Source organism: Pelodiscus sinensis, chromosome 8 (assembly GCF_049634645.1).
Source record: "Pelodiscus sinensis isolate JC-2024 chromosome 8, ASM4963464v1, whole genome shotgun sequence".
NCBI lineage: Eukaryota > Metazoa > Chordata > Testudines > Trionychidae > Pelodiscus > Pelodiscus sinensis.
Genome location: NC_134718.1, coordinates 42,248,057 through 42,302,405, shown reverse-complemented (window position 1 = coordinate 42,302,405; position 54,349 = coordinate 42,248,057). Strand labels below are relative to the sequence as shown.

The following is a 54,349-nucleotide window of genomic DNA, read 5'->3' as shown; positions in this document are numbered from 1 at the left end:
TCCTGGCAGGTGATGTTAGGGTTTCCATGTTCCGTGACCGTCAAAAGGATCTTGTCCCAGTCTTCTTCATGGAAGGTGATCTTGTAGCCTGCAACAACATCAATGGTGTGATGGCAGCCCTCAACATCGTTCACGATCCAGATGAGTGGAGACTGTTCATTAATTCATCAAAGACGAGTCTTAAAGCTGTTTTGCTCCATAATGGCAATGTTTGCCATCAATTCCAGTTGGTCATGCAGTCTATATGAAGGAAACCCATGACAACATGAAACAACTTTTGAGGTGCATAAACTATGACCAACATCAGTGGCAGCTTTGTGGTGATTTGAAGGTTGTTTGTTGCTTTCTTGCTTGGTCTGCAGACTGGATACACAAAGTACTGTTGTTTTCTCTGCGAATGGGATAGTCGTGCAAGAGATTCCCACTACATCAAGATAGATTAGCCACTCCGACAGTCTTTGGAGCCTGGGAGAAAAAGTGTTCAGCATCCACCACTTGTTGAATCAAGGAAGATTTTGTTACCACCCTTACACATCAAGCTGGGTCTGATGAAGAACTTTGTCAAGACCATGGACAAAACACAAGCAGCTTTCAAGTACCTCCATGGAAAATTTCCAAGGTTAAGTGAAGCTAAGATAAAGGAAGGTGTCTTTGTTGGTCCTCAGATTCGTGAACTTCTTCGATGTGCATTTGACCATGCACTGCGTGGCAAGGAAAAGACGGCATGGAAAGCCTTCCAGTTAGTGGCAATACATTTTCTCGGAAACAACAAGGCAGACAACTACAGGTTGTTGGTGGAAAACATCCTCAAGGCATACAAAAGGCTTGGTTGCAACATGTCACTAAAGATACATTTTTTGCACTCTCATCTAGATTTTTTTTCCACCGAACTGCGGAGCAGTGAGCGACGAGCACAGCGAGCGATTGCACCAGGACATTGCAACAATGGAGAAACGCTATCAGGGCAAATGGAGCCCATCAATGCTTGCAGACTATTGCTGGACAGTGACAAGAGATGCTCCATTTAATGAATACAAGAGACAAGCCAAGAAGCACCGAGTACACACTGAATAGGACTAAACTATGTACATAATAGTTTTTTTCCTTTTGTTTCATAATAAATTGTATTTATATAACCCTTTTGCTGATTTTTTAAAGTGTTACATAAACAGGACAGGTGAAATATTATCATGTAAAGCAACCATAAACACATGAAAAGACCTAGGTTTACAATTTATGATTAAAACTCTACTATCTACACAATATACATAGATGTAAAATGTAAAAACTTAAATATCTTGGAAACAGTAGCCAATCAGTTGTTTTAATTGTGTAACCGGGTCCTCCGTCCTTGATCTGTCCTGAGGGACGGTCACCCGTCCTTGTAGTACAATAAGCTCGCTCCGGGAGCCAATTCTGGCTAGGTCTGTCTCTTCCTCGGAAGGGGGAAGGAAGAGGGGCCTGGGCTCGCCCTCACTCACGGGCCCCAGCCCAGGGCCCTAAGGACAGAGACTACCTTTGAGTTTCTGTCCGACTGGTGGGGGGTGAGCCACTAAACACACCAGCCCACGGGCTATTTCGCTGCCCTGCCCTGGGCTACTTCCTTCTTCCCCCTACCCCCGTCCTCGGGGTGTCGGTACTCACGCCCTCGTGCCTTATTCGGTGGAGACTGCCGTGAGCGCGTCCGGGTCTCTCCCCCTGTCGTGGAGCCCTCGCGCTCTCCTCGTCTCCTCCCCCCCTTCTCCAGTTGTCGGCAAGCTTTTAAAAGCCCCACCGACCTCGGAGGAGTTCACGCGCCCTGCCCCCTTCCTGTCCGACGCGACGCATTCCCCCTCCCCCCTTCTCGCTGGGGGGGCTGAGTTTAACTTAGCTGTGCAGAGACGTCCCTCCAGCTGAGCCGCGTCGGCGATCAGCTGAGTTGCGGCGCCGCTCAGCTGAGCCGCGGCGTAAGAGCAACCGGCGCACCAGCGGTAAGGGGTCTGTTGCCCCTCTGTAAGGGCACAAAGGGCCGGGGGTTTGGGTGCGGGGTCTCGGCACCCCGTCACAAATTGTCATATTTGAATTCAGCACATCAAAATACATAATAAATAGCACATTTTTTCTCTGAAGCAGACAACTTCTAAAAAATTGTAGACCAGTGATATAAGCAAGATTGAAGTGTTCCAAAGAAAGCTTACTTGGAGATGCTAGCTGCACAAATACTGAAAAGGTGTCATGTACAATGATAAAGCAAACTTCATTGACATTTTGGACACTCCTTATACAGAACAATTCTTGGGTGATCTTGGGGAAGACTTCAGGGCATTGGGGAGAGTTGCCTTTATGTAACAAACTGAAATGTATTATGCATGTTTTATTCTGTGTAAAAGCATTCATCCTCCAATGCTAAAAATCAAAATACTAATTTCAAAGGCAAGATGTTAACCACAATCAACATATATTACAATAAATACCCTTTTAAATTTATTCTGGTTCATAGATCAAAAGTGATTACATTCTAGAAGAAAAGTAATGAGAAAATTTAGACGAGGCTCTATTTTCTAATACTGTTGAATCCATTGTAAAGAACCCTCTTTTTATAAAAATCACTTTGCCACAGTTTTTCAGGGATAGTTTGCCACATTTTAAGATCAATGTTATGTTGAACTCTCTGGGTGTGATTACTACTTATGCCATTTGACAATTTATAGTGTAGGTCCTTTTACATTGCTAGCGTGGTATAGAGTGGCTGTGGTCTAGAAGAGAATCAGCCCGTTGACTGTGAACACTTTACACATCATCTACACTCTTATGTAATGCAAAGGCTAGTCCTACACTTCTAAACAGCACTGTTGGGTTCTTGCTCGGCTGTTCTTCCGCAGAGCATCCACACTGCCCACCCGTTCTTGCGCAAGAAGATTTACAGTAAAGCGTAAGAGAGGGCTTCTTGCGCAAGAGCTAGGCTCTTTTCTAACAAGTGTAAGCCCTCTTGCGCAAGAGGGCAGTGTGGATGCACGGCAGGGGTTTCTTGTGCAAGGAAGCCCTATGACTAAAATGGACATCAGAGCTTTCTTGCTCAAGAGAGTATCCACACTGCCATGGATGCTCTTGTGCAAAAGCACATGGCAGCGTGGACATGTTCTTGCACATGATGATCTTGTGCAAGAACTCGCTAATGTAGACATAGCCTTGAAATCTGCTAATCTTTACATAAAAATAGTCTGCAATAGAAATAGATTAGATAAATATTCTGGAAATAAGGTTTTTTTTTAAAGATGATCATAGTCTCATGTGGGTTTAAACAATAAGTGCATTTGCTACCACTATCTTTAACCAAATGTCAGCCAGACAGACTGCTTGAATAAATAATAGCAACCATAAGCACTGAAAAATCCTCAGGAGTAGCTGTATTAGTCTGCAACTTTAAAAATGAGTAGTCCTTTGGAACGTTTAGAGACTAATACATATATATGATCATGAGCTTTCATGGGTAAAACCCACCTCATCTGATGAAGTGGGTTTTACTCACAAAACCTTATGACCCTAAATATATTTTTTGTTAGCCCACTCTAAGGTGCCACAGGACTATCTGTTGTTTTCATAAGCACTGAAGTTGTGTTTAGAGAATAAATGGTTGTAAGTCTAAGATTACACTTGCACCATAGGAACATTTTTTCTGTCTCACTCTTGGCCAGATTTGACATGTTTGGAGATATAATACATAGCTGTCCTATTTATATCAGCATCTTCAAGATATCTTGGGGCAGATTCTCAGAGGAAGTAAATTGTGACAATATATGCTAGTAGGGGTTCTGTTCCAAACAATGTTAGTATTGTAACTAAACAGTAGGGCCAAAGGGCAAACTTAAAAATCACAAATCCCATTTTCAAAACCATAAGATATTTTTGACATTTTTATTTAAGATTTTCTAAAGTGTTAGTGCTTCTGAATGCCTAAATTGAGACCCATCAAAAGGGCATGATTCAGAGAGCAGATGCTCAGCCCTTTATAAAAATCAGACCCCTTGAGACATTTTAAAGTTAGGACTCGCATTTACTTGTAATTTTTTTTTAACATTTTGACCTGTGAACACCCTTTAAAAATGCAGATGATCAAACAAGTGCTGCACTCCGCTCTTTAAATGGAAAGCTGTGCCTGCTTTTTTGTGATACCATGCTGTTTTTCTAGATGTATAGCATATCGGAAACACTTGTCTTTAACCTATTTGGAGTAAAACTTACTCAATTTAGTAGGATGTGAAATGCATCGTATTTTTTAAATTTGCTGTGTGATGTTATACAAAGGTTAATGCTGGAATAAATATGGCATTAAAGAACATATTTTCCTGCTTCCTGATTGAAATGCAAAATCCTGTTTACCTAAGGTCATAGGCTACGTCTAAACTGCAGGCTTCTTTCGAAAGAGGCTTTTCTGGAAGAGAGCGTCTACACAGCAAAAGTGCAATGAAAAAGCGATGTGCTTTTTCAAAAGATAGCATCCACATTGATTTGACGCTATCTCGCATTTCAGTTGTGATTACTGTGGATGGAGTGGCCACCAGGACAGCTGTGCTTTTTCTTAGAGGTGTCGTCTTTTGCAAAAAACACTCTCTTCTGCATGCACACACGCCTTTTTCCAAAAAAGCTTTTTTGGAAAAAGGTTTCTTCCTTATAGAAAGAGGTTTACCGCTGTCAGAAAAAACCCTCCATTCTTGCGACTTTCTGTCGAAAGAATGCAATAGCAGTTTGGACATAAGTGTAGTTTTTCCAGAAAAACGGCTGTTTTTCTGAAAAAACTTTGCAGTGTAGACAAACCCATAGATAGGTAATTAGTGAGACTAGGTGGATGAGGTAACATCAACAGAAGTTGGTTCAATAAAAAATGTATAATATGATCCAGCTTCTCTCTCCAATATCACTGGATCAACATGGCTACAACAATATTGCTTATATACTTATAGTGCTGAATTTAAAAGCAATGATGTGAATAAGCAACAACTGCATAAACTTAATGTAATGAATTTTCAAAACTGAATTAGGAAAAAAAGATCATTGTTTGAAAGATCATTTCAGCCTATTGATTGCCATCACTCTTAGTGAAATTATACAAGGGTCAAAATATTTTGATCAGTTGAACAACAGAAGTTTTACTTGCTAATTTGTTTTTTTTAAATACAAAAAACTGGACAGCCTAGAACACTTAAAAACCTTCTTTTACATTCAACATCCTTGACTTTGTTTAGACTTTTCCTAGGAATCTGTTCCTAGTCTTCCAGAGATCACATTTTAACGGTACTGTTGTTCTGCTTTGCATGCTAGTCTCTGCATAATGTTTTCTTGTGTTACTCCCTTCGATGAGTTAGAGTACTTTTTGAGGCATACTGAGAAAAATATTCAGCAATTTAGAAAAAAAAATGAATTCAAAGACCTAAGTCACTTTTGAAAATGGGATTTATTCACTTTTGAAAATTTTACCCATTGGCAACATTCATCAGGAGGGATATCACTTGGAGATTCTCTCTCAGAGGATTTTGGCCAATGTTTGTAATCCTAGATGCAAGGGATGTAAAATCCTATTTAACTGATTAACCGGTTAAATGTAATGTTTAACCAGTTAACTGCTCAAAGGGTGTGTGTGCTGCGCTTGGGCTGAAGCAGCCTGTGGTGCGCCAGGGCTTGGCCCTTTGCTGACAAGGGCTGCTCCAGCTGGGTTGGAGCAATTCCTGCCTGCAGCAAGCACACCTATTAAGAGTAAGGGTTACCAGTTAACTGGTTAATCATTCACATCCCTACTAGATGCCTAAGTTAGTCCCCTAACTGCATATTTCAGCTTCTAAATAATACTGAAGTGCTGAGACTTTGTAGTTATTATTGATGTAAATGGGAACCACAGTGCTCAATACCTCTGTAAAAACCAGGCCACTTTTGCTTCCTACATGTGGCTTTAGGATTCTAAATGCAGAGAACCAGATTTAAATGTTTTTTCCTTAATACATATCTGGTATTAATTAGCATTGTCAGATGAGGAGAATATGATAATATATTTAGCTTGTGTGCAGCCCCTGGATGCAAGTTAGGGGAAAAGTTTGAAAGCCCCCCAAAAATATAGTGTTAAACAGTTCAAACAGACTCCTTTCATCTGAAGAAGTGGGTTGTGCCCATGAAAGCTTATGATACCATCTACATTTTTTGTTAGTCTTCAAGGTGCTGCAGGACTATGGGTTGTTTTTTAAAGTTTTTTCACAGGTTCAATGTTATACTAATAGGTCTAGCATGCTGGAAGGCTTTTGACTTTTAAATCCTTAAGCAGATCCTCTTTGAGGGGGGAGAGTCATCAGTCTGCAATAGCTTGTTGTGAGAGCCTGCAGAAATGGTCAGAGTAGGGGTACGAAGAGGGGAGAAGTTGAGTAGTAACACCCAGGGGAGGCATTGCCACCACTTGCCTCTTTATACCTAACACTCATGGTACTGCTCCAGAAGTGATTGCAGATATTTTTGGCAGATATTCTTAGGATAAAAGGCTCTATGTTAATGTAGAAGGGTTTTTTTCTGTGTAATAAAAAGGGGGTGGATAGGTTTGGATAGTGTTTGTTAGTGTAAAGAGTTTTGTTTGCCAGGTGGTCTCTATTGTACATTCTCTGTGTCAAGCTATACTTCCAGAATGCACTGCAAAACATAAACAGATTAGTGGTAAAGATTCTTCAAGTTTATTAGTTGCACCATTAGAGTGATAGATTAGGAGTAAAGGAACATAACTGGCAGCAAGTTTAGAGAAGGTTCATTACCACATTGGTTTGCCTCACTTATTTAATAATGTCATATGAAAAATGTTATATTAGACATTTGATGAATAATACAGCCTTCATTAAGTTATGTAAATGGATGTAACTTCGTGGGTGGGTTAAAGATAAAATATTTCACAAATCTGTCTCCATCCAAAGAATAAGAGCAGCACAGGCGATTTTAAATACGTTTCAGATGAAAATATTTCAAAGCTGGTGGATGCTGGAGTTACAAACTGACCTGTAAGCCACATACCTCATTTGGAACTAGAAGTACAGAATCAGGCAGCAGGAGAGATAAACAAAAAATAAAAAAGTCAAATACAGTATTAAACATAAACTATTTAAAAATGTAAGTTTAATTAAAAGATTTGACAAAAGAAGGGAACTGTTTTTGTGCTTGCTTCATTAAAATTAAGATGGCTAAAAAAGCATTTTTCTTCTGCTGAGTAAAGTTTCAAAGCTGTATTAAGCTGTAAGCATTTGAAAGAATAACAAAAATGTGTCATTCAGTTACAAACATGTCAGAGTTATGAAAAAACTCCATTTCTGAGGTGTTCATAATTCTGAGGTTCTACTGTAGTATAATTTTAATGGACTGTTTTTATAGCTGCCTGTTTAGTTGCAGTATGAGCAGCTAATATATTAAAAATATTCGTCTAATAAGACTGGACTCGATGACCTCTCAAAGTCCCTTCGGGTATGTCTACATTAGCCACCCTAGTTCGGACTAGGGTGGCTAATGTAGTCATTCGAACTTGCAAATAAAGCCTGGGATTTAAATATACTGGGCTTCATTTGCTTGTTCCCGGGCGTCGCCATTTTTAAATGCCCCGTAGTTCGAACTACCTGCCCGCGGCTACACGCGGCACGGGCTAGGTAGTTCGAACTAAAGCTCCTAATTCGAACTACCGTTACTCTTCCTGCAATGAGGAGTATACATAATAATGGGCATACATAATGGATATAAAAATAGCCACTTTGTGCCTTACCTGCTCCCCTTTGAGGATTATTGCTACTTCCTCTCATAAGAATAGATTTCAAGGAGTTGAGAGGAAAGTACAGAGGAGCATGTATGCATTTAGCAAGCTGCTTCCAGCTAGAATTCAGATGTTTTTGTTCTGTATATTACCCTAGATCCCAGGCACTTGCCAGAACTGACCACATAATGTATAGATTGTTTACACTCTACTGCCATGCTTTTTTAACTGACTTCCCTCTCTACACAGTGTTATCATATTAACTGTACATTATTGGTGATAATGATGCTGCCTCCAGCATAGTGGACAAGATAGTGCAAGCTTTATAAATCTAGTAGTTAAAGAAAAATATACATCAGTCTATCACCAAATAGCTTGAATTAATAGCATCTCCTGACTTTTTTGCTCATTGCGTGAAATTAAATAGATCAGATTTTTCTATGGGGAATTTTACCATAGTTGGAGCTGGGATGGCATTGGTCATTCAAATAAACTCATCATTAGACATCTTTTCCTAAAAAGGTTTCAAACCTCAACTGTGTAGAAACACAGGGAAATGTATTTTTACAGCATGAAACTATAATGTCTTAAAATAATTACATTGTAAAGGACTGTTTTACTTTGTTGTCCAAGTGTTGTATATATTTCTTTTGTTTTGTTTTGTTTAGCACTGACTTGCACGTGCTTATTATCAATACCTTTAGAGGAAGAAAGAGAAAAGCAGAGTATGCAGACAGGAAGACATGAAAACCTTTGCAAAGTAAAATGCAGATTATGAGGTACCATCAATTTATTTTGTGGATCTCTAGGTCATTGCTCTTTTCACCTTTTATTAACCTACTAAGAGATTAGTCTTTGCAAACTAAAAAGGAAAGGCCAATGCACAACATGCTTCCCCAGGAATGAGGTCACAAAGAGGAGACATGCTCTAAGTACAACCCCCAAAAAAGAAATAGAACCCTGAAGGCTAGGTTGCCATTACACTTTACTAGTGCTACTGTGATTTATTGTATCAGTTCTACTGTTGACACCTTTATGTCCCTCCCTCCTATCCCAGCAGGCCACAGAGACACAGTTCATGATAGATGCTGGTGAACTTTTCCTCTGATCACCTTCTGAAGAACTTTCCCATAATCTATTGTTTTCCAGCACAGTGGAAAACAAAACAAGTTTTTTCTTTACTTTCAGTTACCAGCTATTTTGCCCTAACTTTAAAGCAATGTACTGAATTTATTACAGCAGTGTGAAAGAAGTTTTAAACTCTTGTCTCTTTATCCTACTCCCTGAACTTAAAATGGTCCAGAGTAAATCAACATAATTGCTGTTAGTCTTACATTGTTGCAGGAATGTTTTATATTCCATGTTGTCAGTTATTTAGAACAGTTAATTGAAATTGCAAAGATAAAAAGAAAAAAGCTACAGTTAAGAAGTTAACTTTTTTGTGCCTGTTGATACTTTATGAATTATATAAAAACCTAACATTAACACGAGCCTTAAAAGGGATGAAATACCTAAAAGAAAGATATACAGCTGAGGAGGCAAGGAAAGTATTTCCTCTTATTAACAATATGCAAATACAAAACCCTATTCTTGATTTAGGGGTGCAGGTATTAAATAGCTGATGTGGCGTTCCCATCAGTACCTCCAAATACCCAGCTGATCCCTGAAAAACACAGGGGTTGGTACCAAAATAATAACAGACATGGATTGTACCTGTCTTTCTCTCATCAGCATTTGGCACCATTACTGTAGCATGAGGGGGGAAAGAGAGTCACCAAAACATTAGGAGAAAAGATAATAAAGAGAGTGCACTTGGAAAGAACAAGGGTGAACTGTCCTGGGAATTTTCTCTCTCTCTCTCTGTCTCTCTAAGATTCTTGATTTTTGCTTGCCCTGCATCAGTTAATTGCTATTCTGAGGCAGTCTGTGGATAGGATCAGCAGTGATAAACATAGAATTTACCACACATGGTTGGTTGTATGGGCCTGTCATGCCTGGGCACCAGGAATATTCCAGGCCCAGGGCCCAGCAAAGTTCTGGATCAGGTCTCTCCCCTACTGCCCCAGGTGATCTTCCCCCACTGCCACCTGTGACTGGGCACGTGTCCCTGCAGCACTGGGGGATGGAGGTGTCTCCACATGCAGCCAGTACTCTGAGCACTTCTGTGGCCAATGGGAAGCTACCAGGGCCATGATTGTGGGAAAAGAGCACATGGAGACCCCCTGGCATTCCTTGCCTAGGAACTGCTGTCAGAGGCGGGTGCTTCAGGTAAGTGCTGAACTCCCACCCCTTCCCCCATGCGCCCTCCCACCTCTGCTCTCTCCCAGAGCCTGCTGCAACCCCTCACCCCACCCTTTCTGCTCCCAGGCTCCTTCTAGCATCCTCACTCTCAAACTGCCTCTCACAGCCTGCATCCCACAATTCTTTCCTTCTGCACCCCACCCCATCCCAGAGCCTGCACCCCAGACTGCCTCCCAAACCCACATTCCTTCCCAGAGCTTGACCCCTCACCATCCTCCTACCCATCAAATGCCTGCCCCAGCCCTCAGCCTGCACTCAGACTCCATCCCAGAGCTTGAACCCCAGACACCCTCCCACACCTACATTCTCTCCCAGCTCTCGCCCACCTCATCCTCTTCTGCCTGCCCCCTCCTTCACCCAAACTCCCTCCCAGAGCTTTAGGAAGGTAGAATAGGGGGAGAGAATTTGAGTCAGGGAAGTCTGCAGGCTCTGGGCATTCTGGGCACCACCAAAATTTCTGCAAACCTGAAACCACTGCAAACAACCATATCCAGTACACAGATACATCAGCTTGTACATGATTGTGAATTAGCTAGCAGCCAGTATGGGGAAGGATTGCATGAAAATGGGTGATCACCCACAACGAAGATGGTGCTCTTCTATTGCTCTGACCAGCTTCATCCTTTGAGCAGTAAGATAGAGGAAACTGAACTCCATAAAGGCCTCCAGATTTATCCTTATAAAAAGTGAGACACGCAACCCCTGACTAGCTTTCAGTAGGGGTCAATACTCCTACTATATGCAAGGTATAGGCCACAATTGACTTTTCAGTTTATTGAGCCTTGAATGCCATTGGTAATATTTTTACTACTAGAATATCTTCCTCTTCTACGGGCTCCACTTTGGGTACGTCTAGACTACATTCCTGTCGTCAGAGGGATGTAAATGAGGCACTTCAAAATTGCAAATGAAGCCGGAATTTAAATTCCCCAGGCTTCATTAGCATAATGGTGGCTGTGTTTTTTTCGAAATGGGGTTTTTCGATAGAAAAATGGAAGTTTAGACGGCGATCTTTTGAAAATAAAACCCTTTTTCGAAAGATCCTGTCGTCTTCAAAAAATGAGGGTTACAGGATCTTTCAAAAAAGGGTTTATTTTTGAAAGATCCCCGTCTAAACTTCCGTTTTTCTATTGAAAAGCTCAGTTTGGAAAAAAACCCGTGGCCACCTGTGACGTAGGTGGGTACCTTGCTGGTTGCTAGGCTTGGGTTGTGAGTGACGTCCACTGGCTGCTATCTGCAGCACGGCCCAGCAGGGCAGGGGACGAGTCATTATGCAAGGGGGCTAAGAACCTGTCTGACCAGTCATCTCCCAGGGAGCGGAACAATGGGAAGAAGGGGCATGGGGGCAGGGCTGGAAGTGAGGGAGTTAGGTTTCTGAGTGGTATCATGGAGGAAGCATCCTAGGCAACGGGCTGAGATTAAGGGGCCCAGGCTCCCCCATCTGAAGGGGGCTGAAGCATCCTAGGCCTGCCCTGTAGCCAGATGACATCTGTGCTGTGCTGTATCCTGGAGAAGCAATAAACTCCCTCTATTCTACTGGCTGGTGGAGTCTGTCCGTGCTATTACGGGGGTGCAGGAGACGAGAAAACCCCAACGCGCCGTCACCCCACCATTATGCAAATGAAGCATGGGAAATTTAAATCCCAGCTTCATTTACAATTTCGAAGTGCCTCATTTACATCCCTTTTTCAAGAAAAGGGATGTAGTCTAGACACAGCCGTAGTGTCATCATTCTCTGAATAGATTTGTTTTGAATGGGCAGTCGTGACAGTAGGGACCTGGGGAAAGGCGCAAGATAGGCAAGCTCTGGTTGAGAAGAATTGGGACAGGACATAGCAGTGATGCTACTAACCAGCGGCGGATTTGGGGTAGGGCGAGCGGGGTGCCCTGCGCCTGTGCTGTGACGCCACGGTGCATGCGCCGTGTCAAAGGGGGGGCCCCCGTGAAATTGTGCTGCCCGGGGCCCTGCGGCACTCTCATCCGCCCCTGCTCCTAACAGCAAAGAAAGAGCATGAGTACCAGCCTCAGGGCAGACTCTTAAAAATCATGGCACAACCTCAAACTGGCTGTGCATTTTAAACTTAGATTTCACCAGCTATCTGTACCAAGGGCAAAGTCCTCAGACACATTAACAACTTTCACACAGCGTCTTAGTCCCGTTGAGTTCTCTGGTCTCTCTTGCCACTGAGATGAGAATAGCTCTGTGACAGATGGCCTCAAGAATCACAGTGTAGTGAGGCTAGACAATAGCATGGCCTCCCTCTGACCCAGAACAGGAAGGGCTCCCTAAGACCTCTTGCTGGGTGGGGCCAGACTCACCCACTGGAAGCAGGAAGGCAGACCAGAAGTACAAGAACCAGGGCTCAGAGCTCAGTTTGGCGCTGGCTGCAGAGCAGGCCAGATGCTCTGCCTAAGCTCCAGAGGAGGAAGTCCCAGCCATGCTGCCCTCAACGGGAGGACTGGGTTGGGCCATCAGGAAAACTGCTGGGCCCAGAAGACTGGCTGAGACCACTGCTGGGCCTAGAGGACTGGCCAGGGCTATTGGGACTGCTGTCGGGCCCCAAAGGTTGGCCTGGACCCCTAGTACCTCTGCTGGGCCCAGAAGACTTGGGCTGGCTGGACTACCTGGAACCCTGCCTGACCCTGACCTGGAGCCCATGGACACGCTGCCGGCACCTTTGCCTCTGGCAGGCCCCACAGAACAGACGTGGAGCCAGGTAGGCCCCTGGGGGGAACCAGGAAACAGCCCCCGGGGTAGGGCCGTCTGAGGAGATGGAAGTCAGATGGGCAGTGTGTTGGGTTCAGGATCCCTGCTGACTAGGGTTGCCAGGTGTCCGGTATTCACCCGGACAGTCCGGTATTTTCGGCTTCTGTCTGGTAAAAAAATTCAGAGAATACCAGACACCTAAAATGTCCGGTATTTTCTGAATTTTTCCCTGGCTAGGAGGCGAAAATGCCGGGCACCTGGCAACCCTACAAACACTCAGCGCCTGGCCTCCCCCCTGGCTCCCAACACCCCTAGCCCCTTGATCCCCAGCCCCATGCTTACCTGGTTCCCCAAGGCTTCCGGCATAAAATGGCTGCCAGCCAAAAGACCTAGGGCAGTGGTCCCCAACCTTTTGGGGCTGCCGTACGTCCGGGGGTGGGGCTGCACGTGTGCTGCACTTACGGGGTGGGAGCTGCACATGCGCCACATGCCCGGGGCCTGGAGTGTAAGAATGGCTTGGGCTGGCCCTGATCGCTCGGGCGCACAGAAGTGCCCTGGTGGGTGGTATGGTGCCCGTTGGCACCGCGTTGGGGACCACTGACCTATTTATGTTTTGGCTTAATAAGTCCTTGGAGTCCTTTTATTTGCTCAACAACTTTGGTCTCCCTCCTTTTTTTCCCCTTCAACAGAATTTTTTCCAGTTTTTTTGAGGGGGGTGGGGTGGGTGGGTTTGGTAATTTTGTTTCAACCATCTGGCAACCCTACTGCTGACCCAGTGGTGGCCCATGCTGCCACTGTTAGGACCCTGGGCTGGAATGCAGTGGAGTGGGTGGGCCTATGTCGCACCCACCACCCCTCCCCTGCAGTGGCAGGATCCCCCTGGTAGAGGTAACGCCCCCGTGCTGGTTGGCTTGCTGCCAGCGAGGAGACCCAAGCCCCACTTCAGCCTGCAGACAGGCCTGAGTGTTAAACTGGTTAACTCTTTGTACGGTTTGTGGGTTGCCCTACTCTGACCAAGGGCAAGGCTGTATAAACTATTTGGTTGCACCTGCAGAGTAGCTGGTGTCCTTAGCTGTGTTGACTGATGTTTCTGAACTGTTTGTTGCCCCACCCTACTCAAGGGCATGGCCCGTAATAAACTGCTGCTCAGCCTGCAACCAGGCTTGAGCCTCTGACTGGTTGCTCATCTGCCCTGCACTGCAGGTTTGGGTCAGTGTAAAGACCATTCAACTGCTTTTGGGTGTCTGCCCTGTACTCTGAGCCCAGGCTTGAAAGGGACTTCTAATTGTTTATCTGAGGGCCTGAGCACAGGTCTGGGGCCCAGGACTAAACCACTGATCTTACACACAGCAATATTCAAGTTTCTTCTAATCCCACTTATTCTAGGTCATTTGTGCTTAGGTTTCACACCAAAGAGCATGGTAGTAGCCAGTCCTATAATAAACTATATGAAGATTAACTAGGAAAAGGAAATTACAGAGTTATTTAAAAGGTTAAAGCAAGCAAACATACACATACAAATGAATTACAATGTAAGGTTTCAAAAGGTAATTATATACTCAGCAGCTCTATTAGTCCCTTAGGGCTAACCAGGCAGTGCCTACAAAAGCTCATTATACTATTAGTTTATAAATTGCTACCAGACCAGTTGTTGTTTTTTAAGTTTATCCAGGCTAAGTAGTGGGGATCTCTTGCTTATGTTTAGAAACACCTTCCCCCTCCAGAATCTAAGGAGTACAGAAACCCAAAGCTCCTTTGATTTGGGGTTTTTAACCCCTTCCTACTATGCTCTCTGAACTGCACACTTAGCTGATGGGAGAAGTGTACGCGCATAACTCATCTTAATGGGGAGGAGAGCAGAATAATAAGGCTCTCAGTTTAGTCCTTTGTATTGGCCGTTTCTCAAGCAAACACAGGGAATTTCCAGATGTGAGATCTAGCCACAGCCTGATACATATGGATGGGTCTCCCCTTTTGGGATGAGTGTAACAATTTCCATGGAAGATCGGCTTTTCTCACAAACTAGCATCCTTCTCCTGTATGGCAAATCATACAGACCCAGAGGCTCAAAAAACAACCATTCAGATATTACAGTATAATCCAGAACAGAGAGATTCCAAGTAATATTAATGCATTTACAAACATTAAACAGTTTAAACACTTTCATATAATTCTAATACCTATTTTATCAACATTAAACCCCAGGTGAGCCAGATAGATTCCAGCTCTGTGTATGTCAGCATCCAGCTGGGACACTGGGACCTTGGTGAGTGAGTAGAATTGGGCAAGATGTAGATTTATATCTTTTGTTCCACAAAACCAGGGAGATCTGCAGCAGTGGGCTTCAATGGTACAAAAATAGCACCCAGCCTGCAACACATAAGTGTCACAGCATGAATTCTGAATGTTATATGTGGCCTCATGACTGCAATGTTGTTTGTGAAAACAAACATCTACTTTCTAGTATCCATTCTCACCATTTAAGAGTGTTTCCTTAGCCAAGTCTCTATTAAATTTAACAATAATAAGGCTAGAGGAGAAACAAGTGGTCATGTTAGAGAGGTATGTGTGCACTTCCTGAACACTTCTTTCTGTCACCATGAAAGCAGTAGCTGACTGCTAGGACCAGTTATTCTTGCTCCAAGAATTGTGAAGTCTCACTTTTGGCAAAGGTACTTGTTTCTTTGTTCACTGGGGTTTTCTGAAGCAAAAACTTTACAGCAGCTAATGGTGGGCTAGATTCACTGGTACATTCTGGCTGCTTTGGTGAAACAAAATGGCTTAGCAGTCTGCAATAGCACAAAACAGCTAGCTCACACCACTAAATATAAGCCCACAGATATGTAAAGTATCAGACTTTGGGAAAGGCCAGATTCTGCTCTTATTTACAAATCCAGAGTAATTGACTTTTTGGAGGGGCTCTGAATTTATATCTCTGTAATTTCTGAGAAAGATCCTGGCTCACAGTCCCTTTATCAAATTCGGAAATCTTAACACAGGCTCTCATCCTGCAAACAAGTCTGTTCCTGCTTTGCTTCTTCCACATGGACAGTCCTGCCGTGGAGCCCTGCTACCAAATGTATTTAGGCTCCTAACTGCCAATGATTTCAATGGAAGTTAGGAGTCCAAATACCTTTCAGGGTCTGGCCATCAGTGATTAGCTGTAGTTAGGGGTTCTTTTGGGATTACCTACATATAGTTTCAGCAGATGGAAATTATTTAAATGACACGTGGTATACAAATGACTAAAATCTAGGAATGATGCCAAGGGCCTGACTTGTGTTTCTAGAACCCAGAGATGGAAGGTCTATTAATTCTAGGAACATACCTGAAAATTCTGATCCTGCTAGATCAGTTGTTTAGTAAGAATGTTTACTGACATTACATAAATGTATATGCTGTTAGATCAGTGCTCTAAGCATTGCATTACTTACACTGGACAAATAGATGCTGTTTCACTCTAGAATCTTACTATGGTAACACATTCAGAATGATACACTGTATTGAACATCTAAGCTCCCAGTTGACCACTAGAGAGAGCAAATATGAGACTGTGACATTTTTATTAAGGAGCAAAGACCTCCACTTTGGTTATAACAAAGCACTGATTCTTTTAAGGTATGTCTACACTACAGCACTAATTCGAACTAACTTAATTTGAATTAGTTAATTTGAACTAAGCTAATTCGAATTAGTGCATCTAGACCTAAAAACTAATTTGAATTAGCGTTTTGCTAATTCGAACTAGCATGTCCACATTGAGTGGACCCTGAACCCAAGTTAAGGCTGCCCGGAACCAGGACTTAGAGTGTGGAGCTGCTGCCTCAAGCTAGCTGAGGGCTGTTCTTAAAGGGACCCGACACCCATCCTGGACAGACAGTTCTCAGGGTTCCCCGTTTGCTTGTCCTCAATGAAGTTCAGCAAAGCAGTCCTGTCTTGGAGTGCCCTGAGTGCCCACACTTGGCACATCACAGCACTTGGCCATCAGCCCAGCTGCACTTGCAGCAGGCTGCCATCTGGGGGAGTCAGTTGGGGAGCTTTCAGGATCCAGGAGGCCCTGCAGGAGAGCTTCCACCCCGAGGAGCCCGCAGAGCCACCCCAGTTCTCCCCATCGGGGGCTTGTGCCCCATTCCTCCTTCACCTCCTTCCACTTACCCCTCCCTACCCCCCTTCCTGATGTAAAAAACGAAGGACATGTGTTTCAAAAATAGAAACTCTCTTTATTTAACAAAACTGGGAGTGGAGGGGATGAACCTCTGGGGAGACAGGTAAAAGGAGGTGGGAGAGGGGAAGAGAGAGGGTGGGAAAGGGGAGGAGGAAACCTGGGAGGAGGGAGCTGGAAGGGGGAAGCCAGGGGAAGAAGGAGGAGGGGAAGTATAAAACTATGGTACACCATATTTTCAGTACTGTGTACAGATGTGGTCTCCTCACCTCAAAAAAGATGTTTTGGCCTTGGAAAGGGTTCAGAAAAGGGCAACTAAAATGATTACAGGTTTGGAACAGGTCCCATATGAAGGGAGGCTAAAGAGACTGGGACTTCTCAGCTTAGAAAAGAGGAGACTGAGGGGGGATAAGATAGAGGTCTATAAAATCATGAGTGGTGTGGAGAGGGTGAATAAAGAAAAGTTCTTCATTAGTTCCCATAATATAAGGACTAGAGGACACCAAATGAAAGGAATGGGTAGCAGGCTTCAAACTAATAACAGAAAGTTCTTCTTCATAAAGCAAATAGTCAACCTGTGGAACTCCTTGCCACAGAAGGCTGTGAAGGCTAGAACTATAACAGAGTTTAAAGAGAAGTTAGGTAAACTGATGGAGGTTGAGTCCATGGAGTGCTATTAGTCAGGGGGTAGGAATGGTGTCCCTGGCCTCTGTTTGTGGAAGGCTGGAGATGGATGGCACGAGACAAATGGCTTGGTCATTGTCTTCGGTCCATCCCCCCCGGGGTACCTGCTGTTGGCCGCTGTCAGCAGACAGGCTTCTGGGCTAGATGGACCTTTGGTCTGACCCAGTACAGCCATTCTTATGTTCTAAGCTCAAGGCTCAGGGTCAGGGGTCTCACTGGACCAACTTGATTTTTATGCAAACCTGCTCCTGGGTTCGCATATGGTCTTCGGTGGCCAGGCTGGCAGCTATCCTGCCCTAGATGGCCACTTTCCTGTGCCTAGTGCGGCGATCGTGGACGTTGGAGGCCTCCCCCCAAACCTGGATGAGGTCCATGATCTCCGCACTAGACCAGGCGGGCGCTCCTGGGAGCCGCCAGCCTGGTCCTGGGAAGAGGGGGAGGGCTGGGTGGCAGCGGGTGGCTGGCTCATGCCATGCCAGGTGCAGGGTCTGCTGCCTGGGTGATGGAAGGCTTGCACCTGGCACGGGCACTGTAGCCAGACCGTGCCCCTTTAAAGGCTCCGGGGCCGCGAGGGGGGCAGAAGAGATTCCCTGGTTGTGCCCAGAGTGTCCACCAGGGCAAGCTGGGAAGAGCTAGCCTCCAACTAGTTTGAATTAAGTGGCTACACAGCCCTTAATTCGAACTACTTAATTTGAACTAGGTGTTAGTCCTCATAGAATGAGGTTTACCTAGTTCGAATTAGGCACTCTGCTAATTCGAATAAAATTTGAACTAGCGGTTTGTATGTGTAGCGCCTATGAAAGTTAATTCGAACTAACGGCTGTTAGTTCGAATTAACTTTGTAGTGTAGACATACCCTTACATTGCTAAATACAAGCATTTTTCCATCCATTTCCTGAATGTTATTTTGATAAGGTGCACAGAGGTTAAGTAAGGGGTTCTGGCCTCATGAGCCAGAAATATCCTGCCACTGTACCAGCAACCAAAGCAGCTGGACAAAAGAGCCCAGGTCACTAAGCATGGAGCCGCACTTGCTTTTCTCCATTCTCAATTTGTCTGACTTGAGGAGAAGCAGTTGTGCTCTTGAACCAGTAAGTGGAACAGTCTCCTAACCCCAAATCTAACAAGTGGGATCTTTGCTCTTCAGAGAGGAGTAGGAGGAGTTGCAGGGGAAACTGTGTCCACAGGGGAGAGGCTGACTTGTGTCTCCAGTGAGTTGGTTCATTGTTTTGTCTGTTGTGTTTTCTATTTGAGTACCTGTTGCTCATTCAGGAAGAGGCATGGTTCAGTGACTTGGGTCACTAATTCTTTTCTGAGTGTCTAAAGACTCAATAAACGAAAAACCTGGGACAATATTTTTTTCCAAAGGAAAACTGGTTGAGGGCTGTTCTGTGCTGTCAAAGGCTGGGCACTTTAGCAGATGTGAGTGCATTTACTTGATCAATGTAGTCTGCTCAGATCTGAATCTGGATTTTAACTGGGGCTGTGTAGTCAAGAGGCAGAAGCTCCATGAAGTAATCTAAAGGACAATCTAGTAAGTACTTAACTCAACCTTTCTCACCTATAAAGTAATTGCATGTATGTACTTTCACCATGGGATTACACAGAGAAAGCTATGCAAACTTTGAGACAAATTGTGCAGAACTAATGGCCAGAAGCTCCACGCTGACTATTTAGCTCATCATGTCTCACTGACCCCACTGCCTTCACCAGTGTGTGGTCATATATAGCCACTCAACTTAATTAAGAGTATGATATTTTGAGTTCCAGAGGTGTCATCAGATAGGTTAAAGGTTTTCTCTTTCTGACCACCCATGTAGAAGGTGTACTAAGCCTTTTCTAGGAGGGAGTTGAATATTACGGATTCATTACATTAACTTAACTATATGACAGGATGTCTTAAACTTGCTTGTAATAAATCTATAGGCTGCTTTTCATGCACGATTCACTATGGGCACATTCTGCAACTAGCATGTCATTGCCATGTGTCTTTCCAAGTATTCCCACACAGTGCAGAGAAGATAAAGACTTGCTGTCCTTGTCTTATATCCAGTCCAGCTGAGCAGTGGCTGAAACTTACCACCATTTGATGGGTTTTCAGTGACTTATAGAAAACAAGTTATTTGTCTCAATCCTGTCCTCAGTAAACAGGTGACACCAACCATAAAAGAAGTCTCTCTCAACTGGCAGTTTAAAAACTAACTTGGACAGAAAATGAACTATCTGGTCAGATTTGAAGTATTTTGGGGAGAAAGATGGAAGAAATTATATTGCTGGTGCTAATATATTTCACAAACACTAAATATGCTAAAAACCCCTTCTTTCTATTTGGTACAATTAAACCAAAAATTAATTCCGGTTTGGGCATGTGAAGAACACATGCCCAAACCTAGTGCTGTCATTAAAGCAAAATACCATACAAGAAAACTACCTTCCCTCTCACTCCTCCTTTTCCATAAACTGATTTTTGATTCCCAGCTGTTCTCTCTACTCTAGGGCAAATCTCTGGCACTTGGAAACAGATGGACATTTCCTATAAACATAGTTTACCTCTCCAGTTGAGGAGATGCAGTGCAGTTAATCTGTCAGAATTTGGACTTGCCCTGGAATTGTAACAGACAAAGAATTTCAATGATGATCATGGTTATTGCGTTTTTGTAACCAAACTCTGTCATTTGATATGAGATCCCTTATGGTGCAAGGAAGATTATTGTGAGACCCAAATGTTAACATGTTTTTTTATCAAAACCACAAGGGAAATAAAAGTCTTTTCTATTCCAAAAAAGCAAGCAAGACTGTGAGATAATAATATACTATGTTCTTCTCAAGAGATACCATAGCCCACTTTTAATTTTACCTCCTTAATTTTTTCTTTTATAAATCATCTTTAACTGTCATTTCATCAATCACTTGAAGCTTCCCCTTTAACTGATAACCTTCTTAACTAAACCTGAGTAACTAGTTTAAAGTTAAGAACTGCCTTATACCATTGGACTGGGTAACTTTGGGGTGTGGGAGGCAAGAAAGGAGGGTTGTCTTTCATCTTTTGGCTTTATGAGTTGATCTGAACTCCTGAACAAGAGCTGAGCAACATGCTTTCCCCCTCCTCCTCCTCCTCCTCCAGAGATGGTTGGAAACAACAGTCTTTGAGGGGGGGAGAGGGGCTCCCCATACTCCAGAATGTCTCCAAATAGTTATTTGATGGGAGATCAAAGGCTTTTTCTTAAACAGTTTATCACTCACAGAAACATGCCACAGCAGTTAGCATTTCAAACTGGGATTTACAAATAAGATAGTTCAGCAGTTTCTTCTAATCAGAGAATCCCATGCAGAGGCTGCTGGGCATCTATTGCATGATGATATGGCATAACTTGGACATGGAATTAATCAATGCACATGAAGAACACATGCACACATTGTTTTTTAACCATTCTTTGCACCTGAAAAAAGAAGCATCATATTTTGGATAGAGCACAGTTTAGGAGTTAAGGAACCCACCTGGGTTCCCTCCATGATACTGCTGGTGACTTGATGTGTCTCACCCTTGCCTTGCTCATCTGTAAAACAGAGATATTGATGCTCTCTCTTGGAAGGCATGTTCGCAGAGCTAGAAGGACGCTCAGGCTGAAGGAATAGCAAGTGACTCTCCCCAATTGCATTTTTGGGGAGTTAGAGTTGAAGGGAGTATTACAGGTTAACACTCCCTAATCCGGATTTCTCTAGTCCAGTAACACCCCTAGCCCAGCATTGTTGGGGTGACCCCATGGGACCAGGAGTATTGTCAGACTAGGGCACATGGAATGCAGGAGTTCCAGGCCGCAGTGGGGCTGCTGGGCAGAGTTCCTGGTGGCAGCGGGTCCACCAGGCAGAGCGCAGAGCCCTCCCAGGTGACAGCAGAGCATTGACCTCCCTTGGTCCAGAAAATTTCCTGGTCAGGGACCACTCAGGTCCCAAGGGTGCCGGACCAGGGAGGTTCAAGTTATACCAAATTCTGATGTACTAAGGAGACCAGTTAATATTGCTGAAAACCTGCTCTCCTTGTGTCACTGACAGATCCTTGAGGCCAGCTGACAGTTTGGAATGGATAGTGAAACTTGTGTATGCAACTTCCAGAACAGTCACAAGCTGCTTAAAGTTAGGGATCTCACATGCAAAATCATCCTGTTTTGTGCCATATGAAAACAATGGCAAAATAGGACCCACTACACAGGGAAAAGTGAATTTTTATGTTTTCTGATAGAATTATCAAATCCTACACAGCTATTGAGCATATCTGTAAGTTCCATGTTATAGAAAAGGGATTTTTTTTCTTATAGGAAACAATTTTAGAACAATCTTAGTTGTGCTCTTAGTACTATTGACAGTCTATTGCACCATTTTTGCAGTACCAGATCTTTTAAAAACCCCATCCAGGTTGCATAATTTATTCTATGTGCTCGCAGTGATTTAGAATTGACTTTAATTGAATTTCCAACAATTTGCTAAGCCAGTCAAATCAAGTTCACAGAAAAGAAAAATAGATGTTGTCAAGGTGACATTGTTTACTCCAATTGATTCATAAGAGATTGTTTTATATGTTACCTGTAAAGCAAACTATAAGGTAGAGAGGGTCAAATTCCAGGCCTGTTTAAGTCAGTGTCAAAAAACCCATTTGAGTTTAATAGGGTCAGGATCTCACACAGTACTCATCCCGTGATCCCAAAATGTATCTGCTACTTACTGTCCGTTAGAATGCCCATGTTTATTTACATAGTATTATTGTTTGTATTGTGGTAGCATCTAGCAGCTCTCATTATGGACCAGAACGCCACTGGGCTTGGTGCTATACAAACACAGAACAAATAACTATTTTTCTGCCCTAAAGAATCTATCAGTCAAATAGACAAATTCAGCTAAGATAATTATGCTGGAGAATGCTCTCTCATTATCTTTGGAAAATAAAGAATGAAGGCAGCTTCTTCTTCTCTTGAATTTGTTCCTGTTTCCATTTAATATCAGTATATTTATTTTTCATCATGAAGTTCATGTTCTAATTATTTTTAGATTAAATGACACCTATGGAGAATGTGTTATATGCATTTACTGTTCTTTACCTGCCTGAGGGTATGTCTACACTACCCCGCTAGTTCGAACTAGCGGGGTAATGTATGCATACCGAACTTGCTAATGAAGCCCGGGATTTGAATTTCCCGGGCTTCATTAGCATAAAGCCGGCTCCGCCATTTTTAAAAGCCGGCTAGTGCGAACCCCGTGCCGCGTGGCTACACGCGGCACGGGCTAGATAGTTCGAACTATGTAGTTATTCCGAACTATCTGTACGCCTCGTGGAACGAGGTGTACAGATAGTTCGAACTACGTAGCCATTCCGATCTATCTAGCCCGTGCCGCGTGTAGCCACGCGGCATGGGGTTCGCACTAGCCGGCTTTTAAAAATGGCGGAGCCGGCTTTATGCTAATGAAGCCCGGGAAATTCAAATCCCGGGCTTCATTAGCAAGTTCGGTATGCATACATTACCCCGCTAGTTCGAACTAGCGGGGTAGTGTAGACATACCCTAAGTGTTTAAGGTAAGAAGAAATATGCCATGAATATCAACACATTAAAGAGAGAAATATTAAGTCTCTACACAAACAATTTATAAATATTAAATAACTTTAATAAATGCATTGAAAAGATTTTTTTCCCTAGGATAAAGCCAGCAATGTTGGGCATAAATATCTTTACCTATAAATAATAACACATTTAGGCCTGCAAGATTAATATAACTGAGGGTGCATCTACACAGCAGGGCTTAGTGCAATTTGCATAGCTTATTTCGAATTATGTCAATTGCATAGCTTATTTCTAAATTGAGAGCGTCTACACAGTATTTACTTTGAAATAGAGCACTCTTAGTCCGACTTCTCTTAGGGTATGTCTACACTACCATCCTAGTTCGAACTAGGGTGGTAATGTAGGCAACAGGAGTTGCAAATGAAGCCCGGGATTTGAATTTCCCGGGCTTCATTTGCATCTCGCCGGGCGCCGCCATTTTTATGTCCGCTAGTGCGGACTCCGTGCCGCGCGGCTACATGCGGCACGGACTAGGTAGTTCGGACTAAGCTTCCTATTCCGAACTACCGTTTCACGAGGAGTAACGGTAGTTCGGTATAGGAAGCCTAGTCAGAACTACCTAGTCCATGCCGCATGTAGCCACGCGGCACGGAGTCCGCACTAGCGGACATTTAAAATTGGCGGCGCCCGGCGAGATGCAAATGAAGCCCGGGAAATTCAAATTCCGGGCTTCATTTGCAACTCCAGTTGCCTACATTACCACCCTAGTTCGAACTAAGGTGGTAGTGTAGACATACCCTTACTCTTTGTACAATGAGGATTACGGGAGTCGGAGTAAGAAGTCCTCCAGCTTGACAGTAAAGTATTTCAACATCATTTCAAAATAACTGCCTGCTGTGTTGATGCAGACTAAGTTATTTTAAAATAACGTTGCTGTGTAGACGTATCCTGACTGAACTGCTCTTGCGCTTGTAGGAACTGAGACCAATCAGCTCCTTTCAATCACTTTGATCATAAGATGTTATTGATTTGTCCGTGAACGGTAGCTGGTGTGGAGAGGCTGTTCTTAGGCATATGCATTCCTTCCATGATGAGTGAATGGTTTTTGGCTGCTATTCACCATTTCTAATTGAGATGGTGAGTAACACCATCACAGATGGAGTTGCACATGATTCCATCTCTTCCAGCTCTCGTCTTCTGTAAATGCATATATGGGGTGTTAAAAATGCATGTAGCTGAGACTTATGTGAAGAGTTGGTGACAAATTTCACCAGGCCCTAGGCGATGTGGTTGGGGGCTCTGGTGCCCCTGGAAAGGGCATGGCCTCAGATGGAAGGGGCGGGGATAGGGGCAGTCAGCCCTCACTGCCACCAGGACTGCGCCACCAAGCCCTCAGCCCTGTCAACAGCGTTGTGCAAGGCTCTGATGGTGATTCAAAGGGCCTAGAGCAGGGGTAGGGAACCTAAGGCCCAGGGACCGGATCTGGCCCTGATTTTTCTATGAGTCAGTGGCCCGTAACCCAGAAAGGTTTCCCACCTCGGCCTAGAGCCATGGGCCCTTTTAAGTTGCTGGGCTCTGGGGCAACTTGCCCCATTGCCCTCCCCCTCGATCAGCAGCCCTGCTCATGTGTTAAACAGTGTTCAGCAAACTTCTAATGCCAAAACCCATATTTCTATCTCCCAGGACTTTGGCTGTGCTACAGAGCACTTTTTCTAAAATTTGGGAATGCATAAGAGTGAGTTGTCTCAAAGCTCAGATTGCTGCTAGTGAGTTTTAGGAAGAAAATAGAACCTGAAGAGGATTAGGTTGTTTTACTGCAACCCATAACCAAAATATCTGATATCTGCCATTTGAGCTTTCTGAGAATGGCTAAAATCAGGCCGAGAGGAATTTCTGGCAGGAGCATGTTCCGTAGAGTGAATACAGGCAGTCCCCGAGTTACGCGGATCCGACTTATGTCGGATCCGTACTTACGAACGGGGCTTTTCTCGCCCCGGAGAACACGGGCGGCGGGACCACCCAGACACGCCGAGGTCCCGCCGCCCGTGTCCTCCGGGGCGAGAAAAGCTGCTCCGCATCTCCCTGGTCTGCTGGGGGGGGGGGGCCGCCCCCTGGGTCCTCCGTGGCTTTGCTCCGAGTCTCCCTGGTCTGCAGACCAGGGAGACACGGAGGACCCGGGCGGCAGCACCGCGGCGCGTCTCGGTCCCGCCGCCCACGTCTCCATGGTCTGCTGAGGGGGGGGGGCGCAGCTAGTGAGCCCCCTCCCCCAGCAGACCAGGCTTTTCTCGCGGACGCCTGTGGTAGAGCAGCTGGGGTGCTGCCTGTTGATCCCGCAGTGCCGCTCCTCGGCGCTACTGGACCAACCCGGCAGCACCCCAGCTGCTCTGCCCCAGGAGTCCTGATTCAGCCTCTGCTGGTCAGTTTCAGCAGCGGCTGAATCAGGACGCCTGGGGCAGAGCAGCTGGGGTGCTGCTGGGTTGGTCCAGTAGCGCCAAGGAGCGGCACTACTGGACCAACCCAGCAGCACCCGAGCTGCTCTGCCCCAGGCGTCCCCAAGTCAGCCGCTGCTGAAACTGACCAGCGGCTGACTACAGGAAGCCCGAGGCAGAGTTGCTCTGCCCTGGGCTTCCTGGAATCAGCCGCTGATCAGTTTCAGCAGCAGCTGACTTGGGGACACCTTGGGTAGAGCACCTGGGGTGCTGCCGGGTTGGTCCCTGCAGTGCTGAGGTGCGGCTCTGCGGAGACCTACCCACCCGGCAGCGCCCCAGCTGCTCTGTCCCAGGCGTCCAGATTCAGCTGCTGTTGAAAGTGATCTGGAATCAGCCGCTGGAAGCCCGGGGCAGAGAAACTCTGCCTCGGGCTTCCTGTAGTCAGCCGCTGGTCAGTTTCAGCAGCGGCTGAATCTGGACGCCAGTTCCGACTTAAGTACAAATTCGACTTAAGTACAAACCTACAGTCCCTATCTTGTACGTAACCCGGGGACTGCCTGTATCTACCACCAAAAGAACTTGATTTGAAAAGCCTCAAGCCTTACCCTTGAAGCCATTTAGCTTATATGTTTCAGATGATGACTTGCAAGGACAGTGCCATGGGAGAGGTGTTTGTGCAACACAGTATTGATGAACATGAGGAACAGTAAGGAGGAGCCAAGGGAGCAGTAATAGAGGGTGGGGGCTGGCTCACCACAGAGATGCCCTGAAATATAATCGGAAGGAACCAAATTTCCCTACAAATTGTCAGGTTTTAGAAGCCTAAATATGCTCCTTGCCCCCTTAATTCCTTTGAAAATTCACCCGAAAAGATGACTGCAATAGCAATTGCAGGTGTCCACAGAAATGGAGCTTTCACATTAGTTTCCAATGGGATAGGAGGACTTAATTGATAATCCTTCAATCTGGAAAATGTATTGCCGTATTAATGTGTGGAAAACATAAATTCTCCATTTTCTCAGATTCTGCTCCGTATGCTTATTTCATTGCTGTGTGTCCAATCTTGCAGTCCTGGATCACACAGCTCCTCTAAGTGATATAAATAAAATGACTTGCATGAATAAAGAGCATTCATGGGCCTGAGTAAAGGCTGCAGGATTGCGTTTTAAATCACCAGAGATGAATAACTCTCATATTTTTATTATATGCCACTGAAAACAGGAAATAAAGTATTCATGATGACTAAAAAAAAAAATCCATATATCCTTTCCCCATCTATGGTATATTTTCTTTTTGATATACCTGTATGTTGCCCTTAAAATGTGACCAGAGTCAAGATTTTTGCATAATATATTTCTATCTTTACTATTGTTTTGTGAAATGGATTAAATTGCCAAGTTAATTATCTTCAGTATCAAGTGGGGGAGGGGAGGAAAGGAACAGTAGATTCTAGGTAAAATTTTGAGAGGTATAAGGTCTAGACTGCAGAGTTTTTCGGAAAAAGCTACACGAATTGCAAACCACAATTTGAATATCTTTTTCTGCTTTTTTTTTTGGAAGAGGCTTTTCTGAAATTTGACCCATCTACATAGGGCCAAATTTCAGATTTACCTCCTCTTTCAGAACATGCTTTATTTATCTCACTGAGAGGAGCACAGGGATGCTGAAAGAACATGCCCACTTTTTTGGAAACTGTTCCGAAAAAGCGGACGCGTTCCCTGGCAGTCTAGGTGTAGCCTCAGCCTTGCTACTTTACAACTAAGTTTATTGTAGAAGCAACCTAGTTATTTCAATATATTTGTGCGATTAAGCAAGCTATGTCATTTTCTTTTAATTAGGGCATTAAGTCTGTTTCCAATTCTTTACTAGAAAATAGACATGCTAGGGAAGCAGGAGCCACATGATCACCCTACTATTCAAAACAATCCTTAGTTTGCCCAGGAAATAATGTGGCTATGTCTAGACTGCTGCTTTCTATCAGAAAAAGGTACGCAAATTGTTCTCTGCAATTTGCGTATCTTTTTCCGATAGTTTTGTCTACACTGGGCCAAATTTCGGAAAAACCTCCTCTTCTGAAAGAGCCCTTCTTCCTCGTGACACAAGGAAGACAGGGCTTCTAAAAGAGCGCATCTGCTCTTCTGCAAAAAATGTCAGAAGAGCAGATGCATTCCCTGGACGTGGTGGAGTTTTTTTGGGATACCTCTGGTATCCCGGAAAAACTCCATAATGTAGACATATGTAATCTGACAGGTGATAATGAACAGCCTCAGACTGATAATGTGGTAAGGCTCTTCTCATGTTATTAAAAATAAAATCATACATATTGCACTTACTCATTATTTTCCAATAGAAATCCTGCAGTTCTTATTTGGACAAAACTATAATTTAAATCAAAATGGCTCAGGAGACATGTGTACATTTCAAATGATAAGACCGGGTAAGGGTACAGATCAGTTATTCTAGATTTTGCTAATGTTCTACAACTTCACTATTCTCCGTCCCAATCTGGATAAAATGCAATAACAGAAGAAAGTGTAGGAAATGACAATCTGACCTGCTTAGTGGTTAATATGAGAGAACTGGAACATGGTATTCCAGTTCCAATGGTGAAATTCAGGCCCCTCAGAAATCAGAGGACAATCTCCCATTGAGTTCAGGGGATTCAGGATTTTGCTCTAAGGCTGTGTCTACACTGCACCCCTTTTCCGGAAAAGGGATGCAGATGAGACAAGTCGGAATTGCAAATGAAGCGGGGGATTTAAATATCCCCTGCTTCATTTGTATAAACATGGCTGCCGCTTTTTCCTGGCTCGGGGCTTTGCCGGCAAAAAGCGCCAGTCTAGACGGGGATCTTTTGGAAAATAAAGCCTTTTCCAAAAGGTCCCTTATTCCTGATTTTAAGAGGAATAAGGGACCTTTCGGAAAAGGCTTTATTTTCCGAAAGATCCCCGTCTAGACTGGCGCTTTTTTCCGGCAAAGCCCTGAGCTGGAAAAAAGCGGCAGCCATGTTTATACAAATGAAGCGGGGGATATTTAAATCCCCCGCTTCATTTGCAATTCCGACTTGTCTCATCTGCATCCCTTTTCCGGAAAAGGGGTGCAGTGTAGACACAGCCTTTGTGTCTATGCATATGTTTTTCCCTGATGATAATCTGGAATAATATAGTGGATAATTTGTGGAATTCTTTTGTCTCTTTTATAGATAACAAGTCATCAAAAGTCAAAATTGTACTAATCATGAAGAAATGAAGATTTTTTTTTCCTAATCGTGTCTTTGAGTTACATATGAGGCTGTGTCTAGATTACACAGTTCTTCCGAAAAAAGAAGCGGAAAAAGCTATGCAAATTGCGGTTCGCAATTTGTGTATCTTTTTCTGGAAGAGGCTTTCCTGACATTTGGCCTGTGTACTTTGGACCAACTGTGGCGGGGTGGGGGGGAGGGGAAAACCCTTTTTCAGAACATCCCTTTTTCCTCGTAAAAGTTTACAGGGATATTGAAAAAATATGTCTGCTCTTCCGAAAAAAATTTCAGAAGAGCAGACGCATTCCTTGGACGCAGCAGAATTTTTCCGGGATACCTCTGGTATCCCGGAAAAAGTTTGCAGTCTAGACGTACCCCCAGGCACATTCAGAGATCAGATTTTCACACTCAACTGTGCACGGTGAAAAGAGGAATTCTCTTAAATCTATTATGGACAATCTTCATGCAGATCTAATTTACCTTTTCTGTGCTATTTGTGTACTACTTTAATAAAATATTACAAATGCTTATACATTTAGACTTCTTTATTGAATAAGTTCAGTGTATTAGCCTTTTTCCTTTTACAGTGGAGAATTTCTTGCCTCTGCGTTATAATTGTATGTTTAAATTTACTTTCCATTTCAAACAAAGCCTTCAGACATGATCCAATAGGATCAAAATATTTTTAATTTTGGATGACTACATAAATGCTATAGATGTTAAAAAAACATGATGGGATAAGAATAAATTTTACTCTCTGGCAATGAAAAAATGCTATAAGTGATAGTTTGCTGTCGGAAAAAGAGTATTATGAGATCTGAATTTAAAACTAAAAATAATAGTAAGGTGAATATTTCAGCTAATGAACTTATCCTCGGACACCTGGTTTTGAAGTGTAGAACCACCTGTGCTTCATTAAACGTGAGAGGAAGGAAGTACAGTATATAAGGTAAAAAGTACAGGGTGAGGTAATGTGGTGTGTCCTTCAGGTCAAACAAGAGGCTGTTTGTAAATGACCCTTTCCAAGGCAGACATATGACTTCCCAAGATTGTAGCATTCTACAAAGGGATGCATAAATAGCAGTTGTTCACAGCAAGGGTTATACTATATGGCTATTAGAGTGAATAGAAGCAGCTCAATTCTTGCCAATGACAGGAAATAAGGTCAAGTAAAGATAACAGGTCTTTGAATTAGAGGTTTTCAAAATATTAGTCTTATGCCTACACTGTGGAGTTGAATGAGTGGTTCTCTTTAAAATATCCTGATTCTGAAATGCACTTATTACTAGAAAAACAAACAATGTGAAACAGAGCAACCATCATGTTTTATACCAACTGATAACTTGCTTTGCTAACTCCAGAAGGCAATACCAATGTAACCAGCAGTGTTGTCAGTCAGAATGTAAATAACTTGAACAGTGCAGCTGAGGTTACACATGCAAACCGTAAATAATGGAGGTTTGAACACTATTTATTGTATCTTCATATCTCTTCATATCTTAAGGGCCAGCTGACTATTTAATTTGAAGTATCTTTGTAAAAGTATAGGCAAGTAGTCATGAGGTACACCAGTGTCTTAATATATATTATGATTATTATTCGATACAATTAAATGTCTGAGAAAATAGTGCATTTGTATAACAAAAGGTTGTTTTACACCATACTTTAATGTAGAATATATCCCTGTGGTGGTTTTTTAAGTATAATGCACTTCAATGATTACTGGAAGCTCCTTATGATAGAGAAGATTGTGCCTTCCTATGAGGAGTCTGATAATGTGAAGGCAATATTCACAGTTGTAAACTGGCTCAAAGAACCCTGTATTTCAAACTGACATATTCTCTTTCAGATGTCACAATCTCCCCTGGCTATGATGATGATGTCTGAAAATATAAGAATTTAAATGAGCCATTGTGGGTTGTTACTTAGACATTTTAAAAAATGATCTCCTCCTGAGCCGTTACAATTTCTTTTTGTCTCTCAAACAAATCAGAGATGTGCCTTCCTGCCAATCATATTTAAATTCTAATTAAAAAATATGTAAATAAACCAAAAAAAGAAATTTTCATACCAGCAAGTGCTTATGCTTGGACACTATAAAAAGCACCAACAGGTGACCCTACATATAATGTGTTGTATAAGTGGTGAATTAAATATGCTATACTCTCTCTTTTTATCTATTTTAACTCTGTTCTTACTTCCACTGGTTTCAATGTTTACTTCTTTTGTGTGTGCTCATGATTTAACATAATTGTTAGTTGATAATGAGGATACTTGCAAAACCAGAAAAAATACAACATATTATATTCTCTTATTGCCTTCAAATAGACAAAAGGCTTCCATGAATTTTGTGTTGACTGGAAAAATTAAACATAATAAAAACCAAGTTAAATTGTAATTTTTTTGTTACATATAGAATACAGATACATTAAATGGGTAACTGTGATGTATTGTGCAATATATAATTTAATCTTACACAATAACATTCTTTTTTCAGCAAAATTATTATATGCTTAAATAATTTAGCCAAATAGTACTTTATACTCAGTTAATAAGACCATGGGGTATAAACTATAGAGTGTATGTTTCGTTCTATTGTCTGTATATCCATTGTATTCCTTGTGAAGTATATAAGGAATAATACATTATTTTAAAAAAGATAAATAAGACATGACAACTTACATTATCAAGAAAAAGTCAAAATGTTGGTATCTTCATGAAGGCCATTAACATGTGTTAGGTGCTTCAGAAAAGAGATGTAAACATCCTTTCATATTATCTCTTAATCATGTGCAATTTCCTTGATGCTGGAGTTTCATACCTTTCAAGGGGATGTCAAAATGACCCATCTAAATAGATCAGCTGCAAGACAAGAGGAAAAAAGTTCACACACATGTGTTCTTGCAACACATCTTCTTTTAAGAGGATGAAAAGTAGATTTCTCCTTGAAGTTTTTCATTTAAGTGAAAATGTCTTTTCTTTCACATTTTTATGTCTTATTTACTTCTACAATAAAATTTATGTTATCATGATTCTACATGAGCAAAATATTTGGTAACAATGGAAATATTATATCCAGGCATCAGAGGTCTGTGATATTAACTTATGATTGTTATAAGTAGAAAAGCTATATTGATATTCTAACTATAGAAAAAATAGCAGTCTCTGAAATATATCTGTAATACCAAAAAGATTTCAGAAATAATGGGGTTTAAAAGATAATTGCCACAGAAGCGTGGTATATAAGAAGCCATGTATCTGATTTATTTTTAAACTCACAACTTTTTAATTAATGTGAACTGACTTTTAGCAGAAATAATCACATTTTTTACCTGATCTTGAGAACGATTCTCTTTTGAAAGAGAAAGGCCTTTCCAAAGCTGCATTCTTGACCACTTCACAAAATTGGAAAGATTTCTTCCATCTGTCAGTCTCTTCCAGTTATTTTGTCATGCTCCAGTCAGTGGCCTTGTGGGAGTAGAATTAAAAAATGATATATTATGGGTTTGAAGCTTCCAGAGCTCACCAGATCGCACTGTAAAGATTCACTCTTCATCATTTATGACATCCATGGAGCTTGTAGAAGACTCCATAATGTCCATAGAAATGGAAAGTTATTTGCTGAATTTGGGCATCTGAGAAGTAAACATGTATTGGAAAGTTCACTCCCTGTTTAAGGGAGTGAACAGCACAGTCATATGTGAAAAGTACCTACTACAGACTGTCACCAAGTTATGGCAAAGTCACCATTAATCTGGCCTCAATACATTCATATACACCAACTCCTCTTTCTTCCCACCCAAAAAGAATGAACGTGCCAACAATAATATTTTATAGTTCCCTTTTCCCAAATGATCCCAAAGTTTATAAAGTAAACACATAGAAATTCAGATGTGTTGCAAAGTCTGGAACCTACTCAAGAGCTTATCTGTCCCCTCTTTGACCCTAGGGCTGTGTCTAGACTGGCCAGTTTTTCCGGAAAATCAGCCGCTTTTCCGGAAAAACTTGCCAGCTGTCTACACTGGCTGCTTGAATTTCTGCAAAAGCACGGACTTCCTACTGTAAGAAATCAGTGCTTTTTGCGGAAATACTATGCTGCTCCCATTCGGGCAAAAGTCCCTTTTGTGCAAAACTTTTATGCAAAAGGGCCAGTGTAGACAGCTGAGATTTGTTTTGCGCAAAAAAGGCCTGATTGCGAAAATGGCGATCGGGGCTTTTTTGCACAAAAGTGCGTCTAGATTGGCCACGGACGCTTTTCCGCAAAAAGTGCTTTTGCGGAAAAGCGTCCGTGCCAATCTAGACGCTCTTTTCTGAAAATGCTTTTAACGGAAAACTTTTCCGTTAAAAGCATTTCCGGAAAATCATGCCAGTCTAGACGTAGCCTAGGGCTATTGGTTTTCCTTGCTGAAGAAATAGGAGTCTACTATCAAGTTCCAACATAAATAGTGCTCACAAATTCCTCAAAAGTTGGGGAAAGGATGGTGGATGTAGCATTCAAGTTCATCCTCCTTTGGCCTCAAATCTTTTGCCCTTAAGTGAAATGCCCTCTCTCAAAGTCTGGTTCTTCTAGCCTGGGGGAGTGGACCAAAACGTGTCCCAAAATTTTACTTTTGAAAGATTTTTTTTAACTTTAGGATTTTTGTTCTATAGTTAACATAGGGTATGTCTTCAGAATAACAGCAGTTATTTCAAATTAACTTTAATAGCGTCTACACAGGCAAATAAATTCAAAATAGTGGAACCCTTATTTCGAATTTGGTAAACCTCATTCTACGAGGAATAACACCAAATTCGAAATAGCTAATTTGAAATAAGTGCAGTGTAGGCACTTATTTCGAATTAGGGAGCCCTGGTGGCCACTCTGGGCACAACCAGGAAAACTTGTCTGCTCCCCCCCTCCTCAGCCCGGGAGCCCTTAAAGGGGCAGACTCTGGCCACGGTTCCTGTGCCAGTTGCCAGCCTGCCAGCAGACCGTACACCTGGCACAGGATGAGCTAGCAACCTGCTGACACCCAGCCCTCCACCGCTCCCCAGGACCAGGCTGGCGGCTCTCAGGAGCCTGCCAGGGGCCACAAAAGGCAGGCGCCTTCCTGCTCTAATGCGGAGATTGTGGGCCTCATTGAGGTTTCGGGGGAGGCCTCCAATGCCCACAATCTCTGCACTAGGTGCAGGAATGAGGCCATCTACAGCTGCATGGCTGCCAGCCTGGCCACCAGAGGCCACATGCGCAGCCAGGAGCAGGTGCGGAGTAAAATAAAGGAGCTGCGGCAGGCCTATGCCAGGGCCTCCCAACCAGGGGCTGACCCAGAGGCCTGCCCGCAGTATGAGACCCTGGACTGCATCCTGGAGGGTCAGATGGTCCATGCCCCCCTGGTGGTCATTGAACCCAGGGCAGAAGGCCCTGCCCTGACACAGGTGAAGAGGAGGAAGAGGAGGACGACGGCAGCCAGGAGCCTGCAGGGAGCATGCCCTGCACCCAGGACCCCCAAGCCTCCACATGTGAGTGCCATCACAGTCCCCTTATGTGGTGCGGGGGGGCGGGGAAGGGGAGCTCAGGGGCTGTGCACATGGGCCTTGCCGACCATGGAGCAGGCGGCAACCTGTGCATCTGCTGGGTGCCATGCAGGGGCCTTGGCCTGTTCCTCACACGCGTCTATGCGTGAAGGCACATGACAGGCTCCTGACCCTGGGGACTGCACATGACTGCACACTGCCCTCCCTCCAGACGCCTCCTCTACACAGAAGCAGGGCACATCTCCCCTCCCCCGCTATACACCACACTATAGGCAGCCCAGGGGCTGAGGTGCAGTCCTGGGCAAGCTCACACTCCCGGGGATAGCAGGACATGATGGTGCGGAGACCTGCCGTCCTGGCCTTGCAGAGGTTTCACCCACTGTGTCCCCAGGGAGAACTGACCACTTCTCTTGTTTCACCGCAGCCACAGCACCTGTGAGTGCAGGCCTCAGCACCCCGCCTGGACCATCCACCCGCACCCGGGCCAGCAGGCACACCCGCAACCAGGAGGAGTTCCTGTGGTTGCAGGGATGGCATGTCCACAGCCAGGAGCAGTGAGTGCAAGAGGACCTGCAGCTGCGTTGGGAGAGCTTGCAGGAGCAGGGCTGTGCCCTCCGCGAGCACCTGCAGACCCTGACGGACTGATTGCTGCCTCCTGCTGCTCCAGCCCCTGCAGCCGCCCCAGCTATCACTCTTCCTCCCCTTCCTCCTGCTTCTTCTGCCCCCCCATCCTGCCTGCCCCATCCTCCATACCCACTCCCCCTCGGGAATGCTGAGGCCCCCGCACCCGCAGTGCTGCGAGATGGGAGGGCTGGCAAGACCCCCAACCCTGAGCTTCCACTCCCCCTTCCAGCTCCCTCCTCCCAGGTTTCCTCCCTCCCCTCTGCCACCCTCATTCCCTCCTCCCCCCACCCCAGTTATGTTAAATAAAGAGATGTTTTTGTGGCAACATAGGTGATTTTATTGTATATCAGGAAGGGGGATTGGAAAGAGGAAGGAGGTGGGGATGGAATGTAAGGCACAAGGTGTCAGTGGGGCACACCAGGGGGACTTTAGTCCTCGTCCTCCTGGAAGCTCTCCCACAGGGCTTCCCGGATGCGGACTGCCCCCCGAAGGGCCTCCCAGCTGGCAGCCGTGCAGGGCTATGCGTACTGGCCAGCCAGGCGGTCAGCCTCTGCCATCCAGGCTGGCAGGAAAGCCTCCCCCTTTCTCTCACATAAATTGTGGAGCACACAGCATGCTGCCACCATGTGCGGAATATTGTGCTGGGAGAGGTTGAGGTGGGTGAGGAGGCATCTAAATCGTGCTTTCAGTTGGCCAAAGGCCCCCTCGACCACAATGCGGGCCCTGCTGAGCCTGGCATTGAAGGCCTGCTGGGAGGGGCTGATGTGTTCCGTTTAGGGCTTCATCAGCCAGGGCTGTAGGGGATAGGCCGCATCCCCTAGCAGGCACACTGGCATGTCCACATCCCCGACCCTGATGTGGCGGTCGGTGAAGAAAGTCCTGGTGTGCAGCGTCTGGCACACGGAGGAGTTGCGGTACACCCGCGCAGCGTGTGCCTTGCCAGACCAGCCCACACTGATGTCCGTGAACTGGCCCTGGTAGTCAGACATGGCCTGCAGGATCACAGAGAAGTATCCTTTCCTGTTGATGTAGAGGGAGGCCTGGTGGTCCGGGGCATGGATGGGGATGTGCGTCCCATTGATTACCCCCCCGCAGTTGGGGAAGCCCAGGGTGCTGAACCCCTGGATGACCGCATCCAGGTCGGTGAGGCGGACGACCCTACAGAGCAGCACCCTGTTAATGGCCTTGACCACCTGCAGAGAGACACATAAAACCGAGGGTCACTAGGGTGCCCAGGTGGCTGGGAGTGTTCGTGCCCCACTCCCAGGAGCAACCCCCGCTGCAATCCTGGCCACTGTGGGCAGTCTGTAGCACGGGTGGGACAGACCGAACCCTCCCGGGGAGGGCACTCACACCACCTCCCCGCCGTTTTCCCTGGGGCAGCCCGTGTCATCCTTGTAGCCCCCCATTCTGGCCCAGTGGCTGGTGAGTGCCGTACCTGCATGAGCACCACTCCGACGGTGGATCTCCCCACGCCGAACTGGTTGCCGATGGATCAGTAGCTATCCAGCGTGGAGAGCTTCCAGAGAGCGATGGCCACCCGCCTGTGGAGGGGAATGGCGGGTCTCATGTGTGTGTCCCGTTGCCGCAGAGCAGGGTTGAGCCACTTGCAGAGCTCCAGGAAAGTGTCCTTCTTCATCCTGAAGTTCTGGGTCCACTGTTGGTCTCCCCAGCGCTCCAGGATGATGTGGTCCCACCAGTTACTGCTGGCGGGCCACGCTGGTGTCTGGGCGCTGATCCTCCAGGGCCCCCAGAGGGGACAGAGGAAGGGCCAGGGGGCTGGCCTGCAGCAGAAGGTGCCAGGCAGCCTCCAGCAATTGCTGCCAGGCTTGCAGCAAGACATTCAACATGAGCACCAGAATGCTCAGGGGCGGCTCTGGCTCCATGGTGGCAAGTGCTGTGGTGTCCCAAATGAGAGCGACCAAAGCAGACAGAGAAGAAAACGCTTTGCTGTCCCTCGGCGAGGTAGGCAAGCAAGTGGGAAAGCTGAGAACCGGCTGTCCGGGGAGGGGGGGGGGGCTTTAAGCACGAGTCTCAGACAGCAGCCACACAAAACAACTACTGACTTGATGCCCTGCTGGAACCGGTTTCAGCTGGCCTTAAATGAGATTGAGCGTCCAATCAGTGTGGACGTGATATTTCGAAATAGCAAAACGCTATTTTGAATTAGATTTTGTGTCTAGATGCGTTATTTTGAATTAGCTTATTTCGAATTAACTAATTCAAAACAAGTTAATTCGAAATAGCGCTGTAGTGTAGACACACCCATAGAATAACAAACTAGAAATGATTGCACCAGTTCAGTTAGAATCTTCTTGTACTGATCTTGGATAATGGATTTCTTCAAATTCATTATGAATGATGTATAGCTTAATGTTGGGTGTAGAATTATGCTTTAATGGTTCTGTATTTTAGCATGTGTGAAAGAGTATCTGCCCCAGGTTGGCCTTTTCTTCCATTCTTCATTAACTTTAAAATTGGTTCAGAGGGGTAGCTGAGTTAGTCTGTAACTGGAAAAACTTAAAAACAACGAACAGTCTTGCAGCACCTTAGAGACTAACAAAACATGTAGGTGGTATCATGAGCTTTCATGGGCACAACCTACTTCTTCAAATGGGACAGGTCAATCCTCACCCACAGACAACTCCCTGGGGGTATGTCTACACTACAACGTTAATTCGAACTAACTTAGTTCGAATTAGTTAATTCGAACTAAGCTAATTCGAACTAATGGATCCAGACTAAAAAACTAGTTCGAATTAGCGTTTTGCTAATTCGAACTAGCATGTCCACATTAAGTGGACCCTGAACCGGGCTTAAGGATGGCCGGAAGCAGTGCCGGCAGGGCATCAGAGGAGGACTTAGAGTGTGGAGATGCTGTCTCAGGCTAGCCGAGGGCTGTGCTTAAAGGGTCCCGACCCCCAACCCGGACAGACAGTTCTCAGGGGTGCCCCGCTTGCAAAGCAGTCCTGGCTTGGAGTGCCCGGACTACCCACACTGGGCACATCACAACGCTCGGCCATCATCCCGGCTGCACTTGCCGCAGGCTGCCATCTGGGGAGAGGGGGCAATTGGGGGGCTGCAGGAGAGCTTCCACCCCCAGAAGCCCGCAGAACCAGCCCAGTCCTCCCCATCGGGGGCTCGTGCCCCATTCCTCCCTCACCTCCTTTCACTTACCCTTCCCTAGCCCTTCTTCTTGATGTACAAAATAAAGATAACGTGTCTTCCAAAATGGAATCTGTGTTTATTGAACAAAACTGGGGGAGACTGGGAAAAAGAGATGGGAGAGGAGAAGAGAGAGGCTGGGAGAGGGGTGGGCAACTAAAATGATCAGGGGTTGGGAACAGGTCCCATATGAAGAGAGGCTAAAGAGCCTGGGACTTTTCAGCTTAGAAAAGAGGAGACGGAGGGGGGACAGGATAGAGGTCTCTAAAAGCAGGAGTTGGGTGGAGAGGGTGCATACAGAAAAGTTCTTCATTAGTTCCCATAAAGAAGGACTAGAGGACACAAAAGGAAAGGAATGGGTAGCAGGCTTCAAACTAGTAACAGAAAGATCTTCTTCACAAAGCAAAGAATCAACCTGTGGAACTCCTTGCTGCAGGAGGCTGTGAAGGCTAGAACTAGAACAGAGTTTAAAGGGAAGTGAGATAAAGTGATGGAGGTTGGGTCCATGGAGTGCTATTAGCCAGGGGGTAGGAGTGGTGTCCCTGGCCAAGGTTTGTGGAAGGCTGGAGAGGGATGGCACGAGACAAATGGCTTGGTCACTGTCTTCAGTCCATCCCCTCCAGGGTCCCTAGGGTTGGCCACTGTCGGCAGACAGGCTACTGGGCTAGATGGACCTTTGGTCTGATCCAGGACGGCCATTGTAAGTTCAGGGCTCAGGGTCGGGGGTCTCAGTGGACCCCCTTGATTCTCTTGCACACCTGCTCCTGGGTGGCCAGACTGGCAGCTCTCCTGCCCTAGACGGCCACTTTCCTGTGCCTAGTGCGGAGATCGTGGACAAGGTCCACGATGTCTGCACTAGCCCAGGCGGGTGCCTGCCTCTTGCGGTCCCGGGCAAGCTCCTGGGAGCCGCCAGCCTGGTCCCGGGAAGAGGGGGAGGGCTGGGGGGCATCGGGTGGGTGGCTCGATCCGTGTCAGGTGCAGGGTCTGCTGGCTGGGTGCTGGCAGGCTTGCACCTTGCACGGGCACCGTAGCCAGCCCGTGCCCCTTTAAGCGGTCCGGGGCCGGGAGGGGGGCAGACGAGTTTCCCTGGTGTTGGCCAGAGTGGCCACCAGGGAAACCTGGGGAGGGCTAGCCTCCCACTAGTTCGAATTAAGGGGCTACACACCCCTTAATTCGAACTAGCTAGTTCGAACTAGGCTTAATCCTCGTAAAATGAGGTTTTCCTATTTCGAACTAAGCGCTCCGCTAGTTCGAAATAAGTTCAAAGTAGCGGAGCGCTAGTGTAGCGCCTATCAAAGTTAATTCGAACTAACGTCTGTTAGTTCGAATTAACTTTGCAGTGTAGACATACCCTAACCTCTTCCCCCCATCCCTATTTATTAGAAACTGGACCTTTAATAACTCAGTTCATCTGAAAAAGTAGGATTTGTCCATAAAAGCTCATGATACCATCTACATATTTAGTTAGTCTCTAAGGTGCTGCAAGACTATTCATTGTTTTTTAAGTTTTAACAGTTCTTATGTTCTCCCAATTTTATAGATGGGGAACTGAGGCATACAGAGGCTAAGTACTTTGTTGAAGGCACACAGAAGTTGGTGATGAAGCAGATACTTTCTAGGACATTACCCAAATTACTGGACTATGCTCTTCTGTATAATTAGAAACTATACAAGGAATAGTCTATGTAACTATTAAAGTCAGCATAAAAACACCTATGAGTCCACAGGCTGGATCTAGTTCACCAGGGATAGCTCCTGGCTCGCTGCTGCCAGTATATTTACCTGCACCTCTGCAGGTACAGGCAATTGAAGCTCTCTCGCTGCAGATCACCCTTGTGGTCCACACCGCATCCCACAGTTCTCATTGGCTGGGAATGGTGATCCACGACTAATGAGACCTGTAAGCACCGGTGCATGTGAAGGCACAAATAAATATAGTAGCGATGGCCTACCCGGGGCTAATCCTGTTAAACTGCTTCAGTTTTATTGCCCACCTCTACCTGAAGTTCTGCACATGCAATTTTAAAAACCCAGGTGTTTTGGTACGCAAAATTTATGCTCACAAAAATGTCTTGCAACTTTGTAACATAGATAAAAGGAACTTTAATTTATCTAATTTTCAGCCTGCACAGGTGCACTTCCTGCTTCTTTGCTTTACCTTCCTGCATTGCCTCTACCTACTACAGCAGCGGTTCTCAAACTTTAGCAACCCAAGGACCCCCATTTTGATTTAAAATTTTTTGCAGACCTCCAGGTCTCAACCCCCAATCCCTCTCCATTCCTTCCCCCAAAGATCATGTATTTCCAGCCTTCCTCCATCCCGACCCTCCTCTTCCCCATCTCTTTCCTCCACCTCCCCAAAGCGTGCCGTGTTCCCAGCATGCAGACTGTAGGAGTGAGGGAGAAGAATTAATCAGGAGGGCCAGTGGCCTCAGACATTACTTGTGAATCGCCAGGAGTCCCTGGACCCAGTTTGAGAAATGAGGTACTACAGCAAAATTCAAACACAAAGGAAAGCACATTTAGAAAATCTTGGGTCTGACAAATCTACTTCAGAAGGGGCATGAACAAGAGGAATGATGTCTCCACCTGGCACTGTAAATATATCATGATCCTGGTTTAAAAAATGGCACCCGATTCCTCCTGACCTGTAGCCTGAGTGATCTTCTATATGAAAAGTGCCCTTTGTTTTCTTTCTAAAATGTTTCTGGTTGCCTGTTTTAAGACTTCTCCTCAGTTACAAATACCTCCAACATTGTTCTAGAAATAATTCATACTAAATGCACCATCTGCATTTGCAACTGCTGCATCCTCTTCTTTTTGCCCATCATTTACTATCTGAATACTTCTCTACCCATTCTCTGTAATTCTCTCAACCTACCCATCATTGTCAGTAGATCACACATCCACAAAAGGACTCCAGAATTTGAAACACCAACTATCATAACACCTAATTTTTATGCACCTTAAAAAAACCAGGAACAACACTGTTATCCACAAAGCCTCAGTTAGACACCAAGGATGCCTGTGCAGAGAATGGGCAGAGATAGATATGGTAGGGTAGACTGAGTCTACAAAGCCAGCACATTAGGCAGGGAGCCATCCAAGCTAGCCTATGGGAGATGCAGATGTCCCCTCTCTCTTAGGGTATGTCTACACTACCCCACTAGTTCGAACTAGCGGGGTAGTGTAGACATACCCTTAGATAGTGCACCTATCTGGATTGCAGAGCAGTGCCTATCTCTGCTAGCAATCAGAAAAACAGGGGAAGACAGACAGTCTAACTAAAATGGGTGCATAATCCGGAAGACATGCTCAGAGACTGCCTAACTGCACACAAAATAGCAGAGGAAAAGGCCTCCCATATAAACTTTATCCCTGTGGCCAGGTATTCCCCATGGACATTGGAGATCACTGATTCATGTCCCCTCACTATCTGAGGGAAACAATCTCTTAGGAGAATGTTCTAAACATAAAACTCTGAGATATTCTGATGTGGGTGTCCCTCGGTCTTTTCTGTTGAAGTGTCTTCCCCTTTTTAAAAGAAAAAAATTAAATATTAATTGGACCAGTGAGAATCACCCTGTAACTTGGTAGCTATGCCATTCACCTGAAATGTGATAGATACTTGCTCATCAGGCAATGTGGATATTTCAACCAGTGGTCAGCCACATTTTAGATGTGTACCCTAATCACTGGGCTAAATCTTTTTCTATTCCCTCCCTAGCAGCCTTTGGCTGCTTTGTGTAGATGTAGGTGGCCTCTGAGCATGGCTACTGAATTGAATCCTGCATGTGACTTAGATGAAGAAACACCTATTTTCTCCTATTTTGTGGAGTCATAGAATCATAGAATACTAGAACAGGAAGGAACTTTGAGAGGTCATCGAGATCCAGTGGCAGGATCACACACCATCTAGACCACCCCTGCAGGTATTTGTCTAACCTACACTTAAAAATCTCCTGTGATGGAAATTCCACAACCTCCCTAAGCAATTTATTCCAGTGTTTAACCACCCTGAGGCTACGTCTGGCATGATATTGTGTAAGAACTCTTTTGTGGAAGAGTTCTTGTGCAAAAACTCTTCCAGAAGAGAGCATCTACACTGGCATATGCCTTTGCGCAAGAGATGTGCTTTTGCGCAAAAGCATCCATGCCAGTGTAGATGCTTTCTTGCACAAGAAAGCTCTGATGGTCATTTTAACCATAGGGCTTTCTTGCTCAAGAAATTCATGTTGCCTATCTACACTGGCCTCTTGCGCAAGAACAGTTGTGCAAGAGAGCTTATTCCTGAGCAGGAGCATCAGAGTTCTTGTGCAAGAAGCACTGATTTAATACATTAGAACGTCAGTGTACTTGTGCAAGAACTCGTGTCCAGTGTAGACAGGCAGCAAGTTTTTGCGCAAAAGTGGCTGCTTTTGTGCAAGATCACGCCAATGTAGACACAGCCTGACAGTTAGGAAGTTTTTCCTAATGTCCAGTCTAACTCCTCCTTGTTGCAATTTAAACCCATTGCTTCTTGTCCTATCCTCAGAGGTCAAGGAGAATAATTTATCTCTTTCCTGCTTGTAACAACCTTTTAGGTTCTTGACATTTGTTATGTCCCCTCTCAGTCTTCTCTTTTCCAGACTAAACAAACTCAGTTCCTTCAGTCTTTCTCCATAGGTCATGTTTTCTAGACCTTTAATCATTTTGTTGCTCTTCTCTGAACCCTCTCCAATTTGTCCGCATCTTTCCTGAAATGTGATGCCCAGAACAGGACACAGTACTCCACTCGAGGCATAATCAGTACAGAGTAGAGCAGAAGAATTATTTCTCATGTCTTGCCTACAACACTCCTGTTACTAAATCCCAGAATTATATTTGCTTTTTTTTGCAACAGTGTCACACTGTTGACTCATATTTAATTTGTGGTCCTCTATGAACCCAAATCTGTTTCTACAGTGCTCCTTCCTAAACAGTCATTTCCCATTTTGTATGTGAGAAACTGATTGATTGTTCCTTCCTATGTGGAGTACTTTGTATTTGTCCTTATTGAATTTCATCCTATTTACTTCAGACCATTTCTCCAGTTTATCCAGGTCATTTTGAATTTTAATCCTGTCCTCCAAAGCACTTGCAACCCTTCCCAGGTTGGTATAATCCACAAATTTTATAAATGGATTTCCTCTGAGATTAATGGATTGATGAAGATATTGAGCAAAACTGGTCCCAAAACTGATCACTGCAGAACCCCACTCATAATGCCCTTCGAGCATGACAATGAACTATTGATAACTACTTTCAGGGAATGGTTATCCAACCAATTATGCACCCACCTTATAGTAGCCCCATCTAGATTGTATTTCTTTAGTTTATTTATAAGAAGGTCATGCAAGACTATATCAAATGCCTTACTAAAGTCTAGGTATACCACGTCTATTACTTCTCCCTTATTAACAAGGCTTTTTATTCTGTCAAAAAAAGCTATCAGATTGCTTTGGCCTGAGACTCAAGCAGGAGATAGGCAAGCAGAGGCCCACACTGAGGCAGCAGGCAAGAAGAACATTGGTGCTAAGGGAATGTCTACAGCAAAAACTCAGCCACCAAATGAGTTTAGGTACCTACAGTGTTAGAGGGCAGTTTGTGGATCAGAGTAATACCTAAAGTGGGACTTGGGTTCCTAAGTATCTTAATTAAATGTCCATGAAACTGATACAAGTTATATCACTATTTCTGTTCTTTCTGTAGGAGGGAAAACTTATTATAATGGGCTCCCACTCATCTCTTACACAGAGAGATTATCATCTTACATAGAGAGACTGGTTTTTGAGGACCAGCTTTTCAGGAAGGAGCCTCATAACCACATGGAAAAATGTATGCCCAATTGTGGGACTGCAGACAAAGTGACTATAATTGTGCATGAAAAGATAGGCACTCAATTTTTTAAACCCTGGATCCATAATCCACTGAAAACTTAATCCTTGTTTACAGTTTGGTTTGGGGAGTGGATTGAGGTCCCTATTGCATACTTAAGGAGTGAAATCTTGGCTGCATTGACACTAATGACAAAGTGTCCATTCACTTCATCTGGGCCAGTATTTTATCCAAGATGTTTAGATAATTCAGGTAAATTCTCAGACTTTTGCATAAGCTTGTTTGTCCAAACTGAAACCACATTCCTAACATTTTGAAGTTTATCCATTAATTATCTCCTTCCAGTTTTATTAATAATGGGCAAATTTCTGTCCTGTATCTTACTGCAGGAACTAAGTATTTATGATTGCTCCCGTTCTCCCCACTCTTTTTTGACTACAGATCTTTCATTTTTTATGCAGATTTCATACATACAAAAGTTTTATGCAGAATAGAGAACTCGGTTTCATGGATGTCTTTGGTTCTTTCATGAGCATTCTGATTTGGCTTCTTTGGCACTATGCTTTGTTCTTGACCTCTCAGCTTGTCTCTTGCTTTTCCATTTTGACTGTAGGAGTTTTATATCATCTTGCCTGTGTACCTTTGTGTATTCTTGTACTCTAAATTTAACATGTGTTTACTCAGTCATTCCCACACTTCTTGGTCTACATTGTCTTCTTGAACTGTGCTATAATGTTTTCTATCATGATTATAAGATAGTAAGTCTGGGTAGCTGAAGAAATTTATCCATCACTATTGAGTGATAGGGATATGAAATCTTCACTAGTAGTGGTATCTTCTGGGTATTCCTGAAAGGCAACAGATCTCTCGGCAAGTAAGCAGGCATCTGGGGAATAACACCATATACCCTGCAGGACACATGGTCTATCGTACACTTATCAATTTTAAGTCAATTTGAAACATTGCCATACCAGGGAGCTATGTAGACATTTATCATCAACTTACTAGTTTTATGCCTAACAGCTTTGGAGGCAAGGTTAAAGAGCTATTTATATAATTGTTCCTGAAACACCACCAAGGCCAGTTTGTTCATGGGTTATTGAGCATTCTAATGCCAGTGCAAGAAAGCTTGCCCAAGGCATAGGTGGAGTGCTGTCTGATGGAATGGCTAATACAAATGAAGGAGGTACTGTAAACATTGGATGCTAGAAAGTAACTAATCATTTTGGATGAGAGTCTCTGCTTACATATTTTGATTTCATGATGTAAGTACAGGACAACTGTGATGCTTTCACTTTGCTCCCATGACCTTGTACTTCAAGCATTTTTTCTTTGTAAATATTGTATAAGATCTATCCATATTTTACAAGGATATTTTGCTAATTAACTCTTTTTTCTGATAAAGGCCTCAAAAGCTATCACTTCCATCATGAGCTCATTAAAAACCTATTAATAGGGCTATACATATATTGATAGTCTAATATAAAATGCATCTAGAAATAGTTTAATGGGTAAGCAAAGAACATTAAAACTGCTCTGTGCAATAAATAAAAAAAGGGGAGTAGAAGCTGTCTTGTGAATTGTCACATACAAACTGCTCTAAACATCTCATCTGCTTTCTGGCACTAACTCAGCTGAGACCTAGCTACCATGTAAAAAACAGATTAAATTAACATCCATCAAAGTGAAAGATAATTATTGCTTGTGTCAGACAACACCTGTTTTTGTTGCATTCCTCAACTCCGTTAAACTGGAGACATGCTGAAACTTTCCACTGAATTTTACATTTGACAGTTGCCGAAGGCAGTGGTGTCTGTGCAACACCTTCACCTTTGACTTTGTTTACATTTTTGGGGTAGCTTAAAAATATTCAAATGTTGAACATAACTTTGAAAATCAAAGCCATTCCAACAGCAAAGTATGTAAATACAATAGAGGACACTTTTGAAGTGACTGAAAACTGTAACATTTGGAGAAGTCTTTTGTAGAAGGCTTTTACTTAGGGCAAAGTACTGCTCATCTTATTCATGCGAGTAGGCCCATTGTCTTTAGAGGGCAGCTAACAAGAATAAAGCAGATAAGGGTTGCCCCGTGAGGCAAATTCTATCCTCAATTATATTTCATCCAATCATGTTGTCTTTAATGAGACTGCATGAGTCATAGGCCCAATTCTGCCTTCGCTTTAGTTTGTAAATTGAGCAGCATTTCATATGCACAACACTTTTTTGCTGTGGTTGGGTCAGACAGCTTAAACATAATGGATAAAATGCATATTGTATCCTGAAAAGGAATGATATATATGGATGATATGGGTTTCATACAGCCACCAATGGAAACTTTCATGCTTTCTTTACAGACAAGATTAAATGATTAGCCCTACAATTGTAGGGTCAAATAAGATCCTTTTGATAAGAGATCAGGAAGTCTAGTCTGTAAACAGAAAAAGCTTCAGAATTCTTTCTCAGCCTGTGTCTACTTCACAAGGTACGGATGAAATCTGTTAGGCTAGCAAATTAAGGGCCTGATCCAAAGCCCACCAAAAGCAAAGGCAGCCTTTCTAATGACTTGAATGGAATAATTGGATCTTGCCTAATAAAAAAGTATTGTGCAAACTTTGAGGCAGATTATGAAATAGTCTGGGCCCTAAATGAGGTAGCATAAGGAGAATGTTTTTAGGAGGGGAAAGAGGGACAACATACTCACACGGAGCTGAAGCTAACAGAGAATGGGAAGGATTGTAAATGGTTTGACATGAAATATCTCATTAAAAAATGCCAAGCACATGGTAAATTACATTCAAAGGGTAAAAGAAAATTTCTCTATGCAGAAATGTGCTTCCGAAGAAAGGAACTGTGAGGTCACAGATGTGGTGTTTATTGGGGCAATAGAACCAGAGACAGCACAGCATGCTTCATTGCAAAAAGAAGCAGCAGTTAACAGTGATTGGTACTAGCTGTTTTTAAGGACACAGTACTTCTAACAAACTGGATGCAGGAGACTGAAAACAAACATATTCAGATGTGGAGATGTGAATGAGCTAAAATGGGTAAACCAAAGGTCTTAAAGAAACAGGAAGTACTGCAAGCCTGTTTTAGGAAGCTGAGAGACAGCACTATGTAGACATGGCTCTTTGTGAAATCACTTCATGGGAAAGAATCTCTGCTGGGTGCAGTTGTGGCCTATGAAACCACTCAACACATTTTGCAGCAAACGGTACAAGATATCATGCAAGAGTGACATGATTTGTAAGCAAAACAGGTTGCAGAAGCTGCAACTGTACTGACCTGGAAACAGCTTTCCTTCTAGGTATGAGAGGAGTGAAATGTTACCCTTTGCATATAGCATTCACTTGAAAGACACAATTTTTTCACAATTTAGTATGTTCCCTGAAACAAGTAGCAATGCCTTACAGAGGGCTATTAAAGAAAGGGTAAATACAATAACACCAAAAAAAAAAAAAAAAGAGCTCAAAGACTGGGTAAACTCAAGGGGGTATGTAACCAAAAATCTCATCGGAAATACAGAATATGTACGGGTCCCAAAGTTCTCAATGATATCTGAATGCAGGAGCAAAATTAGATGCTGACAATGGATGAAACAACTGGCAAAAGGACTATGATGAGTATTTTATAAAACTGGATGCATTGTATGGATTGTGGCAGCTGCAGTTAGATGACAAAACTGTTGAGACACATATTTCATACATCGTGTGGCAACTTCCAACAATGTTAAATTATATTAATCTCCAGATATTTTCCATTATGGGACTATATATTCAGAGGAATAGGTAAGGCCCAAATCTATATGATTATATGATTAGTTGGGGGCAAGACCTATAAAAAACATGATTACAGAGTGTACAAAAGGATAATGCTTTGGAGACAAAGCATCAGTGTGGGCTGACGTCAGCTGAGCAGAAACATAGATTCTTGGCAGTTATATTAACTTGGCAGTTATATTAACTGTTGTACTGACCTGGGCTTGACTATATAAAAATGGTACATGAAATGCCAATGATTTTAAAAAATCCTTAGCTTTCAGTATGATAAAATGTATGGACACGCTTGTACATAAGTTGACAGCTACTGAATTTGGGTTTCTTTAATTTTAAAAAAATTATTATTAATTCCAATGCTTTTAAATATATATGTGCTTAATGCATGACCAGATGCAACAAAAGTCTATTTTTTTTTAAAAAGACTACAGAGATGCAGTATGATCCATTGGAGGTAAAGTCAGAGGGGAAGAAACAGAGAATAACTGGCCTTTCTGTAATGGGAAGAAATTATTTTTTATTGAGAGATTATTATTCAATTGTTGATAGATTATTATTCATACAGCTCTGAGTACAATTCGAACAAACACTCTATCAAATACCAATTGGAAAAAAAACAGTATTTAGGTCATGTATTAAAACAGCCTTTGTCCTTGAGTTTATCATCCAGAACATATGAGTAAAATGGCATGTATGCATTTCTGTAAGCGTTGACTCCCAGTCCTACATAACACTGCCAGAATTTGGTAAGAACCCACAGAGGAATAGCCTGCATCTTCAAAACCGAAAACATTGGGGCAACAGCTAATTGCAGGTGACTGTAAAAGATGGCATGGGCACAGGCAGAGAGTCTGACGATAACTTAAATGGTCCTAAAGAATGGAGGACATGATATAGGCACACCACCAAAATTCTACAGAAATGTCACAGAATTGAAGAGGTCATGATGTACCATGTAAGTTTTAACTGACTGAATTCATGACACCATATGCTCAAGGGGTTGTTAACTTTATACATTGGTGCCTAAGGCAAGAGGCACTTTGCCATTACAAAGACTACAATACGATTGTAATGTCTGAAGCTGCAGACAATAAAGGGGAGCTGTGTGTCTTCCATACTCAAAGACAGAAAACTTGGGGGCTGTGTCTACACTGGGCCACTTATTACGGAAAATCAGCCGCTTTTCCGGAATAAGCTGAGAGCTGTCTACACTGACCTTTGAATTTCCGGAAAAGCAACGATGCTGTACTGTACAAAATCAGCCGCTAGTCTGGAAAAACTATTCTGCTCCCGCTTGGGCATAAGTCCTTATTCCAGAACACTGTTCCGGAAAAGGGCAAGTGTAGGCAGCCCAGTAGTCTTTTCCGGAAAAAAGCCCCGATCGTGAAAATGACGCTCGGGGCTCTTTTCCAGAAAAGCGCGTCTACATTGGCCACGGACGCTTTTCCGGAAAAAGGGCTTTTCCAGAAAAGCAGCCTGCCAATGTAGACGCTCCTTTTCCGGAAATACTTATAACGAAAACTATTCTGTTTTAAGCATTTCCGGAAATTCATGCCAGTGTAGACACAGCCAAGGTGTCCATGAGTGCTTGAGAAAAAGAAAACCCAGTGGGTTCTGTAGGCCAGTTTTCCCATCTGGCAAATATTTTCAAGGTTTCAACATTCTCCCCTCCCCTCCGCCTCCCCAAATCAGAATGAAAAGTCAGCTTCAGTTCTGCATGAAACACAAACCCAAAAAATGTTCTGAATTGGCTCTATTCCTTTTCGATAATTTAAAAATATTTTTGTTTCGATGTTGACTTTTTAAAACCATTTAAAATACAGTAACTACAATTCTGAATTGTTTCATATATGAAAACAAAACATTTATTGTTTAATTTCCAGAACTTTTTTCAAAAAATTTTCAAACCAGGGGATTTGTTGAAGCCAGCCCTTTCCCATCAACTATTTATTTAGGTGAACCAGCATTTCCTTACATTACAAGGTGCAGTACATCAAACATAACAAGTCAAGAACATTTACATAGCTACATATACCACAATCTGTGTTTGTTCCTTAGGTTTTATGGTTTGACTGCTGACTACTCAATACAGAATTAATCAGGTAAGTTGCAAACCAGTCATATTCCCCTGTCAATGTCTAAGTTTCCCCTCATACAACCCCTGTTTGAAAGATGCATGGACCAACACAGCAAGCTAACTAGCTATCTTAGGACTTGATTTGATTGATACTTATATAATAGGTTGCCAATACTAGTCCTAAAATAAATTAGAGAGAGATGGGAGAGCAGGGGCTAAAGGTCAAGGGTCAATTTCCTAAGCCTCACAGTGGATTCAGTGTTTCAAACTAGGAATGGCTTTGACATACTATTCTAAACCTCTGAGAGGAATTACAGGGGGATCTGGAGAATTAAACACATCATGGTCATCCATTACTTGTCATTGACAAGGTAACAGCAGCCTTAGGGATCCTGGCAACAAAATCCTTTCAAGCCACCATCCAATACACCAAGGTCGCTCTCCCTGATCTTGAGATGGGTGCCAGCTGCTGCTTCTGTCTTCAGCCAGGCCCGAGACCTCCCAGCCCTCATCCCAAGGAAGCTACCTAATCGCTCCCACACAGTTGAGGAAAAGGGAATCCTCTCTCTTGTGTTGTAAAAATCTTGGTTTAAAAGTGAAAGTGATGTTCATGAATGCTTGGCACAACAGCTAGGCAACCCTCAAGGGCTCCTTAGAATCCAACACTAGGAGGTTAATTGCCCAATGGAAAGCATATCAGGTCATTTATTGGGCCTCCCAGATCACGCATGGAATATTTGGAGGGAGCAAAACAGTGTCAGTGGTCTTGATTACCCGTTCCCCAAATACAGAAGTTGAAGGAGAAGCAAGAAAAATTCACTTTAAGGTCTAGAGAGAGAAAAATTGTAAATCCCTTCTTGAAAATCACACCAGTAATGTGATTAGAAAAAGGTTGGGGAGCATCATAAGACTGGCTGCAGGGAGGATGTTCCACAGATTCATAGGTGCCTCCACTGTGCAAACTACCTTCCCCTCAAGTTTGAAATACCTCTTAAACCTCAAATCCTGGCTCTGTTGGAGTGGGTTTGTTTCAGCCAGAGTTACTTGTTTATTTCCACGTTCTGATGTCAGTCTCAAGCCCTAGGTGGTTCACACAGCCCTATGAAATAAATGAGCCCTCATCTTCACCTTCCTGAAGAAAAATAAAGACTTTTTTGAAAAATATGATATGCCTCATCAAATGCAAATGGCCAGGAATGTCTAGTGTTACATGAAGAGATAGAAGGGATGTAATTGTTTTCCCCAGGGAAGATAAGTAAGTTTATCATGCAGCTTCTGGGGTATGAATTCAACTGTCTCATGAGGCTATAGGAGACAAATAAATTATCCAGATGTTTTGCAGCTCTCTGATAAAAATATAAATATCTGAGTATACAAAACATGTCTGTTTTAGAATATGCTGCTAAAGGGAAATTTACAATAGACCCTTGTCTTTCAAGTAACTGTATTGTCTTTCAAGTGACACCCAGTATTTTATCATATTATGGAGTAGCAGTAGCTACTGTACATTTAAGGTGAAGCTAGGTTCCCATTATAAGGCTCAGAGGGGTAGTCATGTTAGTCTGAATCTGCATAAACAACGAGAAGTCCTGTGGTACCTTATAGACTAACAGATTATTGGAGCTTCCCCTGGGCCCTGGGTCTTAGTGCTCAACTGCTCCCCTGCACTTACTCTTAAGGGGGACATGCTGTTTTAATGCTTAATAAGTCTTGGAGACCGATTTTTTTTTTAGCTCAACAACTTTGATGTTCGATATTTTTGTTTCAACCATCTGGCAACCCTATTGAAGACAATAGTAGAAGACTTTGGGACTCTTAATTGAAGGAATAAAGCATTTAGATGTCTGCTACTTGATTTGAACCTCACAGTAACTGGGTCTGGCATTGTCTGGATCCATTTAGGTTTACATAAAATATTTAAAAACAATTTTCTGGAGGGAAAAGGATGCAAAATGTTCTAATTTTGTTCAAATCTGGTTCACCCCCAAGGTTCAAAAGTAGAGTTTCTGCCTAAGAATCAAGACTTGTAACACTGCATCTGTAAAACCTGTTAATACACATGATAAGGAATGGAGTGATAGTCTTTGGCGACAGCCCCAGAAAGCATAAAACCTGGTTAATATAGTGTGAGGAGTTCTCTACTGGGTCAGACGTATAAATGCTTTGTCTGTACACATCTGAGTGCCAAGCGTGTTTCAGTAAATGCAGTGTAAACAAGAATGGGAAAACAGGGTCAAACTCTGCCTTTTATAATGAATTATGAATGTCTTGTTAAGGATGGGTAGCAGAGGGTAGTCAAGGTTGGCTGTGACTTCGAAAACGAGTAGTCCTGTTGTACATCAAAGACTAACAAATATATCATGGGTAAAACGAAAACTTCATCATCTGATAAAGTGGGCTTTACTCATGAAAGCTCATGATTCTATATATTTTTGTTAGTCTTTAACATTGCCACATGGCACTCATTGTTAAGGATGTGCTTTCTCCTCCTTCCCTACATCACTGTAGAGGGAAATGGAATAGGGTCTAACGTGGTCTCCATCTCATCTCATAATCCCCTTTCTCTGCCTTTATTAGTTTTACATGTGGTTGCGGGCCATTGGTGGGGGGAAGTGGGAGGCCTGGCAGGATAGTCATATGGGGACTGTTAGCCCCTTACTAAAACTCAGTGGGAGTTTTCAGTTGGCCAGCTCCTAGTACCAAAAGGGGAAGGGTCCATGAGAAATCAGGGCCCTGAGACTGACAGACCCCAGGGACAAAGAGAAGAAGCCAACACTCCAGCTCAGCCTGACTGACAAGTTGGACAGATCAATGAGAGAATTAGAAAGCCAGATCCTGTCCTCCATGTGAGCTGGGATTTTCTGGGTCTCTGTGAGAAAAGGAGAGAGAGCTGAGAAGAGCAGCAGGAAGAACATGCTGTGTGGAGAGACAGACCAGCAGTGTCAGAGCCAGGCACACGCAGCCCAAGGAGTGTAGATCCTGTGCTGAGCAGCAGACCTGAAGTGGCCAGAGAGCCAAAGGGGTCAGAGAAGCAACAGAAGTAACTTGAGTCTGGCAAAGCAGCACAGTCTGCAGCTGGTTGTGGGACCAGCAAAGGGGGGGGGAAAGAGGCTCTTGGCAGGGACATGCCACCAGCCAAGAGGCCCTGCAGGCCAGATTTGGAGAGGGATTGTAACTCCACCTGGGAGAGGGGTCCTGCCACCTAGAGCCAGAGGCCATGTGATCACTGCCAGAGCAAGCGTGTCCAACCTGCAGCCCCCCTGCAGAACAGCCAGGGCCTGAGAAAGAGCCCTGAAACCTATAAGGAACAGACTGTGAGCTGTTCTTACACTCTGCATACTGTTTGTGATGTCCCCATGCTATGGAGCAGGACTATGTGTTCTCATTTAATCTTTCTCATTTCTCCTTATTCTTTTCTTTTAAATCTGTTGTTGTTTAATAAATTGTATTTGCTTTGAACTTTATTAAATGATTACTGGGTCAAGAAAGCATGCAGTGTACAGAGAGCACCCCGGAGTGGGGACATCCTAGCCCCTGCTCCCGTTCCTGTCATGCCCCTCTGTGCCCTCACACATGACTAGCTCCATCCCCGCCTGCCTTATGCCCACCCCCTTAACCCCTGACAAGGTCAGGGATTAAGCCCCAGAAAACCTGGGCCCAGCCTTGTTGGGATTTCGAGGACTCTGCTACTCAGGAGAATGGAAGGGGAGCCCTCAGGGTCAGGGAGGTCTTTGGATAAAAGAAGTGGGAGCAGGGACTCAGATCCTTTTGCTGGTCCATTTCACCAGGGTAGTACAGAAGCCAGGAAAGTTCTCCATAGCGGGACCATTCCTCCGCTTACATTGAGAAAACCATGTGAGCTCCTACATTTTCCATGCTTCGACTATAAGTGGTGGCCTTGAAAACCTATTCTCCCTGCCCAGGTTTACTGAGGACAACCGTCTTGTCTTCTGTTTTTTGGGTCTTTCAGAGCTGTCCAATGAACCTGCTACTTTGACCCATTGAGGGAGAATCTTCTAAGGATGAGTGGCTACCTCCATCATTTCAGTGCAAAGCATCTCATTAACATATCTCCAATGGGTCTTGTTACACTGAAGTTTAAGAGACACCAGAGAGAAAAATTCTTTTTTCTGTCCCTGCAAGAAACTCTAATCCCCTGGGAATGGATGAAGGAAGAAAGGATCTTAGAAACAAAACCTGGTTAAAAAAAATAAGGTAGGTTTTAAAAGTGCTCTTTGGTATTAACAAGTTGGTAGCTTTAATAAGAAAGGAAAAACTGGCTTATGTCCCTAAGCATTTTCTAGAATCCACAAACTATCTTGACATCATTCTCCAGCTAAATTTAAGCAAAAAATAACCTACCGTCCTCATTAGTTTACTTAATAGTTTGAGGAGAGTGTTACTATGCTAATTTTCTGCTGTGCGGATTAGGTTAATCCTTGCTCTAGTTCAGTTATTTCACTTTCTGATAGTCATTATGAGATTATTTTTTTTTAAATTGTGTGGAAGGAAACTGAAATA

The 54,349-nt window shown here is 43.8% G+C and overlaps 1 long non-coding RNA gene across 1 annotated transcript; it reads left to right on the top strand.

The window, feature by feature from the left end:
• Window positions 1–12,387: 12,387 nt before the first annotated feature.
• LOC142830504 (uncharacterized) lies at window positions 12,388–54,018 on the top strand. Its single transcript, XR_012905800.1, has 4 exons — window positions 12,388–12,759; window positions 14,955–15,015; window positions 49,810–49,853; window positions 53,799–54,018. It is a non-coding gene; the product is annotated as an uncharacterized LOC142830504 (long non-coding RNA).
• Window positions 54,019–54,349: the final 331 nt, after the last annotated feature.